The sequence below is a fragment of the Stigmatopora argus genome, chromosome 3, assembly GCF_051989625.1.
Source record: "Stigmatopora argus isolate UIUO_Sarg chromosome 3, RoL_Sarg_1.0, whole genome shotgun sequence".
Lineage (NCBI taxonomy): Eukaryota > Metazoa > Chordata > Actinopteri > Syngnathiformes > Syngnathidae > Stigmatopora > Stigmatopora argus.
Window position 1 is genome coordinate 9,552,196 of NC_135389.1, and position 70,800 is coordinate 9,622,995.

Here is a 70,800-nt window from a genome sequence, read left to right on the forward strand (position 1 = left end):
GGGTGGTGAAGCCAATCCCACCGAACTACGGACACCCTGAATCACAGGGCACAACAAGACAGACAACCATACCTAGGGGTAATTTAGAGTGTTCAACCAGTGTACTGCGCATGTTTTGGGGATGTGGGAGGAAAACGGAGTACCTCGAGAAAACCCTTGCAACCGTTTGAAGAACATGCAATCTCCACACAGACTGGTCCGAACCTTGGATTGAACTATTTATCTCAGAACTGTGAGACCAATGTGCGAACCCGTGACCGGACATTTCTTCGCCGGACGCTTCGTCCCGGACGGTTCGTCGAACGGACGCTTCGTCGCCGGACAGTTCATCGACCGGACACTTCGACGACGGACAATTCGTCGCCGGGCACTTTGTCGCCAGACAGTTCACCTAACCTTAACCACTAACCTTAACCACTATCACCCTAACCCTAATCCTAACCACTAACCTTAACCACTATCCCCTAACCCTAATTCTAACCACTAACCTTAACCACTATCCCCTAGCCCGCGACGATTTATAGAAAAATAAAGTTTATAAATAAAGTAAAGAAAAGTTTGACATCTGAGTTGTTATGTCACGTTGATTCTTTTTGGGGTCTTTCCAAACGTGGAGCGCTAAACGTAGGAACCGTTTCCTGCGTAGTGTGTTTAGAGACGAGCACATTTAGTACTTGCACACGCCCAAATGTTAATGTGTTTGTGTTGTCGAGCGAGTTTCTGCTGTTTTTTTTTCTTTAATAAAGAATATGTGAATTTCTTTTGTCTTCTTTAATAGTGGTTAAGGTTAGGAGAACTGTCTGGCGACAAAGTGTCCGGCGACGAATTGTCCGTCGACGAAGTGTCCGGTCGACAAACTGTCCGGCGACGAACCGTCCGGGGACGAAGCGTCCAGCGACAAAGTGTCTGTCGACGAAATGTCCGGGTACCGTGCGAACCACACAACCACCCGTCGAGAGAGAAAATAATTTCATTTTTTACAGGTACTGCAAGTATTGATAAGTCCAACATACATCAGGATGATGAGTACTTTACCACTGTGCTGAAAAAGACAAGAAGAAACCCAAGAACATGTAATTTGGCTCAGGCACAAGAGTTTTATTCCAAACAAAGAAGTTAGCTAGTTAACATGGAGGCTAACAAACACCACAGATTTCAACTTCCTGTCTTCTATCTGAACCTTACGAAGCACCTATAGAGAACATTACAGTGAACACCTTAACACGTTCATATTTTGGGCTAAAACTCTTGAGTTTGGGACGAGAAGAGCAGAAGCTGAACGGGGTCATCGATGTTTAGCTGTCAAACATCTTCTTCCTGTCCGATTTGTCCTCAATGTTCTTACGCCAATCACCAACGTCACGAAGCTGCTTGTCCTAAAACCCCACAAACCTCATGTTATCTTCGAGCAAAAATCGACACATTTCTCATGCGCATCTGGAAATATCTGACCAGAGATTACTAACATCTATCAAAATATTAAGAAAGAAAGCAAATAAAATAAAATAAAAATCATCTCATGAAGCGTTCCAATGATCTATTAACATCCCTAAATGTTTAAACAACTAACAAACCTTTCCCATTATCTTACACCAATTGGTACTTCTGAGCTGTTACTACTACTGCACTCTTCTGTTTTGGCTCTCAGTCAAAATGGTTCTTGAAATATCTCCCAAACTTAAATTGTTGCCAAATCCAGTTCTCACCTCCTCCTTGACCTCCTTTTTGACCTGCTTGAGGTTGGCCCTGAGGTCCATGTTGACGGTGTGTTTGGAGCCCAGTAGAGCTTTCAACATGGCGTCAGCAGACATGCGCACCTTCTTCAGACGTGGTCTCTTGAACTTGCCCCTCAGGTCTACGATCTTGATGTTCAGATCCCGGACCTGTAGGACAAAAAAAGGAAGACAAACTTGAAACATTAGTTTTGCGATTCTTATCACGTCCTGAAAAAAAACAATCCCACCAACAAAATATGCCTATGCCATCACATAAAAGTCAGTTATGAAGAAAATGTCTTGTCCGTCCAAAATCCATCAAACCCACCCGATCCGTCCATCCACAACTGAACATGGACCATAAAATTTTCTATTGGCATAAATTGTTTCTTATCGTCAAAAGATATGTTTTCACCTCATTGAGTACCATGTCGAGCTTGAACTCAAGGCTGTAACGTTCTTCCTCGCTGACGTCTATCTGCTCACGTAGTTTCTTGCAGAGCTCCTAAGCAGAACACCACAGGAACTTGAGCATATGGATGGCAAAAAGGAAGGTGGTGGGGGTTCACTCACCCGCAGCTCATCGCCCGAGTATGGAATATCCATTGGAGGACATTTGTCTGACAGGAACCTCTCTCGCTCCCCAGCCTTCTCAACACCCTCAGCCTCCAGGAGGTTGTTGGCCACCACCAGCATGCAACTCTAACATCAAACATATGGTCATTTGGTACAGAATTCCACATATCACATATTCACACGTAGTCAAATATGCACGCACACATGCACACAATTTAAGCACATATTATTGGATCATTCAACAAACACTCCTACCTTCAGAGTGTGCTTGCGCCTGGCAGATAGTCGCTTCCTGCACAGATAGTGACATTAAAATGTTATATGATTTAGATTTTGGAGCGCTAAGATGCCCTCTAATTTTTACTAGCATTTCGGATCACAAACCAACACGTAGATTCATCCTTAAGGTTTAGCTGTAATACTCTACTACTGCTCTAATCTCAAATTACAATATTGAAAATGTTATGATATCAATTGATACCATTGAGGCAAGGGTGCCCGGACATTTCGTCGACGGACAATTCGTCGCCGGACACTTCGTCGCCAGACAGTTCGTCGACCGGACATTTTGTTGACGGACAATTCGTCGCCGGACACTTTGTCGCCAGACAGTTATAATAACAGACGAACTTAGGGTTTCGTTAAGAGGGGAGAGATTTGTTTTAGTCGAAGAGGAAGATATCGTTTTAATGGCAACTGACACTAATCTCGATTTATTGGCAAAAAGTATGCACTGGTATAGAGTTGCTGGTTGTCAGGTGCACTATCGAACGTACCGTCGCAAAATCAGTGCATACTTTTTGCTAATAAATCGAGATTAGTGTCAGTTGCCATTAAAACGATATCTTCCTCTTCGACTAAAGCTAATCTCTCCCCTCTTAACGAAACCCTAAGTTTGTCTGTTATTATAACTGTCTGGCGACGAAGCGTCCGGCGACGAATTGTCCGCCGACGAAATGTCCGGTCACGGAGGCAAGTTGCTTCTAATTTTTTTAATTGGAGACACACACAGGTTATTGACATTCCAAATGTAAGCAAGCTTGATTACAGTGACATCACTCACTCAGTGGCCATGATGGCTTCTCGATATTGACGTTATCTGCAAAACAATGAAACAAATACACATTAAAAACATTAATTCAGTTTTATATTTGTCCAAAATAAAAATAAAATGCATTGCGGTTTGTTTGCTTGTACTTTGTAGTTTTCACTTTTAAATGAATGCTAATGCCAAATAAAATATGATTGTCTTTTCCCTTTATCTCCTGCCTGCAACTTTATTTTTGGACTTGAAGATGTATCAAGTAATCCACATGGATACAATGTCAACATTTAATTTTAGAAATAAGTTCTTGTTGAAAAGCATCCAAGCAATCTCGGTTATAGTTTATAAGCGTTTTGGTAATGAGAGTCCTAATGTTAACACGTCTCCATGCCACAAGTGGCCACTAGCGGTAGGTGTCACAAACTCACTACATGGTGACTAACTACATGTTGCATAACTAATAAATGGACTCAATGAAACAGTAATTAGTATGATATTAGGCCTCTAAATGATATTTCGCCATTTTTCGCAGAGAGTTTAGAATTAAATTTGCTACATACTACATACAACCCAAGAAATTCTTAAATAATGTGTTATTTATGGTAGGCTGGTTGAACACTCTAGATTGCCCCACGGTCTGAGTCTGAGCGTGAATGGTTGTCACTCTCGTCGTGTCCTGTGATTGGCTGGCCATCAATTCAGAGTCAGCTAGTGCGCCTTAGCTGGGTTGGCTCCAGCACCCCCGCGAGCCTTGTGAGGAGAAGCAGTTCAGAAAATGAATGAAGGAATGTTTATCAAAGCGGCATGGTGTTCAAGTGGTTAGCATATCCACCTCACAGTAAAAAAAAGAACAGATTAAAATATCTCATCTCATCTCCTTTTCTGAACCACTTTATCCTCACTAGGGTCAAGGGGGGTGCTGGAGCCTATCCCAGCTGACTTCGGGCCAGAGGCAAGGGACACCCTGAATTTGGTGACCAGCCAATCACAGGGCACAAGGAGACAAACAACCATTCACGCTCACACTCATACCTAAGGGCAATTTAGAGTGTCCCATTAGCCTACCATGCTTGTCTTTGGAATGTGGGAGGAAACCAGAGTACCGGGAGGAAACCCACGGGGAGAACATACAAAATCCACACAGGTGAATGTGACCTGTATTTAAAACCAGGACCCCAGAACTGTGAGGCTGACGTGCTAACCACTAGCTCCACCAGGCCGCCCTTTATTGATAAACTTACAGCACAAAAACATTAAAGCAAAGGCTTATTTCTCGACATTATTGAAGCCAAAATATCCTCAAATTCTGTCATGACCAATATCATTTACAACCCAAAGCGCTTGGTATCAGTTGGTGGGGCTTCAGAGGGCAAGTATCTATTTATGTCTATTCAGCTGTCGCTAAGAAGGAATAAAGTGACGTTAGGCTTGTCTTAAAAGAAAAAGATGTCTCAGGGACGAGCGCATCCTCGCAGTTGGCATACAAACAAATGGCTGTCATCACTTGGGTGGAGGAGCAGATTCAAGTATATGATGGGGTTGGGTTTGTGAAGTATTTTGGGAGGTGTGGGGACATGATGCTGAGGGACATCTGCGGTAGGGATTGTCTGTTCGGGTGCGTAACCCAACACGAGGCCGCAAGAAGCATTGAGATGAGCCATGAGAAATAAATAGAACTCAGCTGCTCCAAAAGCTTTGCCTTCGCCAGTTTTTTGCATCCTTTTCAACATTTCATTCAGTCAAAACGTCTTCTAACATTCTACAAGTACTGTATGAATCAACATATTTATTGTTTGGTAGTGTATGTGCCTCATTAGAAACAGGGTTCAGCTTCATGGCATTGTGTTGTCCGTGTTGCCATGACAACCAAGACAACAACAAAAAGTGTCTGTATTTAGAATGTTGATGATTTTCTGGACTCATAGCTAAAGTATTATGTATTCTTTCCTTCATTTTCTGTACCGCTTATCCTCACAAGGGTCTTGAAAGTTGTTTAGTTTTAATTTTTGTTTCGTATGTATGTACAGTTGGTATGTATAAAGATATGAGGAGTTCATTTGCAAAAAAATGATAAACTTTCATTGATTTTCTGTACCGCTTATCCTCGCAAGGGTTGCGGGGGTGCTGGAGCCTATCCCAGCCAACTATAAGGAGTATGCAAGGGATACTTTGAATTGGTTCAGATAAACACCAGTTTTGAAATTAGAAACGGACAACCTGATGTTTACTTCTTTACATGAGGTTGTTTTATCCGCCAACATATGTTTCAGTGTTACCCCATGTATATCAGCTTAAAATCCCTCTCAAAGCTCCTGTTTGGAGGCAAAAGTCAACAAGACAGGTGTTTCTCAAGCAAAAGCTGTCGCCTCTTCTCAGCCAATCAGGGCATCCCGTTCAGACACATCAAGCAGAGCATCGCAGGCCCACTCAAGAAAGAAGCTAACCACACCTAGAAACTTTGTGTAAACTCAAGACTTTTTAAATGAAAATACTGAACACCAATGACACGGCAGAGGTTGATGCTCTTTCGTCACATAGACGTAAAAGGAAGATTCTGAAGATATTGTCAATATGTATAAATCTGTACTGCGCAACAGCCAAGATAAAACTAAATGCATATCGGTTGCCGTACAGGGGTGTGATGACAGCAAAACCTAGCTGATCCAAAGTGAACAATCCTGTCCAACAGAAGACGAGACTCATGTCTGAAGTACAGTGAACAAAAGAGGCTCATTCTGCAAAAACTCATTTAGGAGCCTTTTTACTGAGTACTTTCTTGTCAAAAGATAAAATGGTCATGGTAAGAATAAAGTAACCGTGAGTTAAATGAAGTTATTTAGCAAGATAAACTTCTTGGGAAACCCAAAAACCTATATTCTCTACTGAACATGACCTTCACCAGATCCTTTATTTTCTAGGAGACTTTGTGTCTTTTGAAAGTTCTAAATCACAAGTGTCAAAGTGGCGGCCCGGGGGCCAAACCTGGCCCACCGCATCATTTTGTGTGGCCCGGGAAAGTAAATCATGAGTGCCGACTTTCTGTTTTAGGATCAAATTAAAATGAAGAGTATAGATGTATATTAAATTTCCTGATTTTCCCCTTTTTAAATCAATAATTTTAATTTTTTAATCACTTTTTTCTGTGTTTTTAGTTCAAAAATCATTTTGTAAAATCTAAAAATATATTTTAAAAAAGCTCTTAGATCTATAAAAAATGAATATTCAGGGATTTTAATCCAGTTTTTTTAATCCATTTATTTAAAAAAAAATCTAAATATATCTCAAATGGTCCGGCCCACGTGAAATCAAGTTGACGTTAAAGCGGCCCGCGAACCAACCCGAGTCTGACACCCTTGTTCTAAATGATTGTTAAGACATTAAATGAGGTTAACCTTTTTTCAGAAAAATTTAATTTAAATAGAAAGAAAAACTATTTGAATATGTTGCTAAGTTTAAAGTTTAATTCATGTTTAATTGAAATGCTTTTATTATTTTTGTCGGGTCAGATTCATATTTTTAGTATTTATTGTGCTTATGTATGTACTGTATGTAAATCCATACACTGGACATACACATATAAATTTATATAATATGCCATGCATTATATTTGAAATATTTCATCCAATATACTTAAGTAATTTTTCTATTTATATTAATATTGGATTAAAAGTATGTATATAGATCAGAGTACAACTTGAATTTAAAAACTTGAAAGTCTTCCATATTCTTTCTAATTTACATCTAAACAGTTGTTAAAGCATTATTAATTTATTTTTGATTTGTCAAAATGATTTTGACTGAAATTTGACACCATTGATGATAGCTCTTGAATGTTAAGTCGACACCAAGAGACCACTGTCATGGAAACAAACATTTTCAGTCAAACAACCCAATTATTGCTCACAATACTACTATGAAAGAAATCAATATTTGATCATAATATAAAACAGGATGCTTGCATGGCGTCGTGTCACATGTCACTGACCTGCTCTGGTGGTGTCGGTGGTCTCGGGCGGTGTCAGGAGTCGCTGTCCTGCTTGGGCAGAGATGAGCTTTAAATGCCAAGCTGGTGGGAATGCGGCCTCTCCTCTTTAGGGAAGCAGATTAGTAGACAAGCCAATGGCCACGCAAGGTCATGTAATACAACGCACGTACATACACGCACACAGTATGACCCTCCTTCAAAAGGACCCCTCTACATTACCCGAAGGCCCCTTGTATAAATAACTGGCTGACCTTTAAGAGTGTTTTCTTATTATTATCAGGATAATGATGGATGCAAGGAGAAGAGGAAGAAGATGAGGAAAAATTAAAGACGGTGAGGTTAGAGATGAGAATAAAGATGAACAACGTGGAGATGGGATAAGGGTAGCATTAAATTGAAAGAGAAGAAGAAGGGGAACCTTAGGAGAAAAAGGATGAGACTATAGAAATGTGGAAAGTTGAGAAGGGACAATCCAATGGACAAAGATTAGAATGAGGAATGTGAAGAGAACCAGGAAGATAAGGACATAAGAATAAACAGTAGGGCATGGAAATTGAAAATTACGATCAATATAAGGGCGGGAGGATAAAAATGAGGTTGATAAAGAGGGTGAAAAACTTTAGCATGAAAATACAGGCAAAAAAAGGTGAGGAAGACCAAATACCAACAAAAAGGAGAAGAAAATTTGATAAACATCGGGACAGAGGAGGGGGAACATAAGAATGAGGATGTGAGACTAATATAAAAATGAGGAAATTGAGATTATCAAGATGTGAATTAAATGAACAAAATCATTTTTAAGATGCGAATGAGAACGAGGAAATAGAAATACAGTTAGGTAAAAATGATTAAATCTAGATTTAAAAAATAGGAAAAATGTTAGAGAAATGACGAAAATAAAGTGTGAATGAAGATGTAGCAAAATTGTGATTGGTCATAAAATGACAACAGCGTTGTGGCTGGGGAGACGGCATTTTAAAGTTCTGAGGACTCAAAGCAATCATTTGATATTTTTATTGTGTAGGATTTGATGTTCAACAAACGAGTGGAAGTTGAAGCTATTTTTCATGAAGGTCTCGCCAAGTTGAGCAAGCCGTCCAATCGTGTTTGTCACTAGGAGTCCCCCTCAAACATTTTCTTCCTGCCATCCATGCCCGACTTGTCTTCAATGTTCTTGCGCCAGTCGACAACATCACGCAACTCCTTGTCCTTGACAAAAACAAAAACTAAGATCAACTAGTGGACCGCCATTGATGGAAATAGACGTCCAATTCATATGACAAACTATTTTAAACTAGTAATTTAAATTCCCAGCTGAAGGATGAAAATAACTACAAAATTGGACATCTGTCAATCATCATCAATGGCCCTAAAATAGTTACAAAGTAAACTAATTTATTATTAGCACTGTTACAAAGTCTTTATACTAAAGATTGTTTGTTAACTTATAGTAGCACATTATCTTCTGTAGGGTAATGGGAAATATCTGAGTTGTGAACATTCCATTCCATTTGTTAAATTATGAATTTCATCAACATTTGATCATATTAAAAAGGGTAAATCTTGGCATGGAATTCATAATGCCTGATTGTGATATTCAGCACATTAGAATGTGAAATCTTTCACGATAAAACTTGAAAAGTACATTATCAGAACATTTAACAATTTTAACAACAGATCATAAAATGTATCACGCTATAACCTGAAATTGAGAATTTTCATAATGTGGCATTTACTTCTTATTATGTAACAACTTGAACTCATCATGTAAACTAAATTCATCACATATCACAGCTTGAAATTTAGCAGAAATAAACTTGTTTCTATCCTAAAATGTGTGTTGAGCTGACCTCATCCTTGACCTCCTTCTTGACCTGCTTGAGGTTGGCCCTGAGGTCCATATTGACGGTGTGCTTGGAGCCCAACAGCGCCTTCAACATGGCGTCGGCCGACATGCGCACCTTCTTTAGCGTCGGCTTTTTGAACTTGCCTGTCACGTCCTGGACTTTGATCTTGAGGTCTTCAATCTGTCACCATAGCAGACGCGCCAGTCATATCTTAGTTAAACCAGTTGCTATTTCACAGCCAACCATCTTTTGCTAATACCAATTACCAGGCCAGACGTCACTTTTAAACCAGCACACATTCAAAGTCAAAATTATACCATGGAGAACTGACGTCGGGAACCTTTTTGAATGAGAGAGCCAAAAAAAACATATTTATTGTACCATATTTTCTTGACTATAAGTCATAGTTTGGCTGGGCCTCTGACTAATACTCCAGCCTTATATATATACCAGCGGCGGTCCGTGAATTTTCTAGCGACGCCTTCAGCTATGTCTGAATCAATCCAACCCTCAAAAACTACTTTATGGCTATAAAACCTCTATTGCAACTACAGCTGCGACACATAAAAAATCATCAATAATAACCTCATACAATTGAAATATTATTTAGGAATATAGCCATATTTTACTCACCAAAAATCCTTTTTACCTGTATACAATATCCATCCTCCTTTCTTTCCTCCTTCTTTTCTTTCGCCATCGAAGCTAATGCTGAAAGTCGAGCCTATCCTGTCGTATTTCTGGCATACGTTTTTATTCGATTTAGTGCTGAAAATGTTCGTTCCCGGTTGTGACAGGCTTCCTTGCTTTGGAGTTGTCCAACCTTTCTTAATGATGTCCAGCTTTTTTTTCTTGAAAAGTCCATCTTGAAAATGGCTTTGACAGTAAATGTGCCAAAAATCAATTTCTTCTCCTCCTTCAGCCATTGCGTGTTGACAAAACCGCTATTAAATCAACACAACAATATATTTGTTTGTGCAGCTCGCTCCAGATACAGTTTGGTAGCTCTGGCTAGGCCACTCTATCACTAGCCAATCATAGTTGGTGAAAGCGATGACGTATCCTTACGCCTGCGAGAAGGCAATGACGTATCCCTACGCCTGCGAAAAGGCCTTGGTGTCATCAAATCGAATTCTGGTTAAAGCAACAGTCTTATCGACGCTTGTTTAATGCAGCAGAGCCTGCAGAACTGATTGTGAAGGCCTTGAGGCAGATTTCTGACTCTGACAACAAATAATGGCTGAAATGTGATTGGTTAAATGCTTCAATATGAAAACAGACGTCTGGAAGCAGTGCAACCAGGGGGGGGGAGCAATGAGAGGAAGCTAACAGACAATTTGGAATTATTTAATAAGTATTCATGGACAAAATATAATTAACATCAGTCTGTGATTCAGATATTTCTTAGGCCGGCAGAGAAGGCCTTGAAGGCCCTGATGGCACACCACTGATATATACTATATATTTTTTTCTATGACTAGTACCTAAAGCCTGTTATGTTGTGTTTTTAGGGTCGTGTTATCAATATATAAATATATCCTACCTCCTTGTCTCCCTTTTTGACCTTTACTTCAAGGTCATAGCGTTCCTCGTCCACTCTGTCGATCTTTCGGTGAATCTCCTTGCACAACTCCTGGGTATGCACATGCAAACATTCCTTTTTATCCCCTTCCAAACACATCCGTGGACAACAGCACACAGAAATATAGACACGTGCACATATGGCAAACATACACATTCATCTCAAACTCACTGAACACATCTCTCTACAACACGTACACACGTATTGTTTTGCAAACACACATGAATATGGAGATGATCTCCATAATGTACTAAAACATGCACACGTTGAATGTATACAATCAGTGGTATACTCATTCACACACATGGAAACCGATCTGCATGGACATAAAGAAACACACACCTGTAGGGCTTGCATGGTGTGCGGTAGCACCGGCAGAGGGCAGCACTGAGCCATGTAGCACACCCGCTCCTCCTCACGCTGACGGTCCTCCTGCTCAAGGTAAGCTTTAGCAATGGCCAGCATCACACTCTGAAAACCAATACAACCAACGCAAAACAAACAAGCACGTCAAAAATAGTTAATAATCAACATTAGACACGGGTTCTCAAAATAATCACAATGTCTGGAGTAGTATAATAATAATGTGGTAGATTTTGTAGAGTACTATTATAGCATGCACTACTGCACAATATTTAAGTTATGTCTTGAGTATTGTACTTTATGTAACCTTGTGTGCAAGTCTTGTGTACCCAGTAACGTGTATAGCGGAGTGTTTAATCATGCATTCATTTTCTTAAGTGCTTATCCTCACAAGGGTTACGAGCAAATACAGACACCCAGCGGCGGACACCCTCAGTCGGTAGCCAGCCAATCACAAAGCACAAGGAGATGGACAACCTTTCATGCTGATATTCATATTTAGGGACATTTTAAACTGGCCTACTATATATGTTTTTGGGTGAGAAAACCCATGCAACACCGGGGTGAAACTCCACACAGTGAGGATCAAACCCTTGACCCCAGAACTGCAAGGCCGACCTGCTAACCACTTGCATACTGCGCCGCCGGTAGTGTTCATGAAACTATGTTTGTCTATCGTTAGTTGAATGTGTATAGAAGGGGTGGCCAAGTCGGGTCCTCGAGAGCCCCTATCCAGTCTGTTTTCCATGTCTGCCTCCACCAACACACCTGAATCAAATCGTCAGGATTGATATGAAGCTTCTGGGCAGCTTGCTGATGAGTTGATCATTTGATTCAGGTGTGGTAGAGGAGGACATGGAAAACAGACCAGACTTGGCCACGCCTAGTGTATATCTTGTGATCTGATGTATGTATTGTGGCGCAATCATTCCAGAAAGACAAACTCAACAAATCATTCCATATTGCTTTTGTTTCTTGTAATTTGCATTGATACAGCTTACTAGTAATTAACTAGTAAAATTCAGTGTCTCAAAAGTTATTGGGAAATGTGATAAAGTTCAATATGTATAATAATCAGTGTCACTTTCTCATTAGCTAAATGACTCCAGCTGTGGTGACAGATGTCAAGAATGCAATCATCAACACATCTGCAAAACCAACAAGAGTAGGGCACTTAAGGTGAGAGTGACATACTGACAGTGTTCTGTTAAGGACTATTCAGGGGTGGCCAAGTCTGGTCCTCAAGAGTCACTATCCAGTCTTTTTTTCATACCTGAATCAAATACCTAATCGGGTTTGATATGAAGCGTCTGGACAGCTTGTATTTAATTTTTTCCACATTGTTCTATATTTTGAGGTGTACCTGCATAACCATCCTCTATATTAAGTAGTAGTATCTTGTATGTTTGCACCTTGAGGTGATGTTTACGACTTGAAGACATTTTCTTCCTGAAAGAATTAAATTCAAATGAGTATGTATGTATGTACATATATATATTTGGAGTTATAAAAATTGTCATGTGTATTCATACACAAGTACCATTTTAGAAAGTAAAATTGGTTGACTTACTCAGACATTTTAGATGTAGTGATTTCAAACTGTGATAAAGCAGAACAAAAAAGATTAAAATACTTTTGTTATAAAAGCATAACTCAAAACTTCAACTATAGGTCGCTATGGAATCATTTGAAATACACACACACATACACACAAACACACACACACACACACACACACACACACACACACACACACAGGAAGCTGAATTAAAGTATAAATAAGTTTTTCTTGAAACGTACTGCAAGTTATCAATGTCTTGTACTCAATATAAATGTTCCAGGGGGATGTCCTCATGATAAGTTTCTCCTCAAGAGTTTCATTACAGATTTGCCCTTACATACTATTCAGAACTACTAAAAACCATTTAGACTTGTTGAGTGCCCTACAGTTACGAAGTTGTTTTGAGAGAGATTTGTGCTAGGACAACTTGATGGCTAGATGTGCTCTGTATTTCAGAGTACATATTTTAAATCAATTATTGTGAATAATGATTTTGCCTGTGCCCAGCGCCAGTTTGAACGGAGAAGTGTTCGGAAACTCTGACCAAAAATCAGATTTTGATAGGAGGTTGATTGAATTGAATTGAATTGAATTGAATGCTTTTATTGTCATTATACAAGTATAATGAGATTTAAAGCTTTCACCACCAAGTGCACAAATAACAACAACAAATAAACAAATAAATAATCAATAAATAAGTAGTTCAAGTGAGATCAGCAGAGCGGAGCGGTTCTGTCTGAAATTCAGGCTGCAATATACTATAGTATAGTAGGTCTTAAATCTATTACACTAAAAATACCACCTCCAAAAATACTTGGCTCTCGAAGTACTATCATAATGACCAACACAAAAATAGAGTTGCGTACTGGACCGAAGTGTTCACTTACGATATAACGTTAACATTCTTAGATGTATCCCAAAGTCTTAAATTGTCTCCAGTAAATAGTCTTAAATTTAATGAAACATTCCATAAATAATTTAAATACAAAGCTTTACTGAAATACCCAATTGGTATTTTCATGCTAGGTGAGTTCTTACACTCTTCATGTAACTTAAATAAATACTAAAATACTATAATATTCTAAAGAATTATGTGATAAAATATTCCTTAATAGTGACCTAAATACAACAACAAAATGCACTTTTTGCATCTTTAGATAAGTAACATATTTTCATTCGACATGAGAACAGGATGTGTAGATATTTAGCAATTGAAATAAACATTCCATGGACCATTTGTTACTAAAATATTGCCCAATAACAGATGATTATTAGAAATAAATTCAAGTGCATTCAATTTCCTGAGCAAAAAATTAAGTGAAATGAAGGGAGTTTGTTAGATTGGAATAACAGAAAGAAATAATACAAATTAAATTATATTGAAACTCAGTGTCAAAAGTTTTAGGTGTCATCCTTAAAAATATATTTTTCATCCGTTAAATAAAAAATATACACATATAAATATACAATACATAGACAAAATAAATGGTCTATCTGATAAAAATCTGATTGAAAAGTTACTAAGTCATTCACAACATTATAGAAAGCACTAGAAATATGCAACAACATACGCATCAAGTCAGATACAATTAAAAAATATTGAAAACATTTTTTCACCTACCTCTAAACTTCTAAAGGAACGAAAACGAGCGAGGACAAAAAAAAGACCCTTTGCTCTTTATTTCCTGTCTTTCTCTTTATGGACGTATATTTTCTTTAGCAACCAATCAACTGTCATATTCTGTGAGACTACATCTTAATCCCTCCGCCCCAAAATAACTTTGACCCGTGCTTTTATTCCCAAAGTCCCGCTCACACAAGAAGTGGAAACCAAGAAGATGCAGAAGAGGACAGCTGGAGACTCTTAAGATTCCACAGAACATTACATATTATACGCAAACCTAGGTACATTTGAAAATGAGTAAAAAATGACAGAAGGTTGTAGTCATGGTAATGTTCAGAAACAACAGTGTGTGTTCCATTCAGTTTAGAAATATAACCAAATGGGATAAGGATTACTTTTAAAGATCGCCATGGGAACAGCCTCCATTAATAATCATGCGCAAGTTTATCACTTAAATGGGGGCTAGTGACAGACATAATGCAGCATGTGCAAAAAAAAGTATGCCGCCACCATCCGACAAACTTGACTGATAGTCGTGACAACGAATACTGTTCAAGATTCTGAAGTCATTTTAATTACATTTTTGGCCCTTTGCCATTACATCAAACAAAAAAACAATGTTCTATTTTGCTTAATTCCCATTGTGAAAGGTAATGGTGCACACTTGTATTTGATGGGACATTAAGTTGGCTGCAGCCCAGCGTTTGAGTGATTACTGTGTCGGCCCCACGGCTCTGTGGTCCTGGGTTCGAGTCCCAAACAACTTCAGGAGGCAGGTTAAGAAGGAGTGAGACCAATTTAAAGGAGATTTAGTTTATTACCAGACTGCAGAATGGGGAGAGCTCAAACAGCGTGAACCGCTCACAGTCTGTTGTCCTGCAACTCTCTCCAAATGACCAGTGAGTGAGTCTTAAATACAGGCAAAACTGACAGTTGTCAGCAGGACTTTGGACAGATACATTTCAGTCATTTGCAGGGCAAAAAGTAATTGATCAGTGTCGGACAGTTGAGTGTTTGTGCTGACATGTCAACCCAATCACAAGACTAAGCTTGATTATTCAGTCAGACAGTTGAGTGTTTATGCTGACATGTCAGCCATTCACAAGGATGAGTACGATGCTGTTATACTTACAAAAAACTGATACAATATGAACAAGCAATTGCAAAATGACTGACGTATCTTACACTCTCCAAGACAACGTGGGTTTTCTCCAGGTACTCCGATTTCCTCCCACATTCCAAAAAATATGCATGGTAGGCCTATTGGACGCTCTAAATTGCCCCTAAGTACGAGTGAATGATTTTCCGTCTCCTCATGCCCTGCGATTGGCTGTCCACCAATCCAGGGGGTCTTCAGCCTCTGGCCCGAAGTCAGCTGGGATAGGCTCCAGCACCCCCCTGACACTAGTGAGGATAAAGTGGTTCAGAAAATGAATAAATGAATTAACGGGGTTCACACAGAAGGAAACAAAACAACAGCCAAAGTATATTCATTTCAACTTTTAATCAATGAACAGTACAAATGTGGTCAAACCACTGAGAAATCACCTGAGAACATCAATCACCTTTAATTTCACCTTCACTAAGAACAGTGTGCACACAGAAAAAGACCAAAAAAGCATTAATATAATACAGCCACCACCATTTACATAAGCTCACATTTGTGTCAAAAAGATGTCAACTTGGACAGCATATATCAAGGTGCAAATCTTACATCACAAAAAAACAAGACGGCATATTTTTACACACTTAGCTTTTTCAGCCATTGTTACCATCCTTTTGTTGCTGTATGACTTAATGTAACTTGTAAATTTTTGCATATATTGTAAAAGGTTTGCAGCAGAAAGTGGACTCTTTCCAAAAATCTTCAAAATAAATGTTACCAGTTTGTTATAGTAGTCCCATGCTGAGAGCGTTGCCATTTTCGCTTTACATTTGGAAGCTAAATTATGACTTTAGATAAAAACAAACAAACAAAAATCTTTCGTTGGTTGCTAAATATTGAATTATCACCCGAACAAGATTGTACTTTAAAAAGAGTATCAATTTCTAATGCAAACAGCAAACGTGATATTAAAGACAATGAGAAAAAGTGGTTAAAATGTAATAATAAAAGACACAAAGCGACAGTTATAGAGAACAGGCTTAAACAGAGCTAATTTCTCATGTATTTTCCAGCTTTTTAATTGTGTATACATGTATATACGTTAATAATTGGCCTTATATGTATGTGTATATGAATGTGATATTTGCTTCAGTTTAATTGTTGTCTAGAGTTACAAATTTATGACAAAGAATGCGCTCCAAGTAAACATAATCTTACCCTCCTTTATGTCATGTTTTGTATTGAACGAAGTCTATATCCCGAACCAAGTCATTTGGGCATGACATACTCCATATTTTGGTAGTCAGGATTTATCAGCGGTTAGTATGTATAGTATAGTATTTATATTGTTTCGCCTGGTTGTGTACAATACATGAGAAATTACAGAAGTTGTAACAATATGCTCGTTTAAGAGGAAAAGATCAGATGGAAGCTGTAAGAACAAGTCAAAGTATTACAAAAATAAATTTTAATATTACATGTAAGCTGAGGAGTGTTCTGTTTGCAGTTGAGGGAATTTTTCCCTCTGCTTTATTAAAATTAATTTTCATAATATTACAATGTTTTTCATTGTCGCACAAACTTCATACTTTCACCTCATGTATAGTTTGTATGATATCAACATCAAATTATTGTTGTCGCAAAGCACAAGCGTTACTTCTTCACAAGCTTCCTTCAGATGATCACAAAACATCAAGAGAATTTACAGTGAACACAGATAAGATCAAAATGATCAAATAGTCCAGCAGTACAAATGGAAAACGGGATCAAGTTCTTCCTCACAGAGAACTCCATGTGTACAAGTTCACATTATTGTTCCAGCAGCAGACAGGACATCTATATGCAATCATCTCATTAAGAATGACAAAGTTAAATCCAATAGTTTGGGGGAAGAATCAACTGGGGGTGCAACCACAAGACCTGAACTTGACTGCTTGGTGCCATAATACATAACATCACACAAAAATTGCGATGGTGTAGTGGTGGGGAGTTTAAAGTTCTTGGCGGGCAAAATGGTAATTAAGATCTACAAGTGACTCCACCTATTTGTAAACAGGTGTCATATATCCTGAGATGTTTTTCACAAAGATGAAAACTGATGGTTATTTAGAAAATAACTAGGAAGTTGCAAGAAACCACCCGAACATCGGAAATACATTTTTTCTGATCAATCTTGATGTGTGAGGGTATGAAAAAAAATAAAGGTGGGGAACATTCACAAAAGAACAATTGCAAGTCCGCAAAAAACAACTTGCTATCAGAAACATATCTTGAGATGGAACTGAAAATTACATTTTTGGATGGAATATTAAAAAGTTGACAATTAGAGATCCTTCCATGCGATTTCACATTCACGGAACCAAAACTATTCACACATGCAGTAAGATAGTTTAAATAAAATAAAATAACATCAACTTGATGTCTATGATCGTCCTGTGGTACAAACACATTATTTGAATCGATCCTTCGTTTCTCACAAGTTTTAAATGAAGGCTGAGACATCATCTGGAATCACAAGCACGTCTGAAGTAAAAAATAGGTTTTACTCCTTTCTTGATGTTGTCACCTAATCTATGGCGGGGAACACCTCCAAAGAATGGATCTCCATCCATGCAATATCACATCTTTGAAACCATGATCGCACATCTGCACAGCTTTCTTTAAGACCAATAGAAGTAGGGTAAAATTCACAAAAACAAAAAAATAACTAGAGTCCAAGAAGAAATCTACTGGTTTCACAACTCACTCAGCAAAGAAAATCGGCATGTTCTTCTACAAGGCATTACCACAACACCAGTTAATAGGAGGACATTAAACATTCAGCTATTCAATAGTTGTTGACAAATATCAACTGGAAGTTTAGGCAACACCTGGTATAAAAAAACAGCTCATCCATCCCTTTATGTCGGGATATATTCATTCATTCATTTTCTGAACTGCTTATTCTCACAGCTAAAACCAAAAAAATTGGAAGTTAAAACATCAAAAGTTCAATTTGAGGTCCACGTGACACAACCTGGCAACCCGGTATCTTTTCTGAGATATGGTCATGAAACTACCAATTAGTACCAGTAGTACAGTTCTGGACTAAGAATCCACACCTTTGACTTTTGAGGGGGAAAAAAATCTACTCAAGGCCCAACTAGGAACCTTTCCAGGACCATGTAGTAACAGAACCACGTTCAGTCGAGTTATTCACTAATATGAACTGACGGTTGAGACCCAACATGGCACCAATTGCAAATCTCTGGAACTCGAACCAGGCCAAACATCCTCGACTTTAGGTGAGGTTAGTGCAAGTCGCCATGGAACATCCGGGTGCCGAGTCAGGTCCAAGCTACTTTCCTGGAAATGGCCTGCTTGAAACTTTCTGGGTCAACATCCCCAGGCCCGAGCGTCCTCTCAAGGCTGACCAGCAGGTTGCGGTGACACTCACGGATGTTGACGGGATATTTTGCTCGGAGGAGCTCGTAGGCAGCCATGAGTCTCATGTTGCGTTTGAGCATCAGGTACTGGATGACGCAGGTGGGCGCCAGGGAGAAGCCGTCCCCGCAGTGGACCAGAACTCGCTTGCGTTTGCCGGCCGAGGCGTGGATGCACTCGTTGATGTCCTCGAAGCAACGCTGCCGCACGTCGCCGATGTCCACCTTGAGGCGGGACCAGCTGTGCCGCGCGCCACGCGAGCAAGTGCATGGGATGAGGCTGAGGGCGGGGGCCGCCTGGCCCGGGGCGCCGCTCATGTCAATAATGCTGTCGATGTTGTTGCGGCACAGCACCCGCCCGTTGTACGCTGCGTTGAGGTTGCCCACGTAGATGTAGTCTGTCACCTTTGAGATGACGGGCTCAAAATGCTGCGGGGCACCCCCGCCGCCCCCGACCTCATCTCGGTGCTGCTCGCCGTCGTGAGCCGGGGCCGTGGCGGCCCTCCGGCTGTAGTGACGCAGCTTCTTGGAGCCGGACCGAGACGGTGGGTTAGAATCGGACTCGGAACTGACGTTCCAAGGTGGGGAAAATAGGGAGAATCGACCAGTCATCTTTGATGGGCCCCCTGAGGCGCAGAAGAGGGATGCCCGCTCCAGGGAGCCGGTGCTGCTGGCGGCGCCTGCGTTGTGTGCCTGGTCCATCTAAAAATAATGTTCCAAAACATCACTGCATGTGGTTTGTGGTTCCTTGACATTAGATTAGATTAGATTACAGACGCTCCCCTACTTACGAACATTTGAGTTACGAACAACGGTACATACGAACATGTCTGCAAATTGCGTTTATGTCGAAAAATGTTCGTAAGTTCAATTTTTTATTGCGCGCCTTTTTCCAAGTAGTGCTTCTTTCCGCCGCTAATACCGACGCCTGGCGCTGTGAGAGCTCAGCTCACCCAGCATCTACCTTCTTCTGCCCACTTCGTTGCAGTGCGGAAGTGCGCGAACGTATCTCCAGTGCGCAAAGAACCTTTTTCATTTTTATCATTAAATATCTTGTGCATCCATTATTCAATATGGTTGGTGAAAAGCGAAAGGCTTCTATTGAGGGAGGTGCAAGGAAGAGGCAAGCCATCTAATTTGAAATGAGTGGCAATAATAACGAAGCTTGATGCGCGTGAGAGTGGTGAGCGTTTCACGGGCATACAACTTGAATCGTTTGACCGTCAGTACCATTTATAAACATAAAGATCGAGCAGCAGGACCCAAATATTGAACGTTGCACAAAGTTTGCAAATCAATTGAATGATGCCATATAGTGCTACCGCATCATTTATGATGAAATAAAGAAGAAAACTGTCCAATCGTCGTTAGATCGCTTCTTTCGGCCAGTTTCTAATACATAAATCTCTCTCTCTCTCTAATGTATGTATACAGTACTGTATGTATTCTCTCCATTTTATTAAATGTTTTTTCCAGTACAAACCAATGTGTGTTACTTATACAAGCCTTAAACATACAAATGCACTTATATAAACCTTCAATATACTTATATAGGCCTTAAACATAAATTATAATACAAAATATAGCACTGAGCAACTTACGAACAAATTCAACTTATGAACAATTGCTCGGAACCTAACTCGTTCGTAAGTAGGGGAGCGTCTGTACTTTATTCATCCCGTACTCAGGCAACATTGATACACACCTGGGCTTTGAGGTTGTTCTTCCATTCTTGCGTTTCAAGAGCCCTAAAACGTCCGCTGCTGTCAGATGACACTGACATACAGAGAGGACGATGGTGGTGGTGTGCCCGGGGCGGCAACTGGGGGGTCAGAGCCGCCGCGGGGGTAGGCGGCGTGTCGGCCACGTCTCTCTTACTCATCATCAAATTGGGACAGGAACCTGAAACAACTATGTTTTTGTTGTGTTCCATAGTAAGATCTCATCAATGCTGCTTTAAAAGGTGATTTTGAACTTTCAGGTGTGTTAGCAATTTGCCTAAGCTTCCTGAAAAACATCCAATTTCTAAGTTTACTGGGATGTAACCAATATTTGTTGGCTGTTTGAAGAGAATACAAAATAAAATATATACCAGCGCATTGCAGGCGGCTGATTGACTGAATGTTGAGTGTGTTTTGGTTGGTGAAGATCTTGTGTAGAGAGTTCACAAATCCTGCTGTAGAATAGGAGACAATGAGATTTATATGACTGGATGACAATTGAGGGGGGGAAATGATGATTGTTACCACATCGGCGTTTGTCCTGCTTAATACTCGGTAGCTTTTCGGCAGCCTGGATGTAGCGCTCAGAGCAGGCGGCGTCCATGTCGGCCCTCCTGCACACAAGGGCACAAGCATCCGGCTCAGACGGCGCGTCATCTTGGCGGCTGAGCCCGATCAGCGCAACGCCGCCATCAAACGGAGTCGGGCGCATCAGCCGCAAATGCCTGGAGTGGCAAACTCAGCATGTGGATGTCATGCCATGACCCCAAAGTCCAAACTTCCGCCAAGCAAACTTGTAGGTGAACACTATAGTGGGACCTAATCATTCATTCACCGCTACTTAGCATCGCTAACTCGTGATGTGTCACCTTCCAGAGACCTTCGGATCTTATTCCGGATTTGTCTCCAAATAACAAGACAAAGATTATCTTTAAGCGAGGCCCTGTTAAATTGGTCATTTGACGAAAGAGCTGAAACCAGCGCTATCCAAATTGCCGAGGAGCGCGAGCCACCCCGGAAGCGCGTCTGGTTTTTTTTTTCGCGTCTTTTTTCTTCTTCGTGGGTTTATTGGAGAGTGGCATCTGACATTCAGATGCTTTACTGCCACTCCCGAATTACCAGGTCGGAAAGACATTCGCCACTTAAGGATACAATAACCTCCCCCCAAATTATTCAGGTAAAAAATACAGTATAAATGACAACCTTCCGTTTTCCCTTATACTATTGTATATCATTATAGTATAACCAGAAAAATAAGTAAACAGGGGCGTGTCACTGCACTATAAAAAATGTGCATGCTAAAATATACTCAAGTTTCTACCAAACCAAACAAAAATGTGTGTCCAATTAATTAATTGAAGTCATTATGAATTTTGGTAACTGAATAACTGGACAGCCCAGCATGTTGTTTTTGACTCTAAACAGCTGTGATAGTCCCCCCCATGCTTGTTTCAAATGGCAGTTTTTTTAATGTTTGACATTGATGTGAGCAAGAAAAGAAATATTTTCTCAAAAACAAAGTGTTAAGAAGAAATGGAAAATATTAAGGTAAGGTTAAAGTAAGAAGATGCAAACTCACTGTGTTTTTGCAGCAGCTTGTCAAGCGCATTCACACATTTATTAAAGCATCCCTTGCTCTTATTATAAGTGTTTTTCCTCCTCCTGTGTTGTGAGTCATTGGATGACTGGTAACCTGGTAACATGATGTCACAGATATTCTCCCAGTTCATCCTCCTCCTCTTCATTGTCATTATCAAGTGCCTTTGTCAAGTAGCGAGATATATAAAATAAAATAAAATAAAATAAACACTTTTCTTTCTTTTTATACACACAAGCAAATATTTTGCTTGACTGCTCATGCTGCTGATGGGGGAGAAAGTAAAATTTGAAGAAAGGAAATTTATTCTAAAATACTCCTGGAACTACGACAATACAATGTGAAGCCCTTAGGCCGTCGGCATCACTGCAAGCAGATGATTAGTCGTGCCAGATCCTCTCAGGAGGCTTGAAGCACCAGACCAAAAAAAAAAGACGATGACCCAGCAACTGCTTGATTGCCTCTCAGGTCCAATGGGAACACAACTACCACAAAATAGTGCACATGTAAATAGTATTTACATACTATATTTACTAAATACAGTACACTATACATACCTTTATTCAAGCACAAGAAATCAATTGAGGTACAATTCTTACAGTATTTACAGTTGTCATAACAAAAATATGACAGAAAATGAAAAATATATATATGGCAGAAAACAAATTCCACATGAAAAATACAAACAGCTAAAAATACTGTCTAAAAATCATCTAATGTAGAGAAAATGATTTAACACAAAACATTTAAAAACTGGGCTGAAATGAGTATTTTGTATTTTATTTTAAATGACAAAGGAGAGTCAAGTTTAAAAGAATCCTGTAATGAATTCCAGGACTTAGTGCATAAAAAAATAAAGAGAGGTTTTACCACAATGTGGGAAAAAATGGCTTGCCAAGGAGAATCAACAGAATAACACTAACTTATTGACAAATACTCATGTTCATGTTTAAACAGACATTTCTTAACAGCCCTACTCTACTTTGCAGAAGCAAATATTAAGGCTCCCCAATGTAATAAATACAGTACAAGAATTGTGTCTGGCCTTGGACAAGCACACTTTTACTTTTTACTTGACTTGAGAAATAGTATGCCTAGTTTTCCTTTAATATTTTACCATTATAACACATTTAAACGGTTACATGTTCCTTTGGGAAAAGTCAGGAATAAAAAAAAATAAAAAAATAAACTTACTCTATGTTCAAGCAGCACAGTGTGCAGAAAAACAACAACTCTGATCTAGTTCATTTTTAGATCATTAAAAAAAATTCAATTATGAACTCCCTAAACTACTTTGTGGTTCATTTTGAAGCTAGTTCACGGAGAAGGTGAACTTTCTCAACATTGGCAAACGGTATCTTTTTCTTGAGAGGAAGGGCGGCGTTGACTTGTTCTGGTGACAGCAATGTGTGCCACTGGGCAACTGGTCGCCGCGGATTGGCCAGCATGTCGGCCCAGTGCCTCAACTGGTTGCCGGGTGCATCGCAGCCCAGAAAGATCTTGCCTGTCGGGTCATTGGGCGTCATTGAGTCATGGTCCCACACGGAAATGACCAGATTGACACGCTGGGGAAACACAAATGTGATGACAGGATGTAGACCACATGTGTCAAAGTGGTGGCCCAGGGGCCACATCTGGCCCGCCGCATCATTTTGTGTGGCCCGGGAAAGTAAATCATGAGTGCCGACTTTCTGTTTTAGGATCAAATTAAAATATAGAGAATAGATTTATATTAAATTTCCTGATTTTCCCCCCTTTAAATCAATAATTGTAATTTTTTAATCATTTTTTTCTGTGTTTTTAGTTCAAAAATCATTTTGTAAAATCAAAAAATATATGAAAAAAAGCTAAAATAACCATTGTTTTAGATCTATAAAAAACTGAATATTCAGGGCTTTTAATCCAGTTCTTTTAATCCATTTATTAAAAAAAAATCTAAATATTATATCTAAAATGGTCCGGCCCACGTGAAATCAAGTTGACGTTAAAGTGGCCCGCAAACCAACCAGAGTCTGACACCCTTGATGTAGAGTGTAGACCATAAATTGGTGCGGGTGTGTGTAAACGTGCACTGATGTGCAGTAGAGTGGGAAGTAGGTTCAGGTTAATTCATTTTAGTTTTCCATCAGAACAACATATTTTTAGAGGCGTGAGAATGGCCTTAAAAGATGTAACTCTTTTAATTAGGAGGAGTTTAGAAACCAGTGTTAGCTTTGCATCAACCAATTCTGGGGGTGCATCACCATTGGATAGGAAGAAAAAATACATTTTTGGAAGGCAAGAAGGGCAAAAGAATTCATTACACTTGAAAAATTGCTATATATGTTCTTGTTAGTATTGTCACATACCCGAATTTGCTCCAGGGTCACTTTGAATGTGAATGCCTCGTTGTAGTATGGGTCGAGTGTGTTTTTCTTGATGGTTGACTTTTTCTTCTTCCACTTCCTCTTGTCTAGAGCTAGTTGCATCTTCACATACGGATCTTAAAAACACAAAAGAAAACAACAATTACTACTAACAAACCCAATATGACAATATTATTTTCAATAATATAAGGCTATAGTTCAACTGTTGATTCTAATTAAATAAAAGGATGACACATCTTTAATTAAGCAAGTAAGCTGCTTCCTGGTCTACATTCAGGATTAGCTATCCAAGAGAATAAACATTGCTGTATAAAACGGCGCAAACTTGGTGAGTCATACTGCTTTCTCTCGTATGTCATTTGATGCCCTGCCTTCATTTTCTACCTCTGGGAGTTTGCATTAGCTTTAGTTATGTTAGTTCAGTGGCATCGCCTAGAACCTTTGAGAGCCTGCTATGCTGCCTGAAATGATCAGAACGACTGAGCTTATTTTACAACTTGAATAAGATTTTCTTTTTATTCTTTCTGTTTTCATTGTAGCCATTTTATGTTGCATTCTTTGTAGTCTGCTCAGAGCCTTTTAGAATACTGTGCTGGCACCTTGCAGTACACAGTAGAAATTTAAAATTTAGGTTTCTTTATAAACCAATCCAATTTCGCAATCGTTCCTAAAACATTTTTTTACACTGTATTCAAACATGGGCGGGACAGTTTAGGAGTGGTAAGCATGTCTGCCTTACAGTCCTGAGTTAAAGTGTTAAATTCCCTGTGGGTTCTGATCTTACTGTGTGGAGTTTGCTCCGACATCCCCAAACATGCTTGGTAGGATGATTGAACACTCCAAAATGGTCCCTAGGTGTGAATGTGTATGTAATTGGTTGCTAGTCCACTTGTGCCCTGTGATTGGCTGGCAACCAGTTCAGGGTGGACCCTGCCTACTGCCCATTGTTGGTTGAGTTAGGCACCAGCAATCAAACAACATCTTGCCAAGATCCAACTTTGTAAGACAAGAACCTAAGTCGAGTTAAAACCGAAAACACACCGGATTGTAGAAAAAAAAAATCAAAAACCTTGTACAGTTACAAATCCAACCCCATCAACTGAAATTGAAAATGCTCTAATAGCCAAAGCAATGACTAAACAGCCAGTCATATGTCTGTTGATGGGGACTGTTGAATTTAGCTGGATTCTAGGATTCAAGTCATTTTTTGTTTTTGTTTGTGGTGGGTTAAATTTGTGGTTGTCTGAAGATTTAACCTGAGCTTCCGTTGAGGTCTGTGCTTTTGAGGTTTTTGGCTTCCAGGATGATGACCGTCAATGTGCTGGATATTGGAACGTAGCGAAGAGAGAAGCAGATTTCACCCAGGTTCTCCTCCTGAATTTGGTTGAAAATAGAGTTATGAGTAGTAGATGTTTATTTGGGCACACAGATCTCGTCTCAATAAATTCATATTAATGGTCTACCTATGTTTGGGTTTAAAGCATTTAGGATTAAACTACATATGGGTTTTTTACTGTTTTAGTATAGTAGGTTTATGTAGAACCTCCTCATTGGTGGGCTCGCGGAGGTCCCTCCACTCTTCCAAGACGTGATTCCAGTCCACTTGTGATAATTTTAGACGTAGCTCTCCAATGATCTCATGCTTAGAGAAGCGGTCAAAGTCGAAAACCTGGAGTACAGCTGTTGACTCCACCAACGTTGTCTTGGACATCTGACAACAAAATCAAAACGCTTCAATTAATCCACAGCTATATTTTGGTATTGGTCTTTTTTTAAATACACTTAACCAATGACCATTGTACATGGTACAGTTTTCTCAAATTGATAAGGACTCTGGGAAGCACGATTCTAGATTAGCTGGAGCTTCCTGATTGATAAAACCTGTAAAAAAAGCCACTGCATTAATCCCATCTACTAAAAATATTGGACAACCCCCCCTAAATTCTCTTTTTAGTTAGTAATGGGCATATATGGTGATAACATTTAAATGGCTGTTAAAGTTAATTACATTTTGCACAAAGTGATCACTAATCTTTGACCCTTTCTTTTTTGTGTTCAAAAGTATCACCTGTCTCCCCTGTGTTTAATGGATGAATACATTTACTCAATGAGAAGGGAAAACTAACCTCATGTGGTGTCACTAAAATGTAGAGTTATATGTCATCTGTATTAGTATGATAAGAGATAGTGTAAAGTTCCATAATCTGAGATACAGGAAGCATGTGTCTGTAGTTTAAAAAAAAAAAAAAGCAGTCAAAGAATGGACCCTTGGATTTTGGTTCATTCAGACGTATGGTTTTTTATTGACACTAAGAAATCCCCAAACAGTGAAAACAGTTTCACACTACCCACTGTTGCAATCTACTGAGTAGGTTTAGATTCCATTCTAACTAGGGTTAGGTTATAGTTAAACTTGGACTGGGTTCCACTCTGCAGGCAGATTCAGTTTCCAATCTAACTTTCTGTATAGATATAGGCTCCATGAAATTGTGTTTGGATTGGAATGGGATATCCTTTTTAGTCCAACTAGGGTAGGATGTTGTCTAGATGTATTTGCCTAGATGTATGGTAGCTTTTGGGTCCACTCTCACTAAAATCATTGCTACTGAGATGTAATAATCTTCAGGTAACTGAGTTTAGGTTCTAGGTTTACAAGGTGGATTGTACTCAAAGTTACCAGTGACTGGATTTTGGGTTTAGCGTAACTTTTATGCCAAGGTATAAAATAGCCTAAATAGGGGCTCTTGATTACTGGGTTTATTTTTGTGTAAATAGTAGACGGCTACAAAGAAAGAAATACTATCCATGATGTTTTTGGCTGCAAGCTGTAAATTTGATTGTTATCATGTTACCTGGAAGTTAAAGGTTTCGTTGAAGGTGGCATTGAGTGTATTCTTCAGGACTCTGGTCTCGCATGTCTTGTTTTTTTCAGGTAGGATGTAAACCTTGACGTAGGGGTCCGAAGACCCTCCCAGGTCCATGGCCTTCAGACTGCTAGCTTGCTTCACACCCACCTTGAGCTACAGACACCAATGAGCCAGAACTTTTACAGCAAAGAACACGATCAAGGGTTTGTTAAATAGATTGCTAGCATCTTTCAAAGTCTTCCTAATTTAGTACGGTAATATGATCTCAGATCTAACCTTACCTAGTCTTAGGGCTTCTTGGGAATACAGTCTTAAGTTTACTTATGTAAGCAATGTTTGTCATGGTCATAATATGCAATCTCAGTAAGGAGGCTGTAAAGTCATTTTGGCGATTTTCTTTGAAATACGTGAAATCTGTTTGAAAAGAAGGGCTGAACACGGCCAAAAGATGAGAATAAGTGAGTGCTGAATCTAGGAGTTATAGGCCGAAACTCTTTTGGTCTGATTTTCTCCAATTTTTGTTTGTCTTCCCACTTTGCCCTTATTCTCATACTTGTTAATACTCCTGTAGCAGCAATATCTCTCCACCAGCTCCCAGTGGAGGCACTTTCTGTTGACAAAGCAATGTCTCTCTAGAATAGCACATATCACCCCTCACTAAATACACAAAATGAATGTGTTTGTCTGTTTTATTGTGTAAAGCCTCTTGAGGCCCAGGGTCAAAATATTTTGTTCACCTCAGAGAGAGTGGGGTCAAACTCCAGCGAGTACAGCAATTTCCCTCGTTGTTGCTTGGTGGCAAATTGCACTTCCTTTGTCCCGAGTTGAACCTGATTGCAAAAAGTACTAAACATTAGAAAGTGCCAAATCAATGATAGTCCCTGACCAGTGTTCCCTCTAAGCTGCGCGCGTGCGCAATTGCGCACTACTCTCGTCTTCTCTGCGCAGCAGCAATCATATGGCGCGCAGTAAAAAAAAAAATCGTTTTTTTTACCCATGATGGCGCCGTTTAAGCGGCAGCCAGTGGCAGTAGTTCTGTCCACTTATGTTTTTCGTGTTTTACAGCATGTTTTACATGAAAAATGGACAGGTCGCCGAATGGACGTTCTGCCGAACGTTCATTCTGCGACCTGCCCGTCTGTCAAACGTCCGTCGGCGAAACGTCCGTCGGCGAAACGTCTTTAGGCGAATCATCCGAGTACCGATGATGTCGCTCACACTGGTACTCAGTGCGCTCAGGGAGGTTGACTTTCTGCTCAGACCAACGAAAAATTAGAGGGAACATTGTCCCTGACCAATAAACAAAGTTGCTAACAAACAACAAGATGTTGAAACACACATCAAAGGACAGGTCAACCCTGAACCTTCATTGCTAGAAATAAACAAGACCAGACTAGGACCACCGGACTAACAGTAAGCGCTGAACGAAATTTCCCGAAGACGGGATGAATGAAGTTATCAAATCCAATCCAATTATACAGCAACAAGGCACATGAACATTTAGCTTATCTCAGATAACAAACCCTGGCCAAGACATAACAAGACATGTTTTCAAATTCCTCAGGCCATCAGATTGCGATAAACTTGAACTTTCCAACCACGTCTACATCTTAACATTCTTAATAAAGCCTCTATTAATAAATTAATTAAAAAAAAAACATCTGTTTATTAAATTCCTCAAAGACGCACGCATTCTTTGTTGCAAAAGCAAATGTATGACAAATGATTCTCATAATCACACAATCTAACAATAGTATTTAAATATCATTTTGTGGTCTTTTTTTCAGGTTTTATGGTTTATTTGGACCTCAGTTATTACATTCTGTGCCAAAAAATGGGAAAATATAACTATAAAGCTCCTTGAATTCTTAAATCAGTCAAATACATACGAATAATTACGATTGTGTAAACATTTTACTTACCTGCTCAGTGTTGGTTTGTCCACTGGATTGCTTCAGTTTAACAAGAGCCTCTTGCTGCTTTTTCTGTCGTTTTTTCCTTCTGTGTTTGCAGCAGCAAATGCACACGCATAACACAAGAAGCAGGATTACAATCACGGCCAATATCGCCAACAGATAGATGGCCCATTCAGGCACTGAAACATAAGTACAAAGCCACATGCAACACAGACAGTTAATTCTGAAAGGTTTAGCATGCCTAACTACTACATCTCGGTTTTTTTTTGTATATTCTTATAACCATGAATTTGTTACCAACATGGAATTTCATCGATGATTCCTTGTACAAAGCCACTGGCTGTTTCGTTTGTATCGAAGATGTCAGTGATGAATGAAAATGAAGGTGGGCTGATATCTAAACGTGGAACAATGCCTGGCAATGACATGATGAAGATGAAGATAAGGGATCAGAATGTGAGATAAGAAGACCATCACAACCTTTTATAATGTAGACGTTATAGTCAGACTGAATCATTTTAAGCAATAATGAATAATCAATATCACTGATATATTTGTGTCATTCCCTCTATTTTATAGATCCAGGGTTCTCGATCCTGGTATAGTGCAGAATTGTTTTGTACACTTTTTAAATGTATTTTATTGGCTCCCAATGAGGGTGTAATCAAATTCAGATTAGGGTTTTGCTGTACATTATTTAACAGCGGAGTCATTTTTTAATCTTGCCTTTTTACTCATACAGAAATAAACAACGATGCTTCATTTCATAATGTACAATAATTCAATAATTCTTTATGTATACAGCAGACCTCTGCTGTTGTGGGATGTGGACTGGGCACAACCAAGACGAGTGCAAATCCCCTATAAATCATGCCTAATCTAACAAACGTCATTTATCTCCCAGTGAATTTTTTTTTTTAAGATATTGAAGAGTGGGTATAAAGTATTAAACTCTTCCTGTTTCAACTGTGGAAAAACAATCTATACATGGGTTTTCTCCCGGTGTTCCGGTCCCATCCCACATCCCTAAAAAAACGCATGCTGGATTGAATACTGCAAGTTCTCCATATGTCGATGAAAAAGTTGTATGGAAAATGAATGAACAATATTTAATTTTAATTCACATTAACTATTGAAAAAGAAGATACATGCCTATATTATAGGACATAAATTTACAGTAGCATTATTACAGTATCTTTCCCCCTGAAAAGTTGAATTGTGACACATTTACATGTCGACAAAATAAATGTAGTTTGACTAGAAAGTGCTGCAAATCTAACACAATGTCCCACGCTGACCAATCTAAAACTCACAAAAATGGGGAACACTCAGGATTCACAGCAGATGTCATGTTAAACGTCTTCAATACATTTTAGGAATTTAAATTTTAACACAAAATTCTGTACTTTTTGGGTGAAACAGAAGCACTTAAAGAAACTGAGGAGGAACTGCTCCACCCTCAACAAACAGGTTGCATTGTTGACAAAAATCAACTTCATTTTTGCCAGCACAATTACCAAATTAAAGATGAATAAAGCCAAGATGAAAATTACTCACTGATATTCCAGAAAGCCTGCATGTCGAAGACGGATGTTGGGAAGCCGCTCACTTAGCTGGGACGTTGACAAACATGGAAGGGAGGGAAAGAGCAAGAAAGGACGGAAGCGGGGTCCAGCATGGAGAGAACAAGCTCAAAACATTTTAAAGAATGTTTGATGGGTGCACAAATGCATCCTCTCTCCCTAAATTCCAGGAATTTCCTGGACAACAATCACAATTTATTTCAACTGCATAGATTGCAGTCAGACTGCTGTACTAGATTGTAGACTTGTAGTCTAAGTAGGTTCAGGTTTTAGACAAAATAGCACTAGGGCTTGTCTAATGTTTGTTTGCCCTCGAACTAGTAGGTTAGAAAATAAGTGCCTGCGACTGTGTGGAAACGAGTTTAGGTTCTGCCCTGCTGTCTGCCTATGGTTAACTGGGATAGGTTCCAGCACACTGTGAGCCTCGTGAGGATAAGCGGTACAGAAGATTGAGTGAAATAAGTGTCTACGTTTCTTCCATTGAGTTCTAGATTCAAGGATAAGTTTAGTCTGGTCTCACTTCAACCCAAGCCCAATTATTTACAGTAGGTTTAGGTTGTATAACAAGATTTCATGTAATGTCTAAGTAGGTATCTAGTCTAAAACAGTCACAGTTAGTCTGATTAAGTCAAGAATGGAGTTCTAATAAGGTATGGGGTTTTCCCCACAAAGAATAAGGTTATGGTTTAAATAGGTTTTGATATTTGATCTGTTTTAAGGATTGCAAGAGAAACACATCCTGATCCTTCTCAAGTGCACACAAAATGTTTGTCTAGAACCAGTGTAGCGTGTTCGGTTGTTGACTTTGTTCTAAATGGCAAAGTGTGACACTTAATGAAGGCCGTGTTCAACACTTCAGTTTGGTGCAGGCATTCGAGGTATTGTCATTCACTTGAAATAAAGCATATAAAAAAATCATATAAGACCACATCCACTAAAAGCAATAAGGTGATGATATGAACAAAGCCAAGAAAAACAATCTTGCAATGGCTGAGATCTATATATAACATAGATATCTATAGATAACTTTACCTGAATCCATCATGTCCATTTACTAACCATCTGTTGTCTCTTCTTGCTTCTCCTCTGCCTTTAGCAGAGCTTGAACTTTCACCCGCAGGACCAGCACAAGTGTCACGCCTGTTCAGTACACACTAAAAGGTTTGTTTTCGTCTTAGGTAAATGACGAGTGCAATGTAAACCACGAGAGGTGTCGAGGACTGAAAATTCCAAGTAGAAAAAAGGGGAAATTATATCTGAAAACAAAGGTGTATTGGCAAAGTAGCTGCATATCCCAAAAGACAATTAGAGAGTTTACATATAAAATACTGCTCTACTTACGAAAGATCCAAGTTCTGGAACCAATTAATTTTGTAACGAGAGGTACCACTATATACGAGAATTATGTCAAGCGTTTTAGAATGTATTACCTGTTTGCTTGGCAGTTAATTCTTTTTAAACCAAGGACATATTCTTTGTCAAATTCCCACACAAAAGTCATGTGATGAATGGCTAGCTACTTATGGAGGATGTCTATGTGAAAAACTAAGGAATTTTTCTTTGTTTTTTTCTTTTGTGGAATTAGAGGTAGTGGTTACTGATTCTCCTAGACACAAGTACTGGGAAACTTTGTGTTGTTTTTTGCCATCGTACGATAACGCGATTTTCCATTTATACTACATTAGATGGCAGTGGTGGTCTCATTTCCGTGGTGGTCTCAGAGGATATTAGCTCTACGGGTAGGATTTAAGGGACAGAGCACAAGCAGGTATAAAGTGGAAAATAGAACGTACAGTGACCTGACCTTGAAAAAAGCAACAAATATTTACAGACACCTAGAGATGGGTTGTGAAACTGTCTAAAAAGTCCATGAAATTTGAAAGGTCTGTCATACTACTTGGTTTCATTATGACTGGTGCGAGGTGAGGGAAGACTCATCGGTTCATCTAAAATATTTGTAGTGGACACCATGAAGCCAAATACATCAAGTTGTCCCTGACGTTTCAGAGCAAATCAACACCTCAAAAAAGGAATGAATGAAAATAATTTCCATCAAAGCCATCAAATCCCAGAAATATGTATTTTAATATGAGATATTAAAAAAACAGAAACATACATGTTGACCACATGATGTATTTATTTTAGATTTGCAATTTGGATAAATGTCCTACAAGCCAAACAGGTCTTGGCTAAGGCGACACATGCTAAGTGCCAACGTACAGGACAAAGAAAAATAAATAAATGCTCAGAACGAATGCTATGATTAATGTTTTGCGAGTTACACTGTAAAAAAGAAAAAAAAAGTGTCATATTCATCTGCCCTCTGGATATAGTTCTAATCGAATATTTACTTGATGATGAAGCTCATAGGTATTCTGGAGTAAGCGTTAACGTGGGAAGTTCCTGGTATTGCAACCTTCTGTTTCTGCCGCTTGTGACATGAAAATGAAAATAAAGATGGGGGATCAGAAGTTGATAGCCTTGCCAAAGGAGGCGGCCAGGTTTGCTTCTCTGAATGCCTCTGATACCGTCTGAAAAAAAGAAACGCATGTGTTATGGGGAAGCCCTTTTAATTTTTTCAATTATTCCTTTTTTACAATTCTGTTCCCAGGTGTCTTAACAAATTTGAATTCCCCAAAATAAAACAAAGATTAACAAGTGTCCAATTTTACTGCATAATTCCTGCCAGGGGCTTTATTTGGATCCAATTTTGTTGCCGCCTGGTTGTAGTTTGAATTTGGACTTAAATACAGAATCGAATTTTCCTGAAAATGTCAAATTTAACACTTAATGACGGCTGCTTTCAGCCATAACGTACCGGGTGGGCGTGGCAAACCCTTGCAATGTCCTCACAAGATGCGCCATACTCCATGGCGAGGGCCGCCTCGTTGATCATCTCTCCGGCTCCCTATGAGCAGATGGCAAAGTGGTGTTATTGAAAGAGGTAGCAAATGATACAGCATAAACCTGGCAAAAACTTACTGTTCCGAGGATATGAGCACCCAGCATCCTGTCAGTCTCCTTGTGGCTGAGGATTTTGACCAACCCATCTGTGTCTGCATTGGTTTTGGCACGGCTGTTTGCAGCGAATGGGAATTTTCCCACTTTGTAGGGAACACCCTGAACAGCGACAACATTAAGCTTGAATCAGTCATTTTAAATATACCAAAAGTCCACTTAAACTGGATATGCCAGCATTCTCCTGACTACATTTTTGCGTGATACATTTGTGCATAAATCATCAGGATCAACCTTTACAGCGAATCATAATTATTTTTTCTTTCTGAATTTTATGCACCATAAATTTCAGACAATAAAGACTGACTCCAGATTGCATCTAAAAGTGTGATTATTTTTGTCAGTATAATTTGACAAAGCTAAAAAAAACGAGGTAAAACCCAACTGCGGAAGATAATGGAATACCAAATGTCAAATGATGTGTGCCCCTCAATGTCAAGGATGTGAGCCCACTATGCACCTAAATAATAAAAAATCAATATTCAAAAAGTTGGTCTGGAGCTCTTTTTTATATCATCTTTATCCATAAAGAAAACTAAAATACTTATTTGAAGCCCCTGTTAAGTAATAAATTCATAGGATACTATACTAATCCTTTTTAATATGGTTCTCTACGCTAATGTTATTTTTTTAATTAATGAAAGCATTGAACTACACCATGTTGCCTGCTGTTCTAGTGAAAAGCAAGTGGACAGGTAGTCATTTTGTTCGCTCGAGGGCCAACCTCTTCCTTGAGCTGCTCCTCGGTCTTGCCCACCCAAGCCAGCTCTGGGTGAGTGTAGATGACAGAAGGCACACAGTTGTAGTCAATATGCACGGCGCCGCCCGCCATGCCTTCCACACAGATGATGCCCTCGTCCTCAGCCTTGTGCGCCAACATGGGCCCCGCCACCACGTCCCCAATGGCATGGATGCTGTCACAAAGATGAGGATGATATGTGAAATCGTCATTACGTGACAGACATGAAGGGGAAGGAGCTGTACAGACATTTTATGCTAGGCCCTCAATTTATGGCTGCAACATCATCAAGTCACGTACCTGGGGATGGTAGTCTGGAAGCGGTTGTTGACGGGAATGCGCCCCCTGTTGTCAAGTTTGATCCCCACGGATTCCAGGCCCAGGTCGTCGGTGAACGGTCGCCGGCCAATGCACACCAGCAGTACATCGCACGTCAGTGTCTCATTTTTGCCGCCAGCCGCCGCCTCCACGCTAACACCGCAGAAAGATTTTTATTTTTTTTCCATTCACCAAATACATTATCCCCATTAAAAAGTAGCTGATACATCGTTGGTTTCTAAAGTGCCAACATTGCTTTCAAGATAGTGTATTTTATCAACTCAATTTCTTTAACAGGTTTTATTCCCTTGAATAATTTGAAATAAAGTTCAAATAATTTGCAAAAATGATCTGTCATCTATTATTCCACTTACTGTTTTACCCTTCTAGTTCGAGTACATGATCATGGCATAACGTAATAACAAATATCTTGGTGGGCTAAGAATTTTGAACAGTGGTGCATACATCATAAAGGTTAAAAGTTTATGTTCAGCTGTCAGTTATTTTGTTCTAGCTTTCCTACCGATTTAGCAGCTGTACGAAGGTACTGGATGCAGGTATAGTAATGATCCATATTTTGCCTTACATACTGGTTCAGTATTTTCCAAACTACTATTTTTTCTTAAAATGAGATGAGTTGAGTTCGTTAATACCTTCACTTAAAGCACTCATGCTTTATTTCTATTGCTCGCAAGTTAAAGCACTTGTATCTCAAGGTACCACTGTGCTTTAATCAGGTAGACAATCACCGTCAGAATTTTGAGAAGAATAAGGAAAGCATAAATATTAACGTGTGCACAATTATTTCAATCCAACAGCATTACTCACGCCACGTCCATCTTTCCGTCAGGCCTCCGGGTAGCGCCCATCACTTTGGTTCCAAGTTTGAATTTGAGGCCTTGCTTCTGTAGGATGCGCTGGAAATTCTTTGAGATCTCCATGTCGATACCCATGCCGCCCACGTGGCCGAGGAATTCCACCGCCGTCACCTTGGCGCCCAGACGCTGCCACACAGAGCCCTGAGGGGACCGAGGACGGCAAAGAAGATCAGCGGCGTCCCGTTGGCTGATGAGGCGTCAGGTGACCGTGAAGACGGTGCGCACCAGTTCCACGCCGATGACTCCAGCGCCGATCACGATCAGCTCTTCTGGAACTCTTTTCAAGGACAGCGCGCCAGTCGATGACACCACCGTTTCCTCGTCAATCTGCCAAACCAAAAACAGACAACGCATTTCACCAACCTGAACTTTCATTGGGTATTTGACATTTGGCACGGGAAGCACACCTCAATTCCAGGGAACGGCGTGACCTCGGAGCCAGTGGCGATAAGTATGTTCTTGGTGTTGATGATTTGCTGGCTGCCATCAGCTGTCAAGGCGGTCACCTGGTTCTTTCCCGTCACCTTGCCGAAGCCGTTGACGTGGGTCACCTGGTGGGATGGCACTCCGTATCACAAGGGCTCACAAACACGGGGAGTGTGTGATGAAAAGGGGTCCTACTTTGTTCTGTTTGAAAAGATGTGCAATTCCCCCGGTGAGCGCTTTGACTGCCCCGCTTTTCTGAGCCATCATCTTCTCAAGGTTTAGCGAGATCCCGGAAACTGAAAGAAACGACAATGTGACAGGATTTATCAAGGGCCGCCATTCGGGCTTCTGTGTGGCGTCATCCTTCTACCCTACTTTCGATTCCCCTGCTCTCAAAGTCTTTGCCGTGTGCCAAGTGGTAAAAGTATGAGTTGTTCAGAAGAGCCTGTGTGCACACATTTCATCATGTTTAACATAAGTGTGGATACTTTGTATTATCATACATCCTGTGAAAGAACAGAACTCAATGAAAAGCACAATTTGAAAGGTCTTACTTTGGACGGGATGCAGCCCACATTGAGGCAGGTTCCACCCAGCGTGGCATTCTTTTCCACACAAACCGTCTGTCAAGGCACCGAGATCATAACAGTCAAAAAAGTACTTTTCTACTACTACAATGACAAAACTGTGTACGACCACACATAAAAAAATGCATAATTACTCAAAAGTAATGATAAAAAGTAACATTCTCCTTTATTTTCTCATCACTAGAGAAATTTAATATCTGGCTTGGTTCCTATAGCAAATGTATGGCATTTGTTTTTTTTTTAACTTGCTCTTCACAACACCCTTGAATGTATGTAAATAACAGAGCACAAGTGAGCCAGCAAACACTGAAAATTTGAGGGGGGGTTTTACCTTGAAGCCGAGCTGCGCAGCTTTGATGGCAGCAACATAGCCTCCCGGACCGGAACCGACCACTGTAACGTCTGCATCAACTGCGCACAATAAAAAAAGGCATCAACACTTCAAAAAATAAAAACCCCATTTAAGCATCTTTAAATCAGGTACTTTGACAGGTGTGGAACATTGTACAGTAACTGATTGTGTTATCTTACTCGCTGCCTTGTCAGCATACGTTCGGACCGACAAAACTGCTGCACCTTGTAGCTTGCATGGGAATTGATGACTTCGCTATGGGGTGACGACAAAACAAAAAATTGTCAGAAATGCTGTCAGGAAACACAAACGCCAAAAAATCAAGTGGATGCAAAGTTTTATTTTTTTAAAGTGACTAACTTGGTGCGATTCGTATTTTAAAAGGTGATAATGTATACGGAAATGTAGCTGTCATCGACACAAGATTGAACACACGTAATTGTTTGTGTAGCCATTCTAATAAACATCTTACGATTGTATGGATAGTAGTGACTAAACAAGAAGAGTCTTTGGATGTCTTTCGTTTTTATAAGACGCAGTTGGGGCGATCTTACTAAAATATAACCATATTCATGAATTAATGAGATGAGGATTTGGTCGAGGCAGCCTTACATAACATGACATATTGAGTAACATTAGCTAAGCCATAGCTAAGCTAACTCACTCTTCGCGTATCAGAAGGACTTTTGTGTTTAAATTCATGTGAATAATTGTGTCATTAAACGTTAAATAGCATCGAATAATTTGGAAAAAGTGCTGATAAATACCAGATTCAACATTCTAGTTGGATCAAAAAGAACGGGAGCGCTCTAACTTTTTGGGAAAGCTTTATACACAGTTCAATAACCGTCTGCGAATCCCGAATAAACCCAATCGATCACACAAAACGGGAAAATTATAGTAATTTACACTAGAGTGAATATTTTGTCTGGTGAAACATCCAAAATGAGAAATAGTACTTTTTCACTATGAAGGCTTGCGTAAATAGCCGGCAAGCTAGGCGAGCCGGGCGTTCGCGGCAGCAAAGAAAATCACAGAAAAACGATCCTCTGCCACCGACAACGAGTGCAGGTGGTCATGTTGCAAAGTGGACTCCTTACCGTGGCGACTGTTCGATATAACTGCGTCCAAGTATGCATTTTGTCGGCGTGCCCTCCCGTCAAAGGTAAGTTGTTTCACCTCCAGAAGGCCCAGCTAACCTGCCAAGGACTCCTGACAGCACGGCGCAGCAATATGACGTCAGTAGGCACAAGACGAAAAACGCCTTAACAACGGTTGTAAATAAATGCATTTTGTGTTATTTGCCAGGAAAAACAAAACGCGGTAGAAAATGTGCAATCTCATATAATAGTATGCTCAAGAAAAGTATGACAAATCTGATTTATTTGTCAACACAGAATGTAAAATTATGTAAATTTGTGGATTAAAACCATTTAATCATTACAATTGATCAACGCTGTGAAACGTGAAGCAAAAACACAATTTTTAAAATAATTGAAAAACAAATTGTATTTTTTCCATAATTAGTGCAAATATTTTATGTTTCTGGCAGCCAATATGAATGAAACAATTAGTAAATTTCAAAATCGCCTGCAGTTTGAGCTAGTTTCCACTAGGGAGAACCAACGTCTCCTTATTCATATATAGTATACATACAGACGCTCCCCTACTTACGAACAAGTTAGGTTCCGAGCGATTGTTCATAAGTTGAATTTGTTTGTAAGTTGATTCAGTGCTATATTTTGCTTTATAATTTATGTTTAAGGCCTATATAAGTATATTGAAGGTTTATATAAGTGCATTTGTATGTTTAAGGCTTGTATAAGTAACACACATTGGTTTGTACTGAAAAAAACATTTAATAAAATGGAAAGAATACATACAGTACTGTATACATACATTAGAGAGAGAGATATTTACTAGAAACTGGCCGAAAGAAGCGATCTAACGACGATTGCACAGTTTTCTTCTTTTTTTCATCATAAATGATGCGGTAGCACTGTATGGCATCATTCAATTGATTTGCAAACTTTGTGCAACGTTCAATATTTGGGTCCTGCTGCTCGATCTTTCTGTTGTATGCCCTTGAAACGCTCACCACTCTCACCCGCATCAAGCTTCGTTATTATTGCCACTCGTTTCAAATGAAATGGCTTGCATCTTCCTTGCAACTCCCTCAATCGAAGCATTTCGCTTTTTTACCAACCATATTCAATAATGGATGCACGAGATATTTAATGATACAAATGAAAAAGGTTCTTTGCCCACTGGAGATACGTTCACGCACTTCCGCATTGCAACAAAGAAGGTAGATGCTGAGTGAGCTGAGCCCTCACAGCGCCAGGCGTCGGTATTAGCGGCGGAAAGAAGTACTACTCGGAAAAATATACAAAATTGGACTTATGAACATTTTTTGACTTAAACGCAATTTGCAGACATGTTCGTATGTACCGTTGTTCGTAAGTTGAATGTTCGTAAGTAGGGGAGCGTCTGTATATATATATACACAAATGCATTGTATTGAGATATATATATATATATATATATATATGTATATATATATATATGTATATATATATATGTATATATATATATATATATGCATACTATGTGGATTCGTTTACTATAATGCATTATTATTGTTATTATTAGGGTGGCACGGTGGAAGAGTAGTTTTCACAAAGTAAATGGATGGATGTTTTATGAGTTTTTTCTCAAAATTATTTTAGCTTTTAATTATTCTTTTCATTCAGTCATCGTGGTATTGAATTTTAAACATTTAAACATCTACACAAATTACCTCATAGTCTGAGAAGGGAAAGCTGCATGAAAAAAAGTGGAAGAAATAGAAAAAAGCCAAAATCCAGATGTCAAGATAAAAGCAAAATTAAACAAAAAAATGACAGCTTTTTCAGGAATAACATTTATTGAAAAAAACAAAAACTTAAGTTAAAGGGGCAAAAAGTAATTATTGAATGAAAAGCTGCATCAAAAAGTGCAAGAAATAGAAAAAAAGCCAAACTCCAGATGTCAAGATAAAAGCAAAATTAAACTAAAAATAACAGCGTTTTCAGGAAAAACATTTATTGAAAAAACAAAAACTTGAGTTCAAGGGGCAAAAAGTAATTATGTATGTAATAAAGAATCATACCTGAACAAAATGTATGCAACAAACAACTCTTGTTAAATGCTAATACAATTTAATTCAACTGAATAATACCAGGGATTTGTTCATGCTTCGCTCAAGACTGAGTCCACAAATAATACTTAGAAATGTCGTAACGACAACTTTAGAACCTGCATAGCCACACTTTGCCTGCTGTTATTGCACAGAGTCAAGTATTTTTTGCGACTAATAAAATGACCTCATGAGCTGTGTGCATGTGTGTAGTGCCTTGAGTGTGTGAGTGAGTCACGGAAGTGTATTTGTGCCCACTCCTCCTCCATGAGAACGGGGAGGGGGTCTTGCTTGTGTTGTGAACTGAAAGGCCCTAAAAATCCTTTGAGGCAACTTCGAAGCGACGCCACACTTCTAGCTCCAGCGGGACTTTATGAATTATGCATTCCCACTTTTTGTCTTTCGGCTCTGGGAGGCGGCAGATAGATTACAGTGGTCAATGCAAATGTGGAAAAGAAAGGTTTTCTAATGAAAGTGTTAAGGGAAAAATCTTTTCTGAAGGATTTTTGCTTCAGTGTGTCGGAATAAAAGCAGAATGGCTAAAAAGGTCAAAATGTTGGCTGGAGACGCGAGAATGAGGGTGGATGGTAAAATTGGACACATTTAGCTTTTAAATGGGCCCACAATATTCATTCATTCAATCATTCATTCATTTTCTGAACCACTTATCCTCACAAGAGTTGCGGGGGGTGCTGGAGCCTACCCCAGCTAACTACGAGCACCAGGCGGGGCACACCCTAAATCGGTGGCCAACCAATTGCAGGGCACAAGGAGTCGGACAACCAGCCAATCAGCCTAACATGCATATTTTTTGGAATGTGGAGGAAATCGGAGTGCCTGAAGAAAACCCACGCAGGCTCGGGGAGAACATGCAAACTCCACACAGTGAGGACCGACCTGGGATCGAACCCACGGCCGATGTAACAAATTAAGTGATTAAGATCATCTATTTTGACAATAAAATAATTGGCTAAACTCAATTTTTAATTCAAATGTTTAATGATGAATAATTATTAAAATAATTATTAACACCATGTCACCTATGTTTATCCCCCATATTTATTGTGAAGCAGAAATTATTATGAACATTGTGATTCCTACCACTTTACTGAAAAGGAGATGAAAGCGCCTTGGATCAAAGTGGAGGGTGGAGATAGTGAACCTAAAAAAAAGTTTAAGAGGGACAACGAAGGATAGACGTTTTGGAGACAACATAAGAGAGTCCTAGACTTTGATGGCTTGGACATGTCTGGGGAGTAATAGGAATTTGGCTTCCATTTACGTATATCGGTAAAAGGATAATAAAATTACATGATGTAGTGTTTGATGTAATGAGGGAGGACATGACAAGTGGCTGGTCTAGGGGAGGATGATGCATTGGACAGGGTGAAGTGGAAAAAGTTGATTCGCTGTGGCGACCCCTCATGGGACAAGCCAACAACATAGTAGTAATTTGTTGCTTCTGGAGAAATGTGGACTCTGCAGTGAAGTGGATGTCTCATCTCATTTCATTTTCTGAACCGCTTTATCCTCACTAGGGTCGTGGAGGGTGCTGGAGCCTATCCCAGCTAACTTCGGGCCAGAGGCGGGGGACACCCTGAATCGGTGGCCAGCCGATCGCAGGGCACAAGGAGACAGACAACCATACACAATCAAACTCATACCTAGGGGCAATTTAGAGTGTCCAGTCAGCCTACCACGCATGTCTCTGGGATGTAGGAGGAAACAAACCATAGTACCCGGTGGAAACCGACGCAGGCCCGGGGAGAACATGCAAACTCCACACAAATGGACGTGACCTGGATTTGAACCCAGGACCCTAGACCTGTGAGGCTGGCGCGCTAACCACTTGCATCACGGAGCCGCCTGAAATGGATGTATTTAATTTAAAAGAAAAAAAGAAAAGTATTTTTGTCTGACTTAGATTTTAGATGAAGGGCAGTAAATCTTTGTCTTGGGTTAGACTGGAGGCATGCTTATGTGTGTGTGTGTGTGTGTGTGTGTGTCTGTACATGCAAGTGTGTGTGTTCTAATGTTCATCATATTGTCGCAATAGAAGCATTTGTACTTGTAGGGCCCTTGAAGAATGTTTAGCCTCTCCGAGGCTGCTTGGTATGCTGAGAGTCATCATTAGCCATGCTCAATCCCATCTCCACAGTTCAGCGGGCGACAAAGAAGCGGGCGGGCGGATCTGAGCCGCCCACCTCAATGACAGCCGGACTTCAAAGGCTGATAAAGCGTTTCTAGCCATTGAATCAACACCACGGAAAACGCCTGAATGGCAAGCATACTCATCACGTGTTTTCATATCAGTCCAAAAAGTCCTGTAGGACCTCGACTTTTAATTTAAAAATTAAGCACTGGTCACAGTTGTGGGTTGTGACCGAGTGAAGATCCCGGATAGGAGCAACCGAAATGAGTTTCCTCAGCAAAATTTCCAGGCTCTGACTTAGAATTGGGATGACAAGCTCAGTCATCTGAGAGGGGCTCAGAGTAGAACTGTTGCTCCTCTGGATTGAGAAGAGCCAGATAAGGTGGCTCGGATACCTTGTTATGATGCCCTGTGAACACCTCCCTGGTGAGGTGTTTTAGGCATGTCCCACTGATAGAAGGCCCCAGGGTTGACACAGGATACGCAAGAATGTTATGTTACGTTACATGACAAGACATGATGTGACCTGACGTATCGTTACGTGACATTACACTACATTACGATACGGCAGAGTATGGTAGGGCAGGCTAGGGTCAAGAAATACATGATAATATGTTCAATACATTCAATATATATGTTCAATAAATTCAATGAATATGTTCAATAAATTCAATAAATATGGTCAATAAATTCAATAAATATGTTTAATAAATTCAATATGTTCAATAAATTCAATAAATATGTTCAATAAATTCAATGAATATGTTCAATAAATTCAATAAATATGTTCAATAAATTCAATAAATATGTTCAAGAAATTCCATAAATATGTTCAATAAATTCAATAAATATGTTCAATAAATTCAACAAATATGTTCAATAAATTCAATGAATATGTTCAATAAATTCAATAAAAATGTTCAATAAATTCAATGAATATGTTCAATAAATTCAATAAATATGTTCAATAAATTCAATAAATATGTTCAATGAATTCAACAAATATGTTCAATAAATTCAATAAATATGTTCAATAAATTCAATTTGTTCAATAAATTCAAAAAATATGTTCAATAAATTCAAAAAATATGTTCAATAGTCTATAAATATGAATAGATACAGTTTAATAGATTCATTCCTGTAACAACACTTGTTTAACACAATAGCAATGTCAAGTTTGGTGTGAAGGTGTATAATTCTGACAAATATCTGAGATTTGGCAGATAACATTTGTCAATTTTGAGTGGTTTATCTCAACTATAGCTGAAGTTTCCTTGAGAAAAAAAAACATTTAGGTGGCAAGCGGAATTTCTCGCTGTCCCATTAAATTTTGTATTACCACCTCTTAAAGGGTTTGAGTGACATGATGGTCAACAAAACATTATTATTTGGATTCACCGTAGGTCAAAATGTAAAAAGTAAAAATGTGAAAAGGAAAAGCAATTCTTTATTTTCATCATTTGATGGTGGACCTACTGAGGACCATTAGCTCTTGTGTGAACTCTGACCCTTCAGTAGGGGGAGTAATCCAAGGAGGGAGGTGTGTTAGGTATCATAGAGTAAGAGTTGCGGCTGTGGTGGATTAAAGAGGGGGAGGTTTTTTATGACACCCTATGCTCTTCTGTGTGACCTCATTACCTCAATCCATGATGTTGAGGGGATTATACAGTACAACTACTATTCAACAACAAATCACCCTTCCATGCACTTGCACATATACACACACGCTGTTTTTGTCACCTTTAATGGCTGCTGTCCTTTCCCATGTAACTTGATCTTGGGCGGAGACACTGGACAACACCTTTTCCTTTAAAAATGGAAGTCACTCAACTGCCCACGACAGGGGTGGGAGATTCAAAATAGGTCCATGAGGTCTTTCAGGTTTGCATCCATCGACATGTTTAACGAATGCTGTGTATACACCGTAAGATGTATACTATGCAGTGGCGGTTCGTGCATTTTCTAGTAGCGGCTTCAAATCAATCCAACCCTCAAAAACTATTGGCTATAAAACCTCTACTGCAGCTATAGCTGCGACACGTAAAAAATCATCAATAATAACCTCATACAATTGAAATATTATTTAGGAATATAGCCATATTTTACTCACCCAAAATCCTTTTAAACTGTACACAATATCCATCCTCCTTTCTTTCCTCCTTCTTTTCTATCGCCATCGAAGCTAATGCTGAAAGTCGAGCCTGTCCTGTCGTATTTGTGGCATACATTTTTATTCGATTTAGTGCTGAAAATGTCCGTTCCCGGTTGCGACAGGCTTGCTTGCGTTGAAGGTGTCCGACCTTTCTTAATGATGTCCAGCTTTTTTTTCTTGAAAAGTCCATCTTGAAAATGGCTTTGACAGTAAATCTGCAAAGAAATCCATTTCTTCTCCTCCTTCAGCCATTGCGGGTTGACAAAACTGCTATTAAATCAACACAACAATATATTTGCTTGTGCAGCTCGCTCCAGATACAGTTTGGTAGCTCTGGCTAGGCCACTCTATCACTAGCCAATCATAGTTGGTGAAAGCGATGACGTACAGTATTATCGACGCTTGTTTAATGCAGCAGAGCCTGCAGAACTGATTGTGAAGGCCTTGAGGCAGATTTCTGATCCTGGCAACAAATAATGGCTGCAATGTGATTGGTTAAATGCTTCAATATGAAAACACACATCTGGAAACAGTGCAAACAGGGGGGAAAGCAATGAAAGGAAGCTAACAGACAATTTGGAATTATTTAATAAGTATTCATGGACAAAATATAATTAACATCAGTCTGTGATTCAGATATTTCTTAGGCCAGCAGAGAAGGCCTTGAAGGCCCTGACGGCACGCCACTGATACTATGAATGCTTAAAACGAACACAGCATGATAACTTTGTTTGTTTTTAATATAACTAGATCATGAAGCACGAAAACAGTTGAATAGAGTGAAACTCTGGAAAACGTGAGAGACATTTATTACATATATCGCTAAGGTGCAACTACTTTGTTGTGTGTTAGCTGTGAGGCGAACTTTATCAATTTTACTTTACAAACATCACAAATATTTTCTTTTTCATTTTTAGTCATAAAAGAAAAAAAACTATCAAAAAACGAAGCCACATAGGTCCACGGCAGCAACGGGGCGTCTGGGTGTTACTGTGGTAACTGCTTCCCAGCTTCACCACGGTAACCACAGTGCTGCTCATGCGTGATGGACTGGGCGGGGCTTGAGGAGAAAAGAATCCAATGAACGAGTCACAGTTTTCAAAAATAAAAGCTAATGACGTCCTCTGATGATTTCTTCTCTTTTATTATTCGGAGGAGGCAAAAAAGTTTATCTGCCCCCCACCATCTCACCACCACCCTTGTGAACATTGACACTAACAAGTGTAAAGCAGTTTTTGCATACATTAGAGCTAATCCGGTGTGAATTATGCTAATGTATTCTCTGGTTTCAAGATGCCAGTCAACTCATTCTTTGTCAACTTTGAAATATGTTCGCACGCTCAAGGAGGAAAAGTTGAAAAACACTTTGGATATCAGACAATTAAAGAGTACAGACATTTCACTTGTAAATGTGAACTGATGTGTATGCATACAAAAATACATCAATAAATAATCAATATATAGCCCCACTTAACTCACTGATAGATGCATCAATATGACAATAAAACATTCATTTTCTGTATGGAGTATCCTCACTAGGGTTGTAAAGGCTATCCCAGCCATTGTGCTGCCTGAAAATGTATCAGAAAACATTAATTAAAAAACATCAATAAAAAATGTTTCAAATACCTAGATCAATAAATAATTAAAAAGTCAAACAAAATGTATACATGAAAAATCCATCCATCCATTTTCACGGGGGGGGATATGTTTTTTCCCCAGACTGGTGGGTGGTTGTGCCTGCCACCCAATCACAGGCCCAGCCCCTAGTCACTCAAACGCTTCCAGGTGTGATTCATCAGCCAGTGGGGAATATTTAAAGCCAACAAGAACATGACCATGCTGCTGGATCGTCTTAATCAGTTCACTGTAAGTACTCTCTTGCAGTGTCCTCTTGCCTGCCTCTACTAATCTACAACCTCTTGTTTCTGCTCCCAGGATCCTGACCATGCTCAGCCCCAGGACCACGGACAACGATTTCGCTCTCCTGCATTGTTACCTTCGCTCTGGACTCCATGACATACCCTACGGTTACCAACCTTCCTTCCACGACTAACAACTTGCCTACTCTACTTCTTTTTGTGCCTCTGCTCGTCTGTTGGACGTTTCCAATAAAAATTCGACATCCAGACTTGCTGCCTTTGCCTGCTTTGGTGTCCTCCGTCCCCGATCGTAACAGCATCTTTGTGGAGTGTATGTTCTCCCCGGGTCTGTGTGAGTTTCCTTTGGGTACTCCGGTTTCCTCCCACATTCCAAAGACATGCATGGTAGGCTGATTGGACACTCTAAATTGCCCCTTGGTAGGGGTGTGAGTGCATGGTTCTGTCTCCTTGTGCCCTGCGTTCGGCTGGGATAGGCTCCAGCGACCCTAATGAGGATAAAGCAGGCCAAAAACTGAGATGAGAGCCAAATTATACAAAAATAAAATATTGTATAAAGAAACATAAAAGAAAAAATATTGCGGAAAAAACATTTTGTTAATTACCAGATTTAATACACACACACGCTTAGGCACACAGCGGGAGTTGAGTGAATTATGATTTCTGGGTCACTGCTGCTGTTTTAGTCTCATTTCATTCCAAGGGGGCAGTCACATTATAGGGGTCAAAGCTCACGCGAGCATTAACGCACACTCTTACTCATACACATGCACACTCAGTCACTACCACACATACACATACACATCTGCTACATTTTACCTGTTAATGTGCGCTCTATTGCGGATGACTTCCAACCGAGTGAACATCGCTTAACTTTCCTTTGATTGACAGGTTGCACTCACATTCCTTGCCAGAATATACCTTTAAGGGGTTGCACAATCAATGTTCAATCAAATTTCATTCATTTTCTGAACTGATTTATCCTCACTAGGGTTGTGGGGGATGTTGGAGCCTATCCCAGCTAACTTCGGGCCAGAGGCAGAGGACACCCTGAATTGGTGGTCAGACAATCGCAGGGCAATCAACCTACCATACAAGTCTTTTGGAATGTGGGAAGAAACTGGAGTACCTGGAGAAAACCCATGCAGGCCTAGGGAGAACATGCAAACTCCACACAGGTGTACCGACCTGGATTTAAACGCGGGTCCCCCACTGTAATCCTGACATGCTAACCATATACAATGGTACCTCGAGATAGGAGCTTAATCCGTTCCGGGACTGAGCTCGTATGACAAGATTCTCGTAACTCGAGGTAAAGTTTCCCATTGAAATGAATGGGAAACAAATTAATTCGTTCCAACTCTCTGAAAAAAACAGGATATTGGATTGAAAAAAAAGTTTTATGTCTTATAATTCGCCATATATTGACAAAGTAATAAATAACGAGTGGTTTAATAGAAATAAAGTGTTTAATCTAACTAAAATTGGGCGGATTTCGCCGAGGGGAGAGGGGCACAAAAGGGGCGGGGGCTTCGGTCGTGAAGACCCCCTATCCCAGGGGTGGCCAAGTCCGGTCCTCGAGAGCCCCTATCTGGTCTGTTTTCCATATCTCCCTCCACCAACACACCTGAATCAAATAATCTGGGTTGGCATCAAGTTTCTGGACAGCTTGCTGATGAGTTGATCATTTGATTCAGGTGTGGTAGAGGAGGGAGATACGGAAAACAGACTGGATCGGGGCTCTCGACGACCAGACTTGGCCACCCCTGCTATAGAGAAAAAGATTAGAGGAAACAACAATAGATAAAAATGTCTATGTATACTTAGTTGTGTGTAAGTATGTGTTCATGGGGGGAGTGGTGGAGTGGGGGCGTTGCACGCAAGCTGGCGCGTCCCCGCCTCGTCGGCTCATTGACAAAAAAGAGAATAAGAGAGAAGCCAAGAGGTTGTCTGAGTCCTCCGAGAACGAGAAAAAATACTACAACTCGTCGGAGTTTCGTGAGGACGCCTCAATAGGAAGCTCGGAGCTCGGAGGATCCGAGCGTTATGGATGCGCTGTGAGGAAGGCTTGTTCGACGGACGCTCGCGCTGCCCCGCTGTACTCGGAACCCTGTTCGAGTCCGACCGACGGACATGGACGTGAACAGCGCGACGCTGCGAGCCGCATTGCACATCTTACTGACGCTCCAGCAAGGTCAGACCCGAACAACATTTCAGGCATTCACAACTAATCAAGTTAGTTTATTCTACTTTATTGAAAGTGTTGGAGAAACAAATGCAACATCCAACACTTGGGCATTATAAAACAATCAGAGATAATCAAAATAAAGAACGGCTTTCAATATGAAACAAAGGAAGAGGAAAAAGTAATATAGGTACAGTCCTTAAAAACATCATTATTCAGAATGTACAACAATGCCCAGGTTTTCGGTTCTACTTTTAGATGCTCCTGCTCCAAATTATCAGTGTTGCTCTGGTGCATGTATTGGTGGTTCATTTACATTCCTAAAAGTAAAAAAAAAAATGCTTCTGGTCCTTTCTGACAGTGCCTGTGCTTCAACTTGTTTGACTTTTTGTGGTTCCGGTGCTAACTGAATGTCATATTTCAAACAAAACCCCAAGTTTTAAAAGGCACGGGGAGTTCTTGGTATGTAAATTCATAACAGTTTAATTTTCCTGTACAAATCGTACTTAAAGTGGGCTAGTTTGTGAAAGGTAGAGCATTTTGATACACTGGGTTATATAAGAAGTTGTTTTAGTATGCTTTTAAAAGTAGTTCTGCAAGTCCTTGTGTATTTCTTCAAACTGGTTGCAGTCTGAAATATGTAAATACTTGTACACATCAGATACAGTATATACAGTATGTGTGAGTATGTTTCCAAAAGGACATGTGACAGTTGAATTTTAAATGTTAGGTTACGGGAAGCACTTCTGATATGACAAATCACAGGTCATGTGGTAAAAGGAAATAAACAAGTAAATATAACATATTGACAATGCGATTGTGTATATGTAACATGTATGTTACACGGTGTCCACAAAGAAACTTGGCACATAATCTTGGAAATTATTATTCACCTGATTGCTGATGGTTAGACAAAAGCTGCAATTCAGATTGTTTGGATATAAAATGAATTAAAGACCTGAAAACTCCACACAGGAATAATGGAACCCGGGCTCGAACCCTTGGTCTCAGGACTGTAATGCGGACATGCGAATCGCTCTATAGCAGGGGTCTCAAACTTGCGGCCCGCGGGCCAACTGCGGCCCTCGGGACGATAATTTGCGGCCCCCGTCTTAATATGAAAGATCGATTATTTTTTATTTTTAATTATTTTTTTTATTTTTTTATTTTTTATTTTTTATTTATTTTTTTTTTTTACCCCTTTCCCCATGATGGCGCCGTTTAAGTGGCAGCCAGTGGCAGTAGCTCTGTCCACTCATGTTTTTCTTGTTTTACAGCATGTTTTACATGAAAAATTAGAGGGAACATTGACATGCACCTGCTTGTGGCAGGTGTGATACTGGTGTGCCGATAGCGAGCAATGATGATGTCGTGACCGGATGATTCGCCTAAAGACGTTTCGCCGACGGACGTTTGACAGACGGACAGGTCGTACTAGTATTTGTTAGTTTAATGATTAAATACAAATACTAGTATTTGTATTTAATCATTAAACGCTGTTTTCAGCTGGATTTGACCGAATTTGAGAGCATTTTGAGCCGTTTGGCGAATGGACGTCTATAGACGTTTTTTTGCCTCCATCGCGATATCATCCAGTATTTGTATTTAATCATTAAATGCTGTTTTAGGATGGATTTGACCCGATTGCTGTCATTTTACGGCTCGGTTCTGCTACATCTGCCTGCCCAAGAGTGCTTATTCCCGAACTGATATTGATGGTAGACGAACATTGATTTTTACTATAATTTGGACAACACCGGCGGCGGGCCGGATTAAAAATCCTAACGGGCCGTATATGGCCCGCGGGCCGAGGTTGAAAAACTTGTACACACACGATCCGGCGGGGCGAGCGTTCGAATCCCGTTTCGGCGAAACCTCCGTTCGGCCGAATGAACGTTCGGTGGAACGTCCATTCGGCGACCTGCCCGTCTGTCAAACGTCCGTCGGCGAAACGTCTTTAGGCGAATCATCTGAGTACTGATGATGTCGCTCACACTGGTACTCAGTGCGCTCAGGGAGGTTGTCTTTCTGCTCAGACCAACAAAAAATTAGAAGGAACTTTGGTTCGGAGCTGAATGAACCAATCACGGTGAGGTATACGGCTCTGGAGGGCGGGACATCGGCCGGGCTGTCCAGTGCCTCGCTCACTCACTCATTCATTCCTCCAATCAGCTGGGCGGAGGAGAAGCCGTGAGGCCGATCACTCCGCTCGGCGCGCACACTCCTCCGCTGCTCTCAGCATAGAACTGAATGAGGCGCTATGATCCGTGATCCAGCCTGTGTCAGTGTCTGTAGCCATCTCCGCGATTGAAACGGAGAGCGAAAGTGCACATGCGCCACAAACCCGCGCGACTGAATGTGAAAGATCAACCCGAGACTCATTCCAAGTGGAAAAACATATTACAGAGCCCCAGAGATGTCTCTTTCAAAGCCTGCCGTGAAGAGAAAGGTCGGTGATGAGCACAGACAGTTTCAAGAAAAGTGGGGAGTGCAATATTTCTTTGTTGAACACAGGGGCACCCCGACGTGTCTCATTTACACTGAAAAAGTTGCGGTGCACAAGGAATACAATTTGAAACGTAATTGTACTACGAGACATGCTGAGGAGTACGAAAAATACCAGGGAGATGAGAGAGCCAACCAGGTTGCCAGTCTTAAAACACGTCTTCTGAGGCAACAGGATCTCTTCAAGAAGGCTACCAAAGACAGTAATGCAGCAGTCAAAGCTAGCTACGCCATTTGTGAGTTGATTGATCCTGTGCTAAGTGATCCCAAATGGCTCATGGACTTGGCTTTTCTTGTTGATATCACACATGAGCTTAATGTACTGAACAAGAAGCTACAAGGCCAGGGGCAACTTGTCAGTGCTGCCTATGACAACGTGAGAGCATTCTGCACTAAACTTGCGTTATGGAAAGCCCAGCTCTCTCAGGCAAACCTTTGCCATTTCCCAGCATGCAAGGCTCTCGTGGATGCAGGCACACCATTCAGTGGTGAGAAGTATGTTGAGGCCATTTCGAAGCTACAGGAGGAATTTGATCACCGATTTGCAGACTTCAAGACACACAAAGCCACATTTCAAATTTTTGCGGACCCCTTCTCCTTTGATGTGCAAGATGCCCCTCCTGAGCTTCAAATGGATCTCATTGACCTGCAGTGCAACTCTGCACTCAAAGCCAAGTTCAGGGAGGTGAGTGGAGAAGCAGACAAGCTTGGGCAATTTTTGAGAGAGTTGACCCCCAGCTTCCCTGAACTTTCCCGAAGGTTCAAGCGGACCATGTGCCTTTTTGGGAGCACATACTTGTGTGAGAAGCTCTTCTCCACCTTGAACTTCAATAAGTCCAAGTACAGGTCCAGACTTACTGATGAGCATCTTCAAGCTCTACTGAGGGTCTCCACTGCTTCCTCCCTCAAGCCAAATGTGACTATGTGAGAAGAAGCGCTGCCAGGTCTCTAGCAGCAAGGAGTAGGCAAGAGAAGCCGTGTTCAGAATATTTCATGTTCAATGTTCCATTCAAGTTCAGAAAGTTAAAGGTTAAAGAGCTGTTAATACAGACATTTTAAACGGAATAAAAATAATTCATTTTCTCTACTTAGCCAGCCAGTGTATATCTACTGTATGCTCATTAGTATTATTTGGTTTTGTATTACTGATTGATTTATTTTTTATTCATCTTTAAGTTAATTTATTTAATTCATTATTTTTTGTTAAAAAATAAAGATATTTGATAACGTTGGAATGTTTTATCAGTGCTTTTCTTGTGGAAATCCTGATGCGGCCCAGTCTCACCCAGACTCGGCCTCTAGCGGCCCCCAGGTAAATTGAGTTCGAGACCCCTGCTCTATAGTGTGCTGCCAATTAGTATGAGAAAAATCTTTGCTTTGTGACATGAAGTGGGCAGCCTGGTGGGCGTGTGGTTCTGGGATAGAGGGTTCGGTTGTAGGTCTGCCCCTTCCTGCCCCCAGCCTAATGCCCATAGTTGGCTGGGATAGGCTCCAGTACCACCCGGGACCCTTGTGAGGATCAGCAGTACAGAAAAGGAATAGATGAGTGAATATTATTATTTGTCCTTTCTTCTTGTGCCCTGCAATTGGCAACCTGGTGCCCGGTTTTCTCAAGAAAGTAGTAAATATTTTAGATTTTTCCTATTACATTCATTACATGTCTCATTTCTCATCTCATTTTCTGAAGTGCTTTATCCTCACTAGGGTAACAGGGGGTGCTGGAGCCCATCCCTGCCAACTTCGGGCCAGAGGCGGGGGACACCCTGAATTGGTGGTCAGCCAATCGCAGGGCACAAGGAGACAAACAACCATTCATGCTCACACTCATACCTAGGTGCAATTTAGAGTCTCCAATCAGCCTATCATGCATGTTTTTGGAATGTGGGAGGAAACCCACGCACACCCGGGGAGAACATGCAAACTCCACATAGGTGGACGTGACCAGGATTTGAACCCAGTCCCCTAGCTGTGCTAACCAGCCACTGGGCTGCCCTAAATACGTACAATTTGCTTGAAATTTACCAGGCTATTGACAGTATTGTAGTCGACTCTACTCAACCACCGCCAGGCGGCGTCAATCTTCGTGCTCATTTCATGCAATTAGAAACAATGTTTTAAATGTTTAAATGTTGATCTTGAAGTAATCTTAGATTTGTGTTGTTTTGTGATAGTTTGTGTTATTCTTCAGGAAATAATGGCTCTGAGGACATCTGTATTTTAGAACCAAAGAAAATAAAAAAATTTAACAAATCTCTAGTTTTAGTAAAAATACATATTGGTATGTTTATACATATCTGTATAATAATGGAAAATAACTATGCATCGTTTTTAAATAATACATTCCATTGATATATAATATTGTGACTTCAAAGTTTGGGTAAAATCACAGTTAAAACCACCACCCTCTATATTCCCCATTAAAAGTAATTTACCATCTTTGTTTAACATATATGGGAATTAAAATAATCAAGATCATATATTTACTTGGAGCAATTATTCAATGTGATGAATTATTTGAAAATTATAGGATGGATAATCTCAAGCACCCCTGCATACTTTGAGTTAAATATTGAAATATTCAATTTTAGAAAATCACATCTGGAGTGTGAACATGATTTTTTTTAAACTACTAGATTTTTGGTATAGTTAAAGTTAAAAAAAAATCTACTTTTCCCAGCTCTGTTATTGAGCTTCCTAGCGGAACTTGCATGTCTGAATACGCTCATGAATATTCACGTTTTAACGAGCATGTCGTTGTTTACTATGAAGTGGAGTAGAAGCACCCAGGAAGGAGGCACATTGGGTCTGGATCCCTTTCTCCAAAGATTAGCCCAGAACTTGGCAACAAGAGTGTGGAGCCGCTTTTGTTGGAAGGCCAGCAGCCACTTTGGCTCTGGAGATTCAGCCGTCGGGTTTGGATTTGCAGAATCATTGCTTCATTCCTTACTCCCTAATCTCCTTTGGTGCAAATTTTTTTTTAATGGTGATAAAGATAGTTTCACTCAAAAACTCGAGACCTCATTCAGAGTAATTCATCATTCCCCACTCATATTCCTAAACCCTCTAATGCCAGATTTAACATTTTGAAAATATTCGTGAACAACCAGTAGCATACAGTTATACTATGTGTATGTATATAATAAAAGATAATGAAGAAAGGAGGAATACTTTAAAAAAAAAATGCATTGGACGATTAATTAATCATTCTCCAATGAAAATAAAACTGAAATTTCAGACATTTTTTATTGCAATTCAAAAATAACAAAAACATTTGCTAGTCCGATTAACTTAATCAGTGGCACAATATTTTTCTGTTTGAATTTTGTTGTGCACAGTCAGAAACTGGTCTTTTCTAAATCTAAACTGGTGCATAGCTGTTATCCGTTGGGAATTTTACTAAATTATCATTTTCTCCAATTTGTAATAGCGATTATGCTGTTCTCTTTGTGGTGCTTTAATTAGATTAGAACTTTATTTCATCCCGTATTCGGGAAATTGGAGGAAATACAACAGTACAGACAAAAAACCACACGAAGAGGTTTCTCACCAAAACACACACACGCGCGCACCAAAAAACCCCCAAATACGCTATCTGTCCAAGTGTTTGTGTTTTGTGTAATTTGTGGTGTGTGTAACGAATTGCAAAATGGACGATTGGTTGTTCAATGGCATTGGTTGCTAACTGCGACAAAGCATAAGAGGAAGAAATAAAGGTGTGCGTCCAGTTTGTGGTTCAACCTAACTTCATGGTGTCGGTCCTGACGAGCCTCCCACTATCGGTGCTGCCATCCATCCTATTGGTTATATCATAATCTGTCCCTTCATTCTTACCCTTCAGTGTACAGCACGTGTCAAAGTGGCGGCCCGAGGGCCAAATATGGCCCGCCGCATCATTTTGTGTGGCCCAGGAAAGTAAATCATGAGTTCCGACTTTCTGTTTTAGGATCAAATCAAAATGAAGAGTATAGATGTATATCAAATTTCCTGATTTTCCCCCTTTTAAATCAATAATTGTAATTTGTTAATCATTTTTTTCGGTTTTTAGTCCAAAAATCATTTTGTAATATTTAAAAAAAGCTAAAATACACATTGTTTTAGATCTATAAAAAACGGATTATTCAGGGCTTTTAATCCAGTTCTTTTAATCCATTTATTAAAAAAAATATCTAAGTCTTATATCTAGAATGGTCTGGCCCACGTGAAATCGAGTTGACGTTAAAGTGGCCCGCGAACCAACCCGAGTCTGACACCCCTGGTGTACAGCCTATTTTCACTCCTGTTTTTGTTCCCACTATATGTCCTGTTTATTTAGGTGACCATTCCAGTATCTTTAGTCCATTCCAACATTTACAGAACCACTGTTTGTCCCATGAACTGTACAACCACTGCTCTGCTGTCCTTTTCCCCGTCCATAAAGTTATTCGCCTTAGTCAATTCATCAGGCAGTCCAATTGTCTTTCCTACACTCTGCCCCACCGTCTGTCCTGATCGTCCTTACCATCCCACCATGTGTTTGTCCCGCCGTCCATCCCGCCACCGTCTCGTCAGACCTGAATGATGCTGTCACAGTGGAGATTTGTTTAGTAACAGTAGCAGACTGAGTGTGCTTTGGGGGGGGGCTTAGAGAAAAGACAAGGGTGAGTTTCACGGGTGGGGGTGCACCAGTGAGTGTGGGGGTCATTTAAGCATTTAAGCATGACGAACCCGCCATTTGTCCTGTAGACGCCGTCACAAGGAGAAAAAAATTCACGTGTTGGCGCTTGCAGAATTGGGAGGAGGTGGAGGAGCTCATTTGGTTACAGACCTTGACACGCATCGAATGTATTCATCTATGTTAACAATCACATCTATTTCTGACTAGCAGCTTCCGTTTATATATCTTTTCACTTCTTCAGCAGAAAGCAACGCTAAAGTAATTATAAAATCTGCTGAACAAATGAGGAAATGAAAAAGTATTTTGATGGCAAAATGATCATTAGTTTATTAATATGCAACCATGACAGTTGAGACATAAGTTGGATGTACATGCTCTGTTTGTGTGTGTGTATGTGGGTGTGTTGGCTGAATTATCTTTCCATGTCTTTGTACTTGATAATATTTTGAAATTGTCTGCCGCCTATGGCCTGGAGTCAGTTGGGATAGGCTCCAGATCCCCCGCGACCCTGGTGAGGATAAAGCAGTTCAGAAAATGAAATGAGATGAAATGGTTCGCTAAATGTTTTCTCATTTGATACTCCGCCCTGTGGGGTGTACTGTAAAAGACAAGTTGAATATACCAAGGCTTAAGCGGAATCAATAGGAATATGAGTGGGTTCCCTATACCCAAATAATATAATTAATATATCATCGCAACATTTTGACAACATACATACAGTATACCCACTACAGCAGACCTTACAAATATGAGCTTGCTGTATATCAAACAGTCCTTCAAATCACTGCAAGAAGAAAAGCGCTTATCCTCATAAGGGTCACGGGGGCACTGGATCCTATCCCAGCCAATTTTGGGAGCTAGGCAGGGGACACCCTGAATTAGTTCCCAGCTAATCACAGGGCACAAGGAGATGAACCATTCTCGCTCATACTAGTAGTAAGGACAATTTTGAGTGTTGTTGGTGCTACTGGACAAAATTAAGAAGAATCACATTTATCCTCACAGCAATGTCTTTTCAAAGCAAATGTTTGTGAGCAGAAACCTTTGAGTCCTTCGTCATTTATTCTCTTGTGGTTCTTTTCTTGCAGTTCCTCTTAAACTCTCGTTTTCTTTCCTTTCTCTATCGGGATGTCCCACATTTTCCCAACTTGGAAATTCCCCTCCCCACCCCCGTGCTTACCCCCTTCATGTTTTTAATCCTCATTTGTCCCCCCAGTGAGCGGTGAGAGCTGTTGAGAGCTTTTTGGTTGGCCTAGCATCTTGTCTTTGCTGGTGTACTCCTGGCAGCCTGCCACCTTTCTCGCCCTCCAAATCCTGAGTAGATACTATAATTAATGTCGGGTTAAGGGTGGGGGGTAGGCTGAAGGATTCTCAAAAGTCCCCCCACAAGAGCAAAAAAACTTTGCAAAAAGTGATTACAGAGGTGAACAAATAATTTTTCATGCAGTTCGTCATTTGTCAGAAAATAAAATATTTTATTAGTATTTGATTCCATGATCTTTAAAATGCATTATCTTATTCTGGAAATGTCTCACAATAAGTTAAATTGCTATTCAGTTCTGTCCAGTTTAAATGGAATTGTAAAGGCCTTGAGATGACCATTCAAAATCATTGACTTAGTTATCCTTCAACCACTTCAAGGCCTCTTTTAATTTTCTGGAATTTAGCGATTTGAAATAAAATTGTAACCCTAACTAATGTAAATGACGAAAATATGGAAAACATCACATCAAACAGAAATAAAAATACATGTGTTTATATATTGTATGCCAGTTCTGGTTTCTTTTATAAACACATTACCGTATTTTCAGGACTATAACTCACACTTTTTTCATAGTTTGGCTAAGCCTGCGATTTATACCCAAGTGTGACTTGTATGCCTTTGATATTTTTCCCTCTTACTACCAAAAGGTCTAGTTATAAAAAATTAAAAAACTCCTGTTGCCTATTTTGTGTGTTGTTCTCTATTTTCCTATTAATTTAGCATGTAATGTTTGTTGCCTGTATCTGATAAATTTAAAAAAAAAACTACGCCCAAGACTTACTCCAGTGCGACTTTTCTTTTCATTGTGCATTATTTGACTAGTGCAACTGATTTATAGTCTGAAAAATACGGTGCATTTTTTTGTTGGGTGGGAGGCTGGAATCAATTAATAGCATTTCCATTCAAATTCATAGATGAAGAAAGTATGCTTTTTAGTGTTGCCTTTGAACAAACTAAACTCCTTAATCCAGTCACAAACATATTTTTATAAGTAGTTTTTAAAATATAATTTATGAATAGTTGACTTAAACACCATGATGTGACTATCTATAGTAAATCACATCTATTCTTACAAAATACATCGTCTTTATTGCTTTTTTGGGGATGATATGTCACTGTTAACTTTTCTCCCTTGAAAAAGGGCAACATTTAAATTCCAATGGAATTCCACTTTCTCCATGTTAGTTCTGCTCAATTAATGCTATGATAATGGGGCAGCTACCTCGAAATATCTCTCCCCAGGATAAAAATGGTTTTCGAACGTGTGCGTTCGAAGGTAGGGTGAGGTGAGTTGAGGTCGCGTGGGATGCGTAGGGGTGCCTCATTGCCACAGAGAACAAGTAGAACCCCCATTGAGAAGCTGGTGGAGAGTCATTGGAGTTGTCATCCACTTTTCTTCCTCTTGAGTGAGTGGTCGCTCCTCAATACGAGGGGCCTGTGATGCTCTAAAGGCTGAATTGAACGACTCCCAGGGCAAAAAAAGGGGGTATGGAAAAAAGAAAGGCTGTGCGGCAAGTGGAGGCGCTTGAGGCAGATGCAAGGCCACACAAAAGGTTCGGGACCTGATGCAACATTTTACACTCGAACCGTCCCTCTGATCCTCTTATGCGGATCCCCTCCTTTTGTAAGCGACCCCCAGAAGGAGCTTAAGCTGCTGTGGGTGTGAAAAAAAAGAAGCGTAAACCTGTGGTGAGCGTTCAATGATGACGACGTCGGGGTCACAACGTTTTTAAAGCAGAAGGAGGGATAACAACAGCAGTTGAACAAAAATAATTTGGCATGTTAGGAAGTCCTAATGTGTCCTCCAACATTGACTGGCGACCATGCCATTGATCTTTCAACTTGCTTACAACCTGTCAGTACAGCAGTCTGTTCTTTTTCGAGTACCGTATTTTCACGACTATAAGGCGCACTTAAAAGTCTTAAATTTTCTCCAAAATAGAGGGCGCCTTATAATCCAGTGTGCTTTATATATGGAAAAAAAATTAAAATGTGTCATTCATTGAGGGTGTGCCTTATAATGCGGTGCGCCTTATAGTCGTGAAAATACGGTATCTTGACATGACTTCAACTCAAATTGTCATTAATTTTTCTCCATTTCATATATGTATCACTAAAGACCCCTAGAAAAAAAAGGATTAGCTCCACATTTTGATACTGACAGTAGTATCAAGGCCAGAGTTTGCCTGAAAAAGTGGTTTGAGTTATTTAATTTTACTTGGGACCATTTGGAGTCTTCCGCCATTGTGGAAGGTCATTTGATGTCTCGCAAAGCATGATGGGAAATTAGATGTCAGTGAAAGTGACTTCCTGTAAAAACAGTAAATGCTTAAACTTAATTGCAGCAATCAAATTTCCAGTGGGTACAAAGTGATACGTGCATCTGGCACTAGTCGGTCACACTGATTACTCCCACATGTGGAAAACGTTTAGTATTTTCAGATGGGAAATGATTTGGTGAAGAAGAAAATGTGGAGTACTTTCTTTAAAAAAAAGCATGTTCCATGGAAAGGAAATTAAATAGGCTTAAAAATAATAAATAAAATAAATCATCATGAATATGATTTTTTTTTGAAACACAGTCCAAATACTTAAAAAAAATCTTTTATATGTGCCAAGCAGTAAACCTGGTTATTTGTAACTTTGTCTATATTTTCTAAACTAGCGTTGGGATGGGCTCCAGCACACGCCGTGACCCATGTAAGGATAAGCCGTACGGAAAATGAATGAATATTGTAAAATGTGGTATACATGAAATCAAAAAATGATTTATTAAAATGCAATCTAAAACTTATCTACAGTGAAGAAGTTAGTGTGTCCATGTGAACCTCTAAATCTAAATTCAACCTAAACTTGATCCAAACATGTTAAAACACAATCTCAAACAGATCTATACTCAAGTTAAAATCTGGTTCTAATTTATCTGAAACTCAGTTTAACCATGCGAAATGTAATTTGAACCTCGCTTGCCCTCCTCTTTTTTGTGCCATGTATAAAAAATTATTTGCTGACGGTTTTTTTTTTAAATTTCTTGGAATGGGCACTTGGCCCTGCACATACTGGGTTGACTGTGTTTCAGAATATTATACCACACAAATTATTTTTTATCGCAAGTAAATATTTTCCCCCCAAGAAAGTACATGGAAAAGCGTTTTATACTGCATAATGATATAGAGCTACGACTGACTGGCGACCAGTTTGGGAGGAGCTGGGATAGGCTCCAGCACCCTGAAACTTTGACAAGAACAAGCGGTGTTGAACATGAATGAATAAGTAATGATCTATAGCTTGGGAGAAGTTATCTTAGATCATCGTTCAAATTTTACCTCTATCAGTGGGCTCACTTGGTGAGGGAACACAAGCGTGTCAAGGTTAGATAAAGGACAAAGTGGCAGATCCATAATTTGCTCCGCCAGTGTTCATTTGAATTAGGTCGTGCCTTTAAATAGTCGTGATTCCCCAAGGCACCCTAACTTAATGATGGCGTGTTAATGAGTGGGACTGCTGCAGCCAGAAACAAGTAACGAAAAAGAAAAGCTGCAAGTTGAACAATTGAACAGCGGAGTAAAAAATAGATAAATAAAAACAATGAATTGAAAATTGTAACTAATACAATAAAAACAATTCTCAGGATTTTTCTCCTCAATTTTATTTGTTACAGGGTTGTGTGTGATGGACAGTAATTGTTAATTGTTAATTGACACCCATTTTCAGTGTTTGATGGTGGCCTGGTGGGGAAGTGGTTTGCTCATTGACTTCATAGTTCTGAGATCAAGGGCTCAATCCCAGGTCCGGACCTTCCTGTGTGGAGTTTGCATGTTCTCCCCGGGCTTGTGTGGGTTTTCCCCGGGCACTGCGGTTTCCTCCCGCACCCCAAAAACATGCAGCATAGGCTTAATGAACACTCTACAAGGCCCCTACGTACGTATAAGTGTGAGCGTGGATGGTTGTCCATCTCTTTGTGGCCTGCGATTGGTTGGCTACCAATTCAGGGTGTCCCCCACCTGGGATAGCCTCCAGCACCCCCTGCAAACCCTGTGAGGATAAGCGATATGGAAAATGAATGAATGAACGAAGTCTTTCAAACCTATTTCTTTTTTGACAGTGTACACAAGATGTTTTCAGTGCAGCTTGTCATGGTTTTTCCTCGTTGAAATGTAAACATCTCACTTGTTAACATTGTGAGTGTTCCGGTAAGGGACAGCGGCCATGTCAGCAGGTAGAAATGCTACCCTTATTTGTTTGGGTCTCGTTCACATGGAGCAACCGCTCAAGTCCTCAAGTTCTTCTTGACAACATAAACACTCGGGTCACACGATAAACTATCCAGATAGCTTGAAATTGAAGCCATCCGCTGTTAAAATGCTAACATATGCACAGTAAAACAAGATTGTGATGCTTCAAGTGCGCTTCAGCTTGAGGTCACACAGAGTTGGCCGAACATTTTCTGGTAAATATTGCAGGATGCAGAGTTCCACCATTCACTGTAAATTGTCCAGGTGATGGAAATTTGAAGTAAAAATGAATAGATTTTTGGATTGGGCGAAAGTAAAAACTATTGTTAATAGCCATGACAATTTGAATGAATTAGAAAATGAAGTGGAAAAAAATGCTTACCCTCTCCGCAGCCGCGACTGTCAATCATACGACCGACACTTGGTTGATCAAATTATGGTTTGCATGTTTCCTCTGCTAACTCATTCGTGCAAGTATGAACAATCTGAACCAAAATCCAATTCTGAAGGAGAACACAGCATGTTTTTGAGTGTTTCGCTCAGTCTGCAACGGCATGGTAAAGTATTTTATATTTTTGAAAATTAGTCTAGTATACCATAGCACTCAAGATAGAAAATCTTTAATTCACTGCAATTTAATACAGTGACTTGTGGTTACCTTTTTTGTTTAGTTGGGTGATATTTAAATTAATGTTCTTAAATAAACATTGAAACACAGCAACTATATGCTGAGAAAATGTAAACATTCGAACACTTTAAATGACTGAATTTGACTTCAACCGGACATGCATACAGTAGCTACTGTATATTTGTTCAATGAAGATGACTGACTTCCACAAACTTTACCAAGAGTGTGTTGATCCCTCTTGTTCTTTTTTCCTGTTGAAAAAAGAAATTCCTGGTGAAATCTACCTCAGGGCCTCCTTTTAGGGTGGCTGCAGTACTGGGCTTGTTCATGTCCATTTATAGTGAAGAAACGAGGGTGTTTGATCGATGTGTGGCAGCTTTACGGCGGCGCTGGATTTTTACACTCTTGGAGTAGACTTTTGAATGCCTAGCAGCCACGCGATGAGTCGCTTTGATTTGCCGTCGGAGGTCTCGCTCTGTGTATAAAAGCAGCAGCGGTGAATCACGGGCAAGCGCATGTTTGCATGGTGGACCGGTTTTGGCTCCGGGAGATGTTGCAAACTGATCTAGTCAGAATTGTTTACAGGTGAAGTATTGATCTGCTAAAGCAGGAACCTATTATATGCCAGCAGTGTTTGTATGTTAGCATGTACTGATGTGTGTTCATGTCAGACGTGGGAGTAAGGACCAAGGACTCAATGTCAAGTTGCAAGTGAGTCTTGAGTTACTGTGGCAGAGACGTTTTTTTTGTAGACTTTATGCGCTAAAATCTGGCCCATGGATGAGTCACAATTTCCCCAATAGTCTTTTGAACCCTCGTCAAGAAAACAGACAAAAATGTTGTTGTTGGTTCTGAAATTCCAATCTTCAAGATATAATTTCATCCTGCTGTAGTGACTTCCTTTTTGTTTAATCGTTTAATCATTGGTTTATTATGCAATATGGTAGCTACACATATTTTTGGAAGCAAAAGTCATTTCATGTGATCGTTTGTGATTGATGTAAATTACACATTTATTCAGTTCATTAGGTAAGTTTTAATATTCCTTTTATTCTGGTCAGTAGCTACTTCTTGTTATTCTATGAAACCTTTATCTTTACATGATTCCAAGATGTTATATCAAGCAGCATTTCTCCAGACAGACTAAAAGAACAATTTGTATAATCAGTGATGGAAATGATCATTTCTATTGCTACTTTTGTCGAGCTACATTTTTCCTGCCTCTGTTCCCTTTTGTATAACTGTCAAATTTTTGTCAACAAAGATGATTCATTTCTGCCCTAAGGAAATGGCATGACATGATGAAACATGTCAAGCTCCATGTTAAGTATTTCATGCTAGAGACCAAGCCACTGACTGAGTATTTTCCTCTCGGTTCTTCCATGTGATCAAAATGGCCACATTCAATGATTTGTGGTTTTACATGACATTAGTGGTGGCAATATGTGTGGGGGTTAAGTCGAGTAAATCCACTTTCTTTTGACCAGAACCAATGGTGTTTGGGGGGGATTTGAAGGGGTTTGGTGGGTACACACACTGGTTGGAACAAGAGTGAATGAGTCCGATGGATTCCACCGAGTCTGGCCCGGTGACCATGACTGTGTGAGTGCAGCCGGCCCGCCGAGGTCCCGTAGCCCCCCATTCCCCCTGCCGTCGCTCGCTGAATAAGAGGATTATCCCAGTCCCCAGAGCACATCCCCTTAGACACCCCAGCCATCCTAATGTTGTCAGCTTGGCGAGGGGTCTTGAAAGCCAAACCACAACATGAATAGTCTTGTATCATTATGAGACCATGATACTATAAACAAATGACCTCATTTAAGTATATTTCAAGATACAATAAAAGGTTTGGCCCATGTATTTGCTCTAAACTTGTTTATTTTTTTTTTTTTGTAAAATGTATTAGTACTTTGTTGTGACTCATCGTCCTGAACTATAGTTTTAAAAAATCCAAACTTTTTATTGCCACTCCTATCTGAAGTTTCTCTAAACTTAAACATGAAATAAATAATTTTGTATTAGTATTGAATTTGATTACTTGTAACGTAAAATGGGAAGTGCCAATACTGGACTCATGAATAACAAACATGGAGTAGTGTTAGCATCACAATGATCACATGAAGACATATTGCACATTATTACAGTTTGACAAGTTGTGCATTATTTGAACTCAAAGTTGCTAATGCACATACACCAAAAGGAGCAGCACAATCTGCATTGAATTTAGTATTTAAAAAAATCAAACATTAATTCATATCTTTCTCTTTTTTTTAAATATGTTATTGTGGTTACAATAGTGAAGAATAGTACCACTTCATTAAAATGTATGGCATTTTTTGTCATTTCAAATTATTTCCATCAGGCAAATTGTGCTTTTGAGTGTTTTGATTTATGAGCATGATCATAATACAAATTTACTGACTAACTAATAGCACTCAGTGTATTGTACTGACACCTCCAGAGCAAGCACTTTCAGTTTCCATGTAACAAGGTCCATAATATCCTTCTAGTAAGTGTATTAAGCGATTTATTTAGGTTTGTTTGTATATAATAGCAATATAGGTGTTCTAATTTACTTTAAACACAATACAAAAGGGTAAGAAAAAATAGTAGTGACTACAGTCTCAGTCAATCATATGCCAAGCCTCAATACATCCTGTTAAATAAACACTTGCATTTTATTAAAAAATGTAATTACACAGTCAAAAATACAAAGATTGATTTAATGCCTTAAAAGTTAACAGATGAGACTGAATTTGAAACTCGCACATGGAACGTATTCCGACCTCTACTCTACTAAATGGAGACTAAACGTGGGAGAAGAACAGCTGTAACATTTTGTCCCTCAAAGATGGAGAGGAAGCAGACAGCTTGATACTACAACTCAAAGTTTCCCCTGGACAGCAACTCACAATCATAATCAAATAAAAGAGTCAGTGTTTTGTCAGTGTGGCGCTGGCCTACATTGTTTACCATGTTAATCTAAATAGAGGAGTGCAAACCTGAGAGTTCTCATCTTTTATAGGGCCATTTGCTCATTCAAGAGACCACTTAGTGCACATGTGTCAAAGAGGCGGCCAGGGGGCCAAATCTGGCCCGCCGCATCATTTTGTAAATCATGAGTGCCGACTTTCTGTTTTAGGATCAAATTAAAATGAAGAGTATAGATGTATATTAAATTTCCTGATTTTTTCCCCCTTTTAAATCAATAATTGTAATTTTTTAATCCATTTTTTCTGTGTTTTTAGTTCAAAAATCATTTTGTAAAATCTAAAAATATATTAAAAAGCTAAAATAAACATTGTTTTAGATCTATAAAAACTGAATATTCAGGGTTTTTAATCCAGTTCTTTTAATCCATTTATAAAAAAAATCTAAATATTATATCTAAAATGATCCGGCCCGCATGAAATTGAGTTGACGTTAACGCAGCCCGAAAAAACAACCCGTCTGACACCCTTGACTCAGTGCTAAATGATTCTAGTAAGGAAATGATAAGTCTCCAATCTGAAACTTCACATTTTGAATCAGCAACATGTTTTTGTGGTAAATTTAGATAATTTAATATAACCTTCACTAAATTTCAAGTGGACCAGATTCAAGTCAAGACAATCTAATACAAACATGGTGGTTATGTTGGGTCTTCATGATGGTTTTGATGGTATTATCTGCTACAGCAGGGCAACTGTGATGTTACATTTGACTAATCGTGGCATGGTACCTGAGAATATGAATGAATAACTATGACAAATATCATTATGTGTCATTCAGTTAATCCCCTCACTTTTGATGCAAAGGTGACATCATTTCAAATTTGTTTTGGTTAGCATACTTTATGACCTTGAAGTCATTTGTCATTCTGTGGATTTGTGAACCTTAAAAGAAATTGTGTTGTGGTTTGGTTTGCACAGAAACAACTATTTGCTGTCTTAGCAGGGTTGGAAAACAGCATTTACATTGTCAAATTGATTCGCCTCTTTGGTGCGAAATTCTTTTATTGAACTGAAGATGAAATTGGCTGTATATTGTGAGGAAGGAAAAATGTACTACAAAAATGACAGTATGTTTTCCTATTATATAATAGATGCTATCACTGTCAGGAAAAAGACAACTTCAAAATATTAGATTTTACATATTCCCGACAACTTTTGAATAAAACCATGGTGAACAAACAATCGCTAACTTGTCGCCTTGCATTCACATTACACAAGTTGTACTCGCTTGTTGCCATGCAAACAATCGGCGAGTAATGAATGGTGGCATGAATGACGCCAACAAAGCGTGGTGGCTTCCTGTCGCCATTATTGTTTCTTTTATTGCTTTTTTTCTGTGGGGTCTTAATCCTTCTCGCTGTATGCTCACCCAATGCATCATGGGAAAGCGCCCAGTGGCGCGTTATGACCTCAACTTGGTTTCATTTGGTGCTTGATCACTTTGTTTTGAAAGGAAAATTCTGGCTTTGCATGTTTGATGAATTAAATGACAGACATTTTTGTTTATTTTATTTATTTTCTGAACCGCTTATCCTTACAAGGGTCAGAACTTTGAGGCAAGCAGGCATAACCACTTGATCTCTAATTTTAATCCTGTGAAATAATACTATCTTTGACCAAAAGTACTGTACCTGTATCACAGAACCTTCTTCCTGAGCTCAACGATGGCTAGACATTCACAAGGTGTTGTCCAGATAAACATAACACTCAGGCACCTGGAAATTGCACCCAAGGAAGAAAAGAGTCCACTTGCTGATTTCACAATAATATTATTCCCCTAAAGAAGCATTGTTTTTCGCATTGGTTTTAAACTATTGCCACACCAAGACCTGCTGCAATATTCCGACAGACTTTAATCGATAAGAACAGTAAGAAAATGTATTGTTCTTTTAAACAATATGATAAGAATTTTTGAAATCTGATCCTTTAATTAAGAAACAGATGTTCTTAAAAAAACTAACCAGATTTTTGATACTGGGTTCTAGGCTCAGTTCCGTACAATTGACCAGGTAGATGACATTAGCGTTAGATTCTGTTTTATTGGACCATTTTGTAGCTTATATTTTGTTTGATGTAGTGTAGCAACAATTTTTATCGACTAGAGGAGGGTTTACAAGAGTGCTCCTCATCGTTCTAAGCCAAGGTTGTCAGACTTGGGTTGGTTCGCGGGCTGCTTTAACGTCAACTTGATTTCACGTGGGCCGGACCATTTTAGATATAATATTTAGATTTTTTTTAATGAATGGATTAAAAGAACTGGATTAAAAGCCCCAAATTTTCAGTTTTGTCATAGATCTAAAACAATGTTTATTTTATTTTTTTATATATATTTTTAGATTTTACAAAATGATTTTTGAACTAAAAACACAGAAAAAATGGATTAAAAAATTACAATTATTGATTTAAAAGGGGAAAAATCAGGAAATTCAATATACATCTATACTCTTCATTTTAATTTGATCCTAAAACAGAAAGTTGGCACTCATGATTTACTTTCCTGGGCCACACAAAATTATGCGGCGGGCCAGATTTGGCCCCCGGGCCGCCACTTCGACACGTGTTCTAAGCGATGGATGGATGGCAAGCTGCACGTACAACACCTAGTCACCTCTTCCTTTATGAATCCATATGTACAGTAGGTCACTAAGAGGGCAGTATCTGTGTGCAGACTGTCAAAGATGTAATCCTGGATTACAGCACTATCATCCCAAAGATGGGCGCAGCAGGAGGCATCATCTCCTAATTTCCTGCAGACTCAAACTGGGGGCAGCTTAACAGGATTGATTTAAAAATGTTTATGTCCGTGCATCAATGTTGTCCTTGGAGTTCCTTCCCATTAATAGAGTCAAAGAAAACAACCAAGTATTTTTTTTTACTAATGTCACACCATTACACTAATTGACAGGTATGCCTTGCTGGATTGGTGATGAATGTTGCTTATACTTCTTCTGAAAATGGTTATTTGCTTCATCAAGTGAGAGGACAGCATTGCAATATTTTTTTTTGTGTGGATTGTAATCCCCCTGCCAACATGGAGGTTTTATTCTAAATACTACCAATAAGACCAAACAAGCAATTTTGTTCTAGACCAAATAAACACTTTTACTATTAGTATTTATTTATTTATTAGTTTTTAATGTAGTATTCTATGCTATTGTTTCTAATTTTTATACCATTTTTTTCTTGGTTTTCACACTTTCTGTCAGTCATACGATTTTCAATGTAATGTGATGTGATTTAAATGTCATTTTAAGATGCCCTCTAAGGTTATGTTTTCCATATTTTATCTTCCAGTTGGAAGTTACACTTACAGGAATCAGCGCAAGTTCACTGAGGACATCGACTGGTCATATGCCGGTAAGTCAGTCAATGGAAAAACAATAATACCACTCACTTTGACCCAGAAAATACAGTATTCTTTGAATAAATATACACCAAATGTACAAATTACCAACAAGCCAGCATAGACTTTCTTCTTTCCTACGGAAAAAAACTTTGATTCTACCCTTTTCCATTCTTTACAAATCCGTGATAGAACATTTCTAGGTTTTGTCAAATTGCAACTGTTGGTCCACCTAATCAAGGTGTGAAGAGTATGTTAAACTACCTTAAAGAATTAAGGAGCATAATTGTTGTAAAACCTGCCTAGAGTTTTTAAGTAGGGTGTTTTTGTTCGGTGTTGGCTTTTGGGGCTTTAGTTTGCATTTGTAGTCTTGGCTTTATGCCATGTGTGGCCTGTCCTTGTGATTATTCATTGAGTTCACCTGTTGTTTCCCCGCCCCTGGCTTCACTCCTGGTCACGCCCTCTCGTGTCATCCAAGTGTGTGTCTCGTCAACCCATATTTGTCTACTTAAACCCTGTGAATTTGTTTGCTCTTGTTAGATTGTCTGCTGTTCTTGTCTGTTTCTACACTAGCCCTGTTCTTTTCCTTAAAAATTATGTTAGTGAAATTACTCTGCACCCTATGTAAAACCTTAACATTTTTTTTGTGTAATGTGTTAATATGAAGGGAGTTAATTCCAGACAATTTAGTCTTTAGGTCAACATGTGTAACCAATTCTAACTCTAGGGATTAATGAACTGTGTCAATCCTTCTACTTCACGTCATTTCAAGTCAAGGCAGGTCCCTGATCTTTAAAGTTCCAGTTTCTCGTGAGTCCTGCCATTTCTTCAACTGTTTGACCCCAGCTTAGAATTTACGACCATATTGTCACTTTTGTCAGCTTTATGTGACGCCTGTTAAACCTATCCACGTATTTCTGGTCTATGTGAGGGGCAACTGTAATGAATTTTACTCTATTAGCCTTGGTTTTGGTCCTTTAAAATGATCCTTGAGCATTTTCCACAAATTTCTCCTTGCTAAAAGAAAAAGCAAATTATGATGATATTATTCAGAACTTTTTATTGAGGATGTTTTCATCTCCCATTGTTGAATTGTTTTATTTGTCCTGACAAGCTCGGAAACTATTCTTTTCAAGTATACTAGATTCAAACTTAAAGGAGCCTCATAAGAAATGGGATTCATTTATTCATTAGATAACCCTCATATACCAATAGATGTTAAAGAAACATTTTTGCAAATACCTCTAGCACCTTGTATATGATAAAGCCCAAAACTGACCTATTTTAAGATTCAAATGTGAACCTATAAAAGTTATTGCTTTGATTCTGTGTGTATGACAGATGTCCCACCCACCTCCAATAAACCAGTTATGAGATCAATTCTGTGCCTGCATCTAGGTTGGCAGAACTCAGTAATCTGTAGGCATCTTAAACTGAGGCTGTTACATTTTTTTTTTTACAAACTACTATCAATTTCAAATGAATCATGGCAAAATCAGAATGTGAAGATGGTTTGCGACTAATGTATCATTGCACTCTTGACAATATTTATACATATGTATTTACATACTATGTACATATAGCAGCTTCATTTCACGGTAATGTGTTGCCTTAAAGTTGTTCTGTAAATAGACTTCCTGTGAAAGCAGACATGTTGTCCATTTGTCCATGGTGGATACTCCTGCGTGCATGATGCTAGTTTGCTTGAACTGGATCTGGTCCAAGTCGCTAATGACTGGGTTTATTCCATTGACTTGCTACACAACATCCGCCCTGACACAGATTCTACTCTGACCTGGTTGAGTTGATTCTGCTCCTTTATTCTTTAGACACATTTTATTTAAACAAACCACATAGAACACCAGACAATACAACATGAATAACAGCTTTAACAGTTAAAAAAACATTAAAAAATCAAATTACCAGGACATCTTTCAATGAATATAGTAATGAGATGTAATCAGGTGTCAAACCATTTGATAAAAAATCCTTTGTGATCTAAAATTGAAAAAGTTACAAGTGAAAAGTTTTTAGTTTATATTTTGTGAGAAAAAAAAATCATATTGCTTTTTCAGTGGGAGAGCTATAACTTATTTTGTTAATTTTTTTTTGCTTTATATATTGATATCAATGATTTATTGCTGACCGCCTCTATGATGTGCCCTCCAGGAACATTAAACCAAAACAACTGGGCCAAGAAGTTTCCGTCGTGCAGCAATGCTAAGCAGTCCCCCATTAATGTGGAAGAGAGCCTTGCCCAGGTCAAGCTAGAATACCAGAAGCTGCGCTTGGATGGCTGGGATAACTTGACAGGCCAACGCACCGCCATCAAGAATGATGGCAAAACTGGTAAGCACTTATTATTTGGCAATTGAGATGATGACTATGATGTTAAGTGTCAGATTGATTGATCAGTATCTTCGGATTTTTAAATACTT

The 70,800-nt window shown here is 39.5% G+C and overlaps 6 protein-coding genes and 1 long non-coding RNA gene across 18 annotated transcripts in view; 2 read left to right on the forward strand and 5 right to left on the reverse strand.

Annotated features, from left to right (window-relative positions):
- Positions 1-1,077: 1,077 nt before the first annotated feature.
- Positions 1,078-7,424, reverse strand: LOC144071068 (troponin I, fast skeletal muscle-like). Its single transcript, XM_077595818.1, has 7 exons — positions 7,322-7,424; positions 3,355-3,390; positions 2,547-2,583; positions 2,289-2,417; positions 2,131-2,220; positions 1,707-1,883; positions 1,078-1,376 (listed from the first exon to the last, which is right to left on the reverse strand). The coding sequence occupies exons 2-7, from the start codon at positions 3,363-3,365 to the stop codon at positions 1,296-1,298; spliced, it is 525 nt and encodes a 174-aa protein (XP_077451944.1). The 5' UTR covers positions 3,366-3,390; positions 7,322-7,424; the 3' UTR covers positions 1,078-1,295.
- Positions 7,425-8,320: 896 nt separating this feature from the next.
- On the reverse strand, positions 8,321-14,365 carry LOC144071067 (troponin I, fast skeletal muscle-like). 7 transcript variants are annotated; one of them, XM_077595810.1, is made up of 7 exons: positions 14,296-14,365; positions 12,684-12,712; positions 12,526-12,562; positions 11,093-11,221; positions 10,712-10,801; positions 9,172-9,348; positions 8,321-8,530 (listed from the first exon to the last, which is right to left on the reverse strand). In XM_077595810.1, exons 2-7 carry the CDS (start codon positions 12,689-12,691, stop codon positions 8,435-8,437), a joined length of 537 nt encoding a protein of 178 aa, XP_077451936.1. In that variant the 5' UTR covers positions 12,692-12,712; positions 14,296-14,365; the 3' UTR covers positions 8,321-8,434. The 7 variants fall into 7 exon arrangements, with proteins under 7 accessions (XP_077451936.1, XP_077451938.1, XP_077451942.1 ...); XM_077595812.1 differs by having other exon boundaries at positions 12,477-12,562; positions 14,296-14,325; XM_077595816.1 differs by lacking the exons at positions 12,526-12,562; positions 12,684-12,712; positions 14,296-14,365 and adding an exon at positions 11,882-11,911.
- On the forward strand, positions 11,113-14,548 carry LOC144071072 (uncharacterized). Its single transcript, XR_013299534.1, has 3 exons — positions 11,113-11,191; positions 12,209-12,292; positions 14,481-14,548. It is a non-coding gene; the product is annotated as an uncharacterized LOC144071072 (long non-coding RNA).
- Positions 14,549-15,842: 1,294 nt separating this feature from the next.
- LOC144071705 (uncharacterized) lies at positions 15,843-21,594 on the reverse strand. Of its 2 annotated transcripts, none has more exons than XM_077597034.1 (4): positions 21,072-21,594; positions 20,918-21,001; positions 20,531-20,727; positions 15,843-19,527 (listed from the first exon to the last, which is right to left on the reverse strand). In XM_077597034.1, exons 1-4 carry the CDS (start codon positions 21,256-21,258, stop codon positions 18,730-18,732), a joined length of 1,266 nt encoding a protein of 421 aa, XP_077453160.1. In that variant the 5' UTR covers positions 21,259-21,594; the 3' UTR covers positions 15,843-18,729. The 2 variants fall into 2 exon arrangements, with proteins under 2 accessions (XP_077453160.1, XP_077453159.1); XM_077597033.1 differs by having other exon boundaries at positions 20,531-20,736.
- A 1,087-nt stretch (positions 21,595-22,681) lies between these two features.
- Positions 22,682-31,965, reverse strand: syt8 (synaptotagmin VIII). Its single transcript, XM_077596630.1, has 9 exons — positions 30,850-31,965; positions 29,594-29,707; positions 29,299-29,471; positions 28,114-28,206; positions 27,362-27,529; positions 26,053-26,220; positions 25,766-25,883; positions 24,492-24,625; positions 22,682-23,708 (listed from the first exon to the last, which is right to left on the reverse strand). The coding sequence occupies exons 1-9, from the start codon at positions 30,869-30,871 to the stop codon at positions 23,445-23,447; spliced, it is 1,254 nt and encodes a 417-aa protein (XP_077452756.1). The 5' UTR covers positions 30,872-31,965; the 3' UTR covers positions 22,682-23,444.
- A 1,027-nt stretch (positions 31,966-32,992) lies between these two features.
- On the reverse strand, positions 32,993-38,439 carry dld (deltaD). The gene is made up of 14 exons (XM_077596628.1): positions 38,294-38,439; positions 37,373-37,448; positions 37,173-37,252; positions 36,809-36,877; positions 36,630-36,699; positions 36,450-36,550; positions 36,236-36,379; positions 36,054-36,155; positions 35,779-35,969; positions 34,933-35,103; positions 34,618-34,807; positions 33,858-33,995; positions 33,694-33,783; positions 32,993-33,406 (listed from the first exon to the last, which is right to left on the reverse strand). The coding sequence occupies exons 1-14, from the start codon at positions 38,330-38,332 to the stop codon at positions 33,341-33,343; spliced, it is 1,527 nt and encodes a 508-aa protein (XP_077452754.1). The 5' UTR covers positions 38,333-38,439; the 3' UTR covers positions 32,993-33,340.
- Positions 38,440-48,271: 9,832 nt separating this feature from the next.
- The window catches only part of LOC144070920 (receptor-type tyrosine-protein phosphatase zeta-like), a 65,776-nt gene continuing 43,247 nt past the window's right edge, over positions 48,272-70,800 (forward strand). For all 5 annotated transcript variants that reach the window (XM_077595469.1, XM_077595470.1, XM_077595472.1 and 2 more), the window contains exons 1-3: positions 48,272-48,749; positions 68,314-68,376; positions 70,532-70,711. In XM_077595469.1, the coding sequence (XP_077451595.1) occupies positions 48,689-48,749; positions 68,314-68,376; positions 70,532-70,711 (304 nt within the window). In that variant the 5' untranslated portion in view covers positions 48,272-48,688. The remainder of the gene's footprint in view (positions 48,750-68,313; positions 68,377-70,531; positions 70,712-70,800) is intronic.

Bases quoted from the DNA above. Each gene is read 5' to 3' on its own strand.
- LOC144071068 (XM_077595818.1), bottom strand. The intron at 2,418-2,546 runs GTAGGAGTGTTT...GTTTGATGTTAG, and splicing joins GGCGCAAGCACACTCTGAAG to AGTTGCATGCTGGTGGTGGC. The intron at 2,221-2,288 runs GTGAGTGAACCC...TGTTCTGCTTAG, and splicing joins ACTCGGGCGATGAGCTGCGG to GAGCTCTGCAAGAAACTACG.
- syt8 (XM_077596630.1), bottom strand. From the start codon at position 30,871: ATGCAGGCTTTCTGGAATATCA. The intron at 29,472-29,593 runs GTTGGTAACAAA...CTTATGTTTCAG, and splicing joins AATCATCGATGAAATTCCAT to TGCCTGAATGGGCCATCTAT. The intron at 26,221-27,361 runs GTAACATGATAA...TTTTGTTGTCAG, and splicing joins ACGAAACCTTTAACTTCCAG to ATGTCCAAGACAACGTTGGT.
- dld (XM_077596628.1), bottom strand. From the start codon at position 38,332: ATGCATACTTGGACGCAGTTATATCGAACAGTCGCCACG. The intron at 35,970-36,053 runs GTGCGCACCGTC...CGGTCCCCTCAG, and splicing joins GAGTCATCGGCGTGGAACTG to GGCTCTGTGTGGCAGCGTCT. The intron at 34,808-34,932 runs GTACGTGACTTG...TCTTTGTGACAG, and splicing joins TTCCAGACTACCATCCCCAG to CATCCATGCCATTGGGGACG.
- LOC144071705 (XM_077597033.1), bottom strand. From the start codon at position 21,258: ATGCGCCCGACTCCGTTTGATGGCGGCGTTGCGCTGATCGGGCTCAGC. The intron at 20,737-20,917 runs GTATATATTTTA...ACAAAAACATAG, and splicing joins CAGCCGCCTGCAATGCGCTG to TTGTTTCAGGTTCCTGTCCC. The intron at 19,528-20,530 runs GTGTGTATCAAT...CATTATTTTTAG, and splicing joins AGAACAACCTCAAAGCCCAG to ATGGACCAGGCACACAACGC.
- LOC144071067 (XM_077595810.1), bottom strand. The intron at 10,802-11,092 runs GTGTGTGTTTCT...GTGCATACCCAG, and splicing joins ACACCATGCAAGCCCTACAG to GAGTTGTGCAAGGAGATTCA. The intron at 9,349-10,711 runs GTAGGATATATT...CTATGGTGACAG, and splicing joins TCAAAAAGGGAGACAAGGAG to ATTGAAGACCTCAAGATCAA.